Raw genomic sequence first — 64,731 nt, 5'->3', positions numbered from 1 at the left:
ATTGGGGTCAAAATAAGGGGGTTGCAATTGTATGGGGAATATAAAAATAAAATTTATTATATAAAAAAAAAAAGAAAGGGGGCAGGTGCGATATGCGGGATACTGCCTCCCAGTACCTGGCGGGTCAGATCGCGTACGTGGGTGACGTAGGAGACGTGGAAATGGAAAGATGCCCATGGTGTGGTGGTCACAGCAGCACGCACTGAGGAACATGCTCGCAGGTGGTAAGAACTGGGGTGGGAGTTTACAGGAAGGGAGGAGAGGGGAAAGGAATGCGGGATTTGAGCGTTAAGATAAAATGTGCAAAGGGGCCTTTTGAGGCATTGCTGAGGTGCTAGGGGCCAAAATGAAATTCAATCCCTTGGTGACTTCTAACACGAGCAAGAACCATAAAAGGCATTTTAATGCGCCTTCCCATATTTGGAAGGAAGAGTATGCCTGCCCCTCTTCCAGAGAGCTGAGGCAAAAGTACAATGTTCAATCCATGTCCATCTGGAAGGGTAAAAAGAAGGTCAGATTGTTCAAGGATACTGCAAAGGGCAGCAAATTAGCAGAGTTATCCAGATTTGCACGCTCATCTCCGTTGAATGAGTGCAGCGGGAGAAGGTGTGCCGCACAAGGGTTCTCTGGGCATTCACCCCAGCAAGGTGGTTCTCGCTAGTCTAAATCTGGACAAAGACCACAAAAGGTCCTAGAATACAAAGCCAAATCTTGCCAAATTAGAAAGGAAAAGGGTCAATAAAAGGAAGAAACAATTGAGACAAGGCAAAAATAATCTTGTTACAGAGTGGAATCCACATAAAAAGAAGAGGCTCCATGTTCCCTGCCCCATTTAATGAAGGATGGCACGGGAGAGGAAGCTAGAAATGACTTGAAAGGGGTGCTTGAAAGAAGGCTTGGATGAGCGAGACACGTGGAGGAGAGAGGTGAAGAGAAGCGCCACTTGCTTCTCGGCATTGCACCTGCACCAGGGACTTGTGGGACGTGGAAGGAAACACGCAGTCATGAGAGACGTGGGGAGGCTGACAATGGCAGCTATATCTTGCTTTGTATTTTGCTTTTACTTCTTCCCTTGCAGACTTGCTTGACCCATTCTGCCGCTTCATATAGTTCCCTCCAAGAAGTTGCCTTCGGCTTGTGACAAATTTTCAGGCCTTACTTGCCCCACTTAGTTTGGGCCAAGCCTGTTTGGCTGGCATTTACTCCCAAGAGGGGAGGATAGGTAACTGGGTGTTTCAATGGGCAACGATTGTCTTTCTCTTTGCGTGCACACTAATCCTATCAAAGTTCTTTTTTATTAAAGTTCTTTCACACTAACTATGCTTTGTCCCTATGGGGCAGCTGGCAGAGCCCATTTAGAGTGTGCAAGTATGGGAGTTCCTGGTTAGTCTTCACACTCACAATCTCATATACAACTTTTATTAAAAACTGCTAAATTGGAAAAACAATGTGAAAGGGGCACGTTAGGAAGCCAACTGTTTATCACCACCCCTTGTAAGATGTTAGTGAGGTTCTGGAAAGAAATAAAAGATCAAGCGCAGAGACGAGAAAGCAAAGGATGGTACAAACCATGGACCCAGGGGACATGTTCTAGGGCAAAGGAGACAGAGTTGAAGGGCCAGTGACTATGTGGAATTATCAACACTGCAGACAGATAACAGGCAATCAGAGGTTCATTTGGTGAAAGCTTTCAGACTTGCGGAGCTGTGAAGATGCTAGGGAAGCTTCATGATAAATAGTGCCAGAAGCTTGTTGATCTTTTATTTATTTCCAGAATAACTCACTAACTTCTGTATCTGACAAGGGGTGGTGATAAGACAGCTGGCTTCCTAATATGCCTTTGCACATCATTGTTTTTCCATTTTAGCAGTTTTTAATGAAAGTTGTATTTAAGATTGTTAGTGTGAAGACTCAGCCTTTACCTCCATGTCTAGTGAATACTCCACACTAGAGATTAACCTAAAGATCTTTAGTCACTTTGGAGGTATAAATGTATATTTCGTTGGATCCTAAGCTACTTGAAAACAGCAAGAGCATGCCCTTTTCATGCATCTCTGTTCCAGAGTCTTCACATCAAACTCACTTGTTGAATTAAGTTGGATACAGATTAGAGATGCATAGTTTTTGAATATAGGAAAGAGATGCTAAGCTTAACGGTACAGGGCTGCATTTCAGATGGGTTAAAAAGAATGACTCACTGGTAATAATCCTTCTCCCCCATTTAAAAAATGACCCAGAACCTATGAGAAAAAGACTTGTGGGTTTAGACAATAAGATATTCCATGTGAGTCATCGCTGTGAAATGATTTCCAGAAATCTCCCAGGACCAATGGACTGTACTCATTTAAAAAGTGCGTGGTGGTCTTTTCCTCCATTGGTCAAACCATCTGTGGACCATCCCGCTGGATTCTGGGCTCCCTGTCAGTTATATGAGATGAATAAACCTAGACTAGCTCCAAGAAATGGTGACCAGGAAGGAGAATACACTCCAAGTTATGTGGAAAATGAGTAAGATTCCTTTTATGCCCTCATCTACCTTCTTACCCAAACCAGAACTTGGTGGCGCAGTGGTTGAGCGCTGGGTTGCAAAGCTGCCCGCGGCCTCTGTGGCGCTGGTTCGATCCCCGGCTGCTCCCCGGACACCGGAGGAGGGTCCCACATGGCGCGCAGACCTCTCCTGCCGCCCGCTGCTCCCCTCAGCAGTGTACTTCGGTCCTTCTGCCTGCTCTGCTCCCCACTCTGGCTCTGGTGAATTCTCTCACCCTCCCACGCTTCTGACTGTACCCAGTGCATGTACAAACAAAACAAACAAACAAATAAAATAAATAAATAAAACATGCCTCTATTAAAAAAAAAAAATTAAAAAAAAAAAAATATTCTAGACGCTTTTTCTTCCCTCAGTGCCTCTAGAATCCCAGCCCTGCCCTCTGTTCCCGAGTGTCCCCAGCTGAATTCTGGTGCATGTTGAGTCTCCCCCAGACTCGGAGTAGCTCCTTGCCTCCAGGCCTCCTTACCTCCACCCTCAGGGTGAGCTTTCTGAAGTGCACAGTCTGTGTCATTCCCTGCTTAAAATCTGTAATGAGTCACACATTCACCGTCTGACCTATGCCCCTGTTACACCTTATCCTATTGGCTTCCCCTTCCCAAACACCCGGCCTCCAGCCAGGCCACAAAATCTTGCAGACCTTAATAGGCCAATCACTTTCTCACTTCCTCACTTTTGCACATGCGGTTTCCTCTACGCAGTGGCCAGGCACAGAACTCAACTTCGGGGCTGTGCTAGGACAGCAACTCAACTCCAGCTAACTTCCAAGACAAAGAGAAAGCATTGGCACAGATGCAGCATGTGTCCAACCGTAAATTAACTCTGCATATAAGATGTATCCCAGTAAGAAGTTTCTCCACTCTGCCTCAATTTCCTCCCTAAGCTGAATATTTACAGTTCTTGCCGGAAGGGGAGAGATGGCAGCAATAGTTCTGCCTTTGACATCCTCCCAGCATTTTGAATTCACGGGCTGAAGAGGCCAGGAGAGACTCTGAGGGTGGAGCCAGTCACTGTGGCGAGGGGATAGGGACTCACTCTAACTGGCCTTTGCAGCAGAAGGGGGTGGGTTACTGGGTCTGGAACCCGGGGAAGCTTCTGCAGGGAGGGAAGCAGGGAGGACAGTTCCCAAAGGAAAGGACGCTGGGGAGGCAGTCCACTATGCCTCCTGTCTTTCCACCTTCTACAACCTTCCTTGAAGAATCCAGTGGCTTGTGGATGGTTCCAGAAGGCCTCATTAATCTGTCTCCCCCATAGCACCTCTCTGTAGTTTTGGGTCATGTGCCCTCCCATTATCAGATGTAACTTCCAGGGGATCAGAGGTCTGGCAGTCAACTTCTGTCTGGCCTCATATTCGCTCTGCACCCTTCTTCACCCTGCTCGCCCACAGACGGCCTCACTGCGATCCTGGGCTCGAGTGGGAAATGCAAAGGAGAGAGAGAGGATAAGGCTGAGATATTTATTCCTCTGGCTCCTTGCTCAGCTGTTCGCAGGCCTGGGTTCTACACTAGCTATCTCTTTAGGTTTCCCTGTGCCCTGCCCACAGCAGATAAATAGGTCTTTTATTTAATGCTCCTCATATTACCCAATTAGAGTGTGCCACCTGGCCCCTGCCAGGACCCTGCCTAACACAGTGGTCTATTCATCTTTGTTTCCCCGGGACTCAGCACAGTGCCTTCCACACTATGGGTCTTTAATAAATGCAGGAATTAAGGAATGATTAAGCATGGGCTGGATATAGAAGTGTTGAGCCCTAAATGGAAAATGGACCAGGGGACCAGGGGAGTGAAATATCAAGTTTGTTCTCACCAGGAGTCACAATAAGAAGCAGAGTTCATACTGCCGTGCAGTAGACACATACACACTTCTAGATGACCAAAGAAGTTGCCTGAAGCAATGTTTACCTTTACTACCTGCAAGGCACGGCTATATTTTCTATTTAATTGCTTTCTATTTCAAGTTAAAATTATGATGATGATCCAATAAATGGTTTCATGACCTTTAAGCTGATTGCAACCCACAGTTTAAGAGGCACTGGCCTCGTGACCACATTCTCTCTATCCCGGAGCGTCGTGCCGCGGTGGCGTCGTCGGGCAGAGTGGATGAGAATGTAATAATGGCACAGTGATGGCCCCTTTGCTGGGAGTTGGCTTCACTACCTTGAAAAATCAAGCAAAATTGCCATTCTAACTTCAGGTTTCCATAGAGTTCTTCCATGAAGTTGATCATTTTTTGAGGTTTAGTCTAATTTGGAGGAAGAGGGTAGATCAAAGCTTTTAAGACATAGAGTTGTATACAAGCAATATGAAACATCTGATTCCTAAAAATCGGCTTTGGAGACCATAGGCTGCTCTGCAGCACACTGAAGGGGATGAGAGTTCACCTGTGGGCCTGCCAGAGAAGCTGCCACCAGAAGCTCCTTTTCCTCCTCAGCCAAACTTTTCCTGTTGGCCTGGTTCTACTGGAGCTCAGCCAAGAGGACAGCACCAGCGTGTCCAGGGGACCGGGGCGGGCAGTCCATTTGCAGTTGGGTATTGTCTCACTGTTTCACACTCAGCCCAAGTCTGTGGTCCTCTCCACCTCAGAAACTGTATGGTTCTATTTTTAAAGCTGAGTTCTCTGTTCTCTAAAATTGACTCTCCCCTCCGAATTCACCATCTGTCATACTCCTGGTATTTAAACTGTAAAGCCAAGTTAGAAGGGTAGAAGATGGTACTAGATATTACTTAGCTGTGATTCTCAATCAAATCCGCGAAGCCCGTCTTCAGCTGGACATGGCCTCCATGCATGCTTCCTGAGAAAGAGAAATGGCAACGAGACAGGCCCAGGTAGGTGGAACCAGATGGGGCTGCAAAGTGGAGCCTTGGCGCGTCATATAGGCAAGCTGTCACGCTTCCAAAAATCCCTACCCGCGCCTACGATGTATCAGGCACGGGGGAGAGAACAAGGAACACACAGAGTCCCTGTCCTGATGGAGCTTATGTTCTGGCAGGGGAATGAGAAAAGAGAAATAAATGAATAGAAGGGACCAATGCAGCAATGGCGGTAAATGTGGTGCAGGCAGTGGATCCAGCAAAGGCCCCTACCAGGCGGCGTGTGTGTGTGTGTGTGTGTGTGTGTGTGTGCACGCACGTGCATACACGAGAGTGGCGTTTTAGTTCATGGTGTCAGTGAGGGCTCTGAGGAGGTGGCATTTGAGGAGAGAGCCAAGTGGGTTTGAGCCAAGGAAGCATCTAAGGGAAAAGATCTGGTGAAGGAAGAGAACATGCTAAGGTCTTGAGAAATACAAAGACTCCTTATGGATGGAGCAGGCTTCGGACCTCAGTCACAGTGGGCTGAGCCACTGCCTGTGTGTGCCCTCTCCACCCCAGCCCATGCCACACCTTGGTCACATTTTGGACACACAGACTCAATCGTTAAAATAATTTTTTTTAATCATAAAATATACATACATGAGTTTTACCTTTGTAGCCATGTCCAGGTGGCATTATAGACATTCACTTCGTCACCCAACAATCACCACCCTCCTGAGAACTCATCACCTCACAGAACTGAAACTCTCTACTATGCTTCCCATCTGGCAACTCCCCACACCCTTCTCCAGTTCCTGACAACCCACATTCTACTTTCCGTCACTATGAAGATGACTACTCTAGGAGCCTTATTATATAAGTGGGATCATGTAGCATTTGTCCTTCTGTGATTGGCTTAATTCACGTAACATAATGTCCTCAAGATTCATCCTTCTTGTTGCCTCTTTTAGAATTACCCATTTTAAGGCTGAGTAATCCTCCATTGTATGTGTGTATCACACTTTGCATATCTATTCATCTGCAATGGACATTGGGTGGTTTCCACCACTCGCTGGCTATTGTCAAGAGTGTTGTCAAGAACATAAATGTGCAAATATCTCTTTGAGTGGCTGCTTTCAAGTTTTTTTGATATGTGTCCACAAGTGGATCAACAATTTTGGATCACTTTTCCCTGGAGTTGGTCGACTGTTCTTTGCACATGGTCCCTTGATAATTATACCGCCTGGTCTGTTCACTGGTCCCTCCTCCTCCGCACTGCAAGTTCTTGGTGGACGGGGAGCTGTGTGTGACATTCCCGCTCCTGATGCTGTGGGAGGCAGAGTCCACATTCCAGAAGGATGCTTGAAATGAACAAATTGGAAAAGGGGTGCTCCTGGGAGGAGAGGGAAGCCTGTCCCTGCCCCCCTTCATGTATTTTTATATATTGGCTCTAGGATTTTGTTTGAAAAGAGGAAATAAAATAAAAAGTGATATAATTCTATTCCCATGAGAAAATTAGAAACCAACAGAGGGAAGTGACCAGATGTAGTTAGTAGCAGGCCAGGGTCTGAATCCAGGAGTCCCCTCTTTCTCCATAGTGCTGCTGCCATAAGGCCTTTGCCAGGAAGGGAATTGTCTTCTGTTATTTTCTCCCTGCATTGTCTTCTTGTCTCTTCCCTCACCTTAAAGATCAGAGCAGAGGCAAGAACAGAAGCGAGGGCAGGCCCCCCACCCAGACCCAGCCTTGGGCTGGGCTGCTGCCAGGTTGGGCAGCCTGGTGTGGAGGTAGCAGGGCTCCCACATACAGGGAAGAGTGGTTTCCTTTCCCACGAGCTTTAATCAAGTTGGGGTGGGCGGAGGGATGTCTCAGCGCCGAGGTACCTCAGGGACGACCCCAGCCTGCCGTGGCTCAGCTGATTTCCAGATGGTTCAGCAAGAGGGAAGCTCATGATGTTCTTCAATCTGTTCTCCCCCAAGGAGATGGTTTGCTTCTTAGCGACCGTGGACTAGATCGTGAGAAAGAGACAGAGGCCCAAAGTGGTGTGTGTGTGTGTGTGTGTGTGTGTGTGTAAGTGAGAGAGAGAGAGAGAGAGAGAGAGAGAGAGAGAGAGAGAGAGCATGCCAGAGGGCCAGAGGGCCAAAGTGTGGAGTGTGTGTGTATTTTTAAGTGTGTGTTAGAAACAAAGAGGGACCCAAGGTGTGTGTGGGGTGCGTGTGTGCACGTGTGTGTGCGGTGAGTGAGATGTATGTCAGAGACAGAGGCAACAAGAGAGGAGAATGTGATGCAGAAAAACAGAACCTTCCTCAGAGAGTTTTTGGGGCTAAATGATGGGAAAAGCACTTGTACCTGGCAACATAGCAGGGGCTGTGCTGATGAGTTGTATTAATACAGAGGCTGAGAGAAGAGCGAATGGGGGAGGAAGACAGGGGAGGCAGGAGAAGAGGGGAACTGGAGGAAGAATTAATCCTTGAAACCCCAGTGAGACAACAAGAAGGAGAATCTGGGCAGAGCTCCCTTGTCCAGTTATTCTCCCATAAAACATTTATCTTCCTACCCCATTGTATTTTAAAATGAAGTAACAGCCTCCAGAGTATGCAGGAAAATAATTTCCCGGATTCCCGGAAGTACCTCCGTGTGCTGTGCCAGAGGATTTGCCTGGCGACAGCCACCGAGGTTCCGGGGCCAGGGACGGAGGGGTGTCTCTGGCGGGCAAAGGTCACCGCTGCTGGGGGCTCGGCCCTCGCCCGGCCCTGCTGCCTCACGCCCGGCATCACTCATTCCCTCCTGGGCAGAGGGGGCTGACTGCTTCCCAGAAGTATAGGATTAAAGGTGAACCCCAACTCTTGCCGGGTCCTGAAGAGTCTTCTCCCAAGTCACCTGAGCACCGTCTCCTGCCTGGGACGTGAAGGTGTCCTCCCCCCCCCGCCCCTGTGACGACCCCTATCAAGGGACAAGCATGTGGGGGCCGCACTACCTCTGTGTTGACTTACAAGCCGGGCCACCGGAGGGGCGCTCCCGGGGCTACCATTGATAAAACTGTCTTATTTCCTGATGGAGACGGACAAGAGGTGTGCTGGCGGCTTCCTGGTCCCCTCGGGCACAGGCTGCTGCCCACCGGCCGCGGTGGCTGCGCTAACTGCTCTTCTCCACCGCTGCACCCACTCCCCAAACAAAAAAATAAAAAGCATATGGCTGGACCAATAACTGCATTTGCCCAGGCCCCTTGGAGCAGCAGGAAGAGATCAGGGAGAAGTCTGGAGAACTGGAGGGCCAGCCAGATGGGGAGGAGGACAGTGCACAGCAGGATGAGGGAGGGATGCTGGGGACCAAGCCGTGGCCTTAGGGAGACAGACAGCTGGAGGCCTGAGGACAGAGCCAAAGGCCTGAGCGGCATCGATACCCGGAGGTGACATCGTCCAGGGTGGCTTCCTAGGGAAAAACAGGAAGCGCACAACCAAGACTCAAAACTATTTTAAGGGCTGGTCCTGGAAGGTGAGGCCTCCCCGTAGGCATTGCTGCACAGTGGGGGCTCTGCGCAGGCCTCCTCCAGCCCTGTTGCCATCCCCCCAGATTCCAGGCTGGGTTATTACATCAGCGACTTTTTCCCTTCTCAGCCCCTGGGGAGGCGGGCCAGGTGGAAAAGCAGCAGGAACCTTTTCCAACACAAACAATGATCTCAGGTGGCAGTCCTGACATTAGAAAATGGGGAGAAACATCTCATGGGTTTCGCCGGGAGGGAAGGCGCTGGGGGCCAAGCCAGCCTGTCCCTTTCAGGGCTGCCGGCCAACCTGGGAGACCCAACTGCAGAGACCGCCCTTGTAATACAGGTTTGGTGACTCCTGACAGTGAATGGCTTCAATTCATGGGCAAGCCTTCTGCCACTCTGCCCATTCTGCCAATTTGTGGCATTTGCTGTCAAACAGAAGGTATCTCCAGGCGCCCGTACTCCCAATGTATAGGCAGGGGACCAGTGACGTGTTCTGCTATGGAAAAAGTCCAGGTCTCCCCCTTCTGCAGAGCATGCGACAATGTCATCCATCTCTCCTCTTTCATTTTCCCAAATAACCATCCAGAAGAAGAGCAAAAGCCGTTTTTGTGGATCTGTGTGTAACATACAGGTCCATGTTGCGTAGCTGTCCTAGCAAAAGTTTTGGGCTCTGGCAAGCAACTTGGCTTCCTACAGAGGAAAATCAGAACCTGTGTTCTCCCCGGCAGTGCGTGTACGTGCACATGCGTGTGCCTGTATGCATGCGTGTGTGGTGCGGATCGTGGTGAGAGTGCAGGATGCTGATGGCCTCGTCCAGGTGACATCTGCTTCTGATGCCTTCAGAGCCTGAAAGACCAGGAAGAGTGGGCAGCGCCCGGCCCACCCTCTCTGCTTTGCTCCTGCCTCAAAGACACACCTGCAGTACGGCGGGCCTGTTCCATGTGCGTCTCGCTCCCTGACATTCTGTCAACACCCTGTCACCAGAAATGGGCCGTTCTGCTCTCAGCTGTTCTGGCTGCCCCCAGTCATTTAATGCTAGTCAGGAAAAACGGGAAAAATAAGCCTTTTCTCGAAAAGAAATAATACCGGCCTTAGAACGGAACAAATTTCTAGCACCCGCCATGGAGACACTTCTGTCTGAGAGGGTGTCCTGAGCGGGAAGGCTGAGTGTGGGAGGCGAATCGGCAGGTCCCTGGAACCTGGAGATTTCATGTGGATGATAAAGTAAGTCACGAAAATGACAGAAAATCCTTTCCTTCTCTCCTTCCTCCCTTCCTGCCTCCCCTGGTGTCTCTCTTTTCTCTTTCTTTTCTCCCTGACTCTCTCCACCCACACTTCCCCCATCTGGTTTGAGTCCCCTGAGCCGTGTAGATGGACTGCTCGTCCTGTCTCTGTTGCCTTCGGGAGTAACTTTTCAGGAGGCTCGGCGATAACTAGCACCAGAGTGAAGGCAGCAGCCTGTCAGCCTCTTATGGAACCCAAGGTCTTCTACAGCCGAGATTATTTTGAATCTTATCTAAACTCCACCTTTAAGAGTTACTACAAATAACAATAACAATACACAAAACCATGACACTGGTCACAGATGAAGAACTTGGAATTATTCCCCCACGGGCTACCTCATCCACACTCTCTGGCCGGGCATTTTTACTGTGGGAGCATGTTCTACGATCTGGCCCTGTAGAGGTTAGGGTTTTGAACATGAAGCAACGTTTTTCTCTGCAGTCCCCACCTGTCCTGGGTAGCAATTATTATATTATTATATGATTACCAACAATGATTACATATATAATTGCACACACATGTAATTATATATATAATTTGTAGAGCATTTTACAGTGTTTTCAAAGCCATCTCACATACATCATATCATTTGCTTCCCACAACAGCCCTGTGATGTGGGAGGACAGGATATCTTGAAATGTACTGATGAAGAAATCACAGTCCAGAGAACAAAGTGATAAGCAGGCGCCAGGCCAAGAACCCAGTGACCTAACTTCGAGGACTGGGTTTTTCTCTGATGCCTTTCTGCCTTCTGTTAGTCTAGTCACACCAAGAGGCTACCCATTTGTTAACTCATTCATTCATTCCTTCACTTCATGAGAATTTGCTGGGCTCCATGCACTGTTCCACATCTTTGCTATATTGCAGTGGAAAAATCAAAACAAGGATAAAAACAGCTCTTTCTGCAGGTGCTCGAGGTCCTTGTGGAGGGGCAGGGCAGGGCCAGCGAAAAGGAAGGGCATATATTCAGGGCCAGCCTGCATGGGCTTTCTGGTAACACAACCTTTGTCAAGTTTTTCAAACCTTCTGTGTCTCAGTTTCCTCATGGGCAAGAGGGATAATTAGAGCAGATACTGAGGGATATTTTGTAAGGATTAAACAAGTTGGTACTCATAAGTGCCTGAGCAGAAGTTGGCACACAGTTAGCCCTCCGTAAGTGTGGTGAGTCTAACCTACACTAAGGGGACACTGAGAAAATGAATGTATATAAAGATTATAAAATGCTAACATCTTCACCACAACTTTTGGGTGATGACTGTGATTATTTCTTTCTGGCCTTTTCTTTTTAGCAATACTTTAACTTTTGTTTTTGTTTTTTTTTTTTAAACTGTACCTCTACTCTCTCCCCTCAAGAAGATATGCCTTGTTATAAGAATCTTATGACCAATTTTTAAAACTGGGCTTCTCTTCCAGAGCTATGCAGCATCACTCAGGTCTCCTGTGTCCCTAATGCAATATTTAAAATTTGTATCTGTCAAAGTAAGATTAAAAAAAAGAAGTCTTTATGTACAGGTTTGTGTATTGGAGACTCTCCAGATGTCAGTGACATTGCCTATGTCTCTGTTTTGACTGATGGCATTTTGAACATTCAAGGTTGAAACTCCTGTAACCCCTCAGAAAGAAACTGCCCCCCCACTTGCATTAATCATTGTTTTGCCTTTAAACACTTTACCCTCCCAACTCGAGTCCCCAATCATACCAGGACACCGATAGAATTGACAGCTGCTTCATTCATCCCAAGAGATTTCCTCATAACCCTGCCAAGAGAGATCAAATACCTGCATCACTTTTATTATTTAAATCTTGAGTTTCTCCTTAGGAGAGTCTGTTTTACGCCATGAACAAGGGGCACGTGGAAGTTTAACCATTCCAACACAATCTTGTTTCTATTGAGATGAGGGTATGCGCATCAAGGCCTGTGGCTGAGTTGACCGTAGGTCCTGGTTTGCCTGGACAGTGGACTTGTATGTGTGGTGTCCTGGTGTTATTTACAATAGCCCCTTCCATGCTTAGCAGTATCCCGGCTTGGGGGAGAAGCTGCATGGCCACCTTTCCATAAGCCGCAGCAAACCTCCTCGGAGCTACTGGCTGTGAGCTGTGCACAGGTGGCTCCCGAGGCTACGGTGATGGCTGGGAAGCTGACCTCAATTAAACATGGAATCTTGCAATCACACAACATGCTAAAAATAGTGAGGTTGTGGCAGAAATGGCGCTCACCAAATGATCAAGAACACCTGGCATCTCCTTGCTGTCTTCACGGCAGAGAAACTGGGGTCATGTGATTAGTTCTGACCAATATAGTAGGATGGAAAGAAGGCAGGAAGGCAGGAGGAAGGCAGAGGGAGTGTCGCTTGGGGTGAAGGCTGTGTCCAGCTCCCAGGCCTCCTGCACCTCTCTGCTGTGATATCTCCTACTTGAGGGCGGGGAACCTGGGCCCCCAAGACCTTCTGGAAAGGAAGCTCTCCCCTGCCTGCAGGGACCCTGATAGGGAGGTAAGTGCAAGCTTATTGTGCTAAGTGGGCGTTCCCTGTTGGTACTGCGGCATAGCTCTTTCTATCTCAACTCCTCAAATGAGGTGAGTCCCGTTGCAGCTCTACCTACAAAGAGGATGATATAAAACATCCTACATGTTTACTTTTAGGTCATAAAAAACACAGCGGACTCTTGCAGGATTTCTCAGATCACGCTGTTTACAACCCACCCACCCCAGCAATCACCGTCATGTCCCCTCGCTTTACATTTTTGTGCGTATTGATGTGGATGTGTTTATTACGCCTCCCCCCGGTAGAATGTAAGTTCCATGAGAGTAGGGACTTGCTGGTTGAAAACAGTCTGTGGCGCACAGCAGGCACTTTGTGTGTAGTTTTGAAAAATGAATTGTGGGCTGAAGATTTTGTGCATAAATATCTTTTCTGAGAGACAGGCCTTTCCTACCTTTATTAAATGTTTTATCTGGAGACACAAGTCAAAGGCACAGAGTCAACCGTCCAGGGGTGTTCAGTCTAACTGGGAGACAAAATATGGGCATGAAACAAGCAGGAAGCAAAACAAGCAGGTTGGTTAAGTACTAAGCAGAGGGATGTTTGTGAAGGATGAAGGGATGGCTGACCCGAGCAGACAGGTTTGGCAGGGGTCCAGGAGCAGTGGTTCTCAAACTTGAGCTTGCAGGAGCAGGACCTGGAAGGCTTTTAAAACCCTGATTGCTTGGCCTCCCCCACTAGAGGTCAGATTCAGTCGGTCTGGAGGGGCCCTGAGAATTTACATTTCTTTTTTTTTAAAGTTTTTTTTTATTTTTTGTTTTTTCTTTTTTTAAAGATATATTTATTTATACAGCACTGGGTACAGTCAGAAGCGCGGGAGGGTGAGAGAATTCACCAGAGCCAGAGCGGGGAGCAGAACAGGTAGAAGGACTGAAGTACACTGCTGAGGGGAGCAGCGGGTGGCAGGAGAGGTCTGCGCGCCATGTGGGACCCTTGCCCGGCAGGCAGGGATTGAACCGGCGCTGCAGAGGCTGCAGAGGCTGCGGACAGCTTCGCAACCCAGCCCTCGGCTGCTGCGCCACCAGGGGAGGCCCGAGAATTTACATTTCTAAAGGTTCCCATGAAGCTGATGAGGCTGGAGGCAGGAGGAACCCTGATTGAGGACCTGCTCTAGGGCAGGGGTCAATAAACTATGGTTCTGCGAGAACCATAGTTTAAAAAAACCACTTGTATTAAAAAAAAGTTTATTGGGACATAGCTAGTCCATGTGTCTCCATATTATCTAAGACTCCTTTCATGCTGCAGCGGCACAGCTGAGCAGTCTGGTAAAGCCTAAAGGATTTACTATCTGGCCTTCCACTGGGTAACTTGGCTGAACCCTAGAGGGGAAGTCAGACCACGACTGGCAGATGGAGTCCAAGGACTTAGAGATTTTTCAAAGAAAGGAGCCCGCGGCTGAGAGTGATCAGTGTGCTTCACAATTTGCATCTGAGACCTGGTGAGACCTTGTGGAGGATAAAGAGCATCACCCAAAGGATATTTTGCCTCCAAAGCTGTGGGAAACAGGTGTGGAATAACTTCAGGGATTACTGCCTTCAGTGTTCTCATGTCAGCACAGGATGAGAACTGCTTTATAACAAAGGGCCGCTGACGTGCCTGGTGTAGGCGCATTCCCTTTCCTTCTGAACAGCCCTCCGAGCTGCCTTCCCAGTCAGTGTTGTCCTGAGTATGCCCTGGAGGGTGGGGACCCAGAAAGCCCCTCCGTAGTGTTACTTTTCTCTCCTATAGAACTTTAAGTCAGGTATGAAGTACCTGTGGTCTACTCATAATGACAAAGACACATAAGATCTGGAGCAAAGGGAGACATCATGTCTTGTCATCCCTGTGCTGTATGGAACACGGCCCCCAAATGTTTAAAATATCTGAGTTAAAAACTTGTGATAGAGCTGATGTAGTACTAGGCTTGGGGGTTTTACCTCTGGGTCTCTGCTTTATTGTAAAGTAAGTGCGGGTGAATTGGTTCTGAAATGCTAATTGGTGGATGGGCACTATCAGAATCACCTGAATATTTAACAAATACAAGTCCCGGGCCTCCCCTGGTGGCGCAGGCCGTTGAGCACCATGCTGTGAAGCTGTCCGTAGCCTCTGCAGCACGGGTTCAATCCTGGTCGGCCGGCAAGGGTCTCACATGGTGTGGCAGACCTCTCCTGTCGCACCTGCTGCTCCCCTCAGCAGTGTATTTCATCGGTCTGCCTGTTCTGTTCCCCGCTCTGTCTCTGGTGAATCCTCTCACCCTCCCGCACATCTGGCCTGCACCCTGGTTCTTGTATAAATAAATAAATCTTTAGAAAAACCAAACAAACACAAGTCCCTCTCCAGGGAGTTGGATTCTCAGCGGGCCCTTGATTGAATTTCTGCTTAAAAAAGAAACAACAACCCAGCCCCAGTCCAAGTGATGGAGATGAGCAGAGTCAACACTGACAAATGGGACCTGGTGCTTATTTCACACTGTCCCAGGGGCTTCAAGGTGGGACTTTCTTTGCAGGATCTGCCACTGCACCTTGAATCCCCAAAGAAGTTGCTTCTGTGCCACTGGAGGATTGTGGATTGTGCTTTGTGACATCAGGTTCTCACCAAGATGCAAAGTGGGACCCAAACTTCCTTAGCTTATGAGGCCTGCTTGTCTGTCTCCCACAGGGGCTTTTTTCCACTGTATTTTTCAAACTGTGGGTTGGAGCCTATCCATGGGTTATAAATCAGTCAAGGAGGATGCAACTAGCACTAAAAAAATTAAATAGAGCAGAAAAAAATCAGAGTGTAGGGCTTGTTAAGTAGGATAGTGTTGTTTTGTAATCTTGTTTCGGCGGGTGTGTTGTGCAATGGGTTGCCAAGTATTTCTTACTGTGTCATGGTGGACATGCTGGTAAGTCTCTGCTGGAAGCAGAAATCAGTCATGACTCTAAGTTACTTAGGGCAGCTGCAGGCTTTGCTTGCAGAGGACTGACAGAAGTCACCACACAGGGCTGGCTGGCACGCAGGAGCCCTTCACGGTGGCTACCTGGAAACTAATGGAAAATCGACTAGTGGATGTCGCATACTCTGGGCAGGTAAATCAATCACAGGAAGTTCTTCAGATGGCAGCTGATTCAACCCATCACACCTTTCACCTGGGGACAGTTGGGTTTATCTGGAGCCTCGTCTGGCCAAATTTCAGTTTCCCTTTCCTAGAAATGGGGATGATCACCCTATTGACTGCTGTGGGAAAGAGCAAATTAGGAGGGAGAAAGACTCTCTTCAATAAGGAGGAACCACAAAGCTCACGCCAGCGATGGCCTTTCAAGATGGTTTGGTAGGTGTGCTTTTATTGGCATTAGGGGAGAAAGAGAGGCCCAGATTCAGATCAAGTCTGGGCAGCGTAGGAGTCAGAGAGGGCGTGTGGGAGCACAGAGCAGTTAATCCTGTGTCAGGGGCCCTTCTTCTCCCAGTCTCTGGGCAGACAGCCAGGGGCCTGGTCCTTCACAGTACACTGGTCTTACTCTGTGACGTGGGAGAGGAGAGGCAGAGAGCGCCGGCAGGATGAGGGCCAGCTGGTAGGCAGCTATTGTGCGTGGCCCTCCATGGTGGAAATGTCTGCCCTGGGAGGGTGGGGTGTGAGTCGTGGGGAGCACAAGGGTGCCATCCTGTCCCTGGGGCTGCTAACACTGGACCAGCCCTGTACCTTCTCTTAGTGGGAAAGAAAGGAGGAGAGAGGAGTACTTCTCGAGGGAAGCTGGGAAGATGAGAGACAAGAAAGCCTGAGGAACATCATTAAGAGTTTGGGGTGAAAGACTCCAGGGAGGAAGAGGCCCTGCCCCCTATTTCCAAGTATGCAAATATGCCACTTAAAACCACACCCCTGAAGTGGTAGAGAGAGGTCCTGTTCTCTTCTGCCACTTACATTTTTTTTTCCTGCCACTTTCATTTTTAAGGCTTGCACAATATTAAAGGATGGAAAAGCAACTGCCAAACAGGCAAAGATGGAATTTCCAAAAGAAACAAAGGCCTGTTTAAAGCTGCATGGCAAACATCATTAATCCCATGGGGGTTGTCTGCGGCTGACTCTACTACTTCCTTAATCCATAGCAGAAACCGAACGAAGAGCCAGGCCACATCTCAGCCTGTCCCTGCCAGGATAGGCTTTGCTTGAGAGCATGTTTCAGATGCCATGGCTTCTTGGGAATGGGATGAAGTCTTCCTCCCCATTTAGCTGGACTTCCTTGGCATTGTGGTTCTCAAAATGTAGAGTGCCTAAGCTTCACCTGGGTGCATTCTTAGTTCCATCTGCAGTGATTTGGGTGTAGCAGGCTTGAGGTGGAATCCCCGAGTCTGTATCTCAGAGGCAGCTCCCCTCACACTGAGAGGCCCACACAGGCAGACCATAGTTTGAGAGGCTGGAGAAGGCTGACCAGGAAGCCCTGGGCCTCACCCGACTGTGCTCCTGGCTGACCACCCAGAAGATGCAGGGCTCCTGCCTGCCCCACGCTGTGTGAGGAGGCTGGACAGTTTTCACAAAGAGACCTCAGACTCCTGCTCTATACCAAGCCCTGAGGGAATCTGCAGAGGCGGTAACTAACGAAACCTTAATATACATTGTGGGTGCCTTTTCTGGGTTAAAAAGAAAAAACAGCAATAGCAGAAACCCAAAATACTCCAAAAAGAGAACAGTAAAGAAAAAAATGTCAAATGTGTGTAAAACCCAAAGCGCTTGCAGTGCCCACAGTTTCAGACCAAGGTCTTGGGGGTCAGCAGGGCCCTACTAAGTAAATCTCCCCTCAGTTCCAGCCCACAGACTCCCTGACCTTTACCCAATTGCATAACCAAGTCCCCTACCCCCGAGAGGCCCACTGACGTTTTCCTGACTTCGGTATTCTCACGGTAACCCACACATGGCGTAAGGTTGAAGAAAGACATTTATTTGTAAAACCAATTCCCAATGGAGGAGAGACTGTATCCATGGGACGTAAAGCCGTGATCGTTCAGAGGGCCACATGCAAACATGAGTGAAACCAAGGGAAAAAGCAAACGGAGCGCAAGGCTGCAGACACCCCGGGAACTCCAACCCTGCCAACAGCAAAGCAAAATGTCCTTTCCGCTTGAGAACACGGATGTACCAAGATGTCCTGTGAGAAGGCAATTTGGCCTGACATCCACGATGAAGTGATCAGGGAACAATTGAGGGAGCCTCCTTTCTATTCTGTGTGGCTTGTTTTCTTCCCACAGAAACCCGGCTAAAAGCTTAAGTGGTCCTCCACCCTCCAGCGGGAGGGGGCCGCCTCACATGCCCATCCTTATGCTCTGAATGATCTGGAAGATAGCTGAAAGGGAAAAACAAAACAGACAGCTCAGACAGCAGACAGCACACAGCTGGAAGCCCACCCCACAGTGAGCCCTGCTTCTGCTGACCCCTGCCCGCTCCCCCCATGTTAGCACACAGCTGATTAGATATTTCCTAACAAGGAGTTAAGTTAACAAGAGGTCAGTGAACTTCTTTGAAAGCTCTGTCTCCTGATGGGTACCACGGGGATTTATAGATAACTTGTGCTAATTCCTCCAGGAGTGGGAGCCAGGACCCCCTGAGGCCCTGAGAGATTTGGCCCCCTTCCCTAGAACTCTGCTTCTGCTGGGGAGAGAGGCACAGGGATTTTTGCAGGCACGGTGTTCATTTTACAGGTCAGCTGCCTTTTTCAAAATGGCTGTGATCTGGAAAGCAACCAGCCCCTGCGCGGTCAAGGGAGGCCGGGTGCGTGGAGCAGACACAGGACGCTGGGGCCCCTGGCTGCCAGTAACCCCTGATGCTAACGAATCTTCTGCAGTCTGTGACTTTCCAAAATGCTGAGGTTTTTGCCTGTTATGTCGAGGGAGCTGGTAGCCTGTGAGCCCACAAGGAATTTCTGGGACCCTCAATGATTTTGGTGATGGTTTCCAGTCAGTTTTATCTGTTGGGTTTCAATGTGGAGAGCAGAGTTCCAATTTCATTTTTAATTCTCCCCAGCAGGCAGCATTGGTCAATGTTGATGAAGACGGCCATAATGTTGGCCTAATGGCCTATAGCGCATTTTGTTTGTTTTGAGGGGAGACTGGATGTCATCTCATTTAACCAGGAGTAAAACTAGAATAGATACTGAGCTCTCGGGATCCCACCCCTTTCTCCTTTACAAGGCCATCCTAGAATAGATGCAGGAGGGCCTCCTCCTAGCTGACCACAGGCTCCCTATGTGGAACAGGCTCCTGGGATCCTCAGGAAACAAATCATTGGCTATTTTACCAGCTAAGTTTAGTGAGCACATACTCTGCGCCAGGCACCGTGTTCAGGGGATACAAAGAAAAGTAACAAAGAGGTCCTGGGGAATCTTTCTTGGACAGCTAGATTTGAAGGGTCGATAAAACATCAATAAATGCAGGTTTGATGTTTTTTTCCCCCTTAAAAAATCATGGCACACACCGCTAGTTCCCTAAATTGGATAAACACCAAACGTGATTTAATGTTAACTTTTCAAGAATGTTCAGTGTGACTATAATGAGAAGCAATAAAGTGACATGGTCACGGAGGATGTGTGGCGTTTGATCTGACACCAGAATAGCTCCGGGTACTTGCTTCTGTTTCTTATCATCTTTTTTGGCTTCAATTTATTATTTCTGGTCACATCTATGATATTATTACAGCAATATGCAGTGGGCTCTCTTCTATTGCTGTAGACGAAGATGAATACAAAGAATTATCTGTAAAATTACAGGAAACCAGTTCAGCGTGAATGTCGGAGGATTCTTTAGACACAGTAGAGTGAACTCAACTACTTGCATTATTTGATTCTGGTTGTGTGCAGAGGTTTTCTTGCTTAGTCTGGATTTTTGGGTGGGTTTTGACAGGAGAAGCTGCTTGGTAGATGGAAAAGTATCTTACCAAAATGTATAAACTTGCAAAATAGCTGGTGTTTCTATCTTCTCAGCCCCCTAAGGCTTATAAAGAATAAAAATTAAATAAGCATTCTGTATTCTGCCTCAACAGGAGTGCTGAGAGGCAGTTGTATATTCAAAACCATTAGGAAAGAAATTTACATCTATTTACATCAGGCTTTTGTTCTTGGGGTCATGGAAACATCCCTAATTTTGATAAACAAGCTTATTTTAGAACAGAATGTTAGGGTCAGATGGAAGTAAGTTGGAATTCTAATTCTTCAGTGAAGAGCTGTGTGACTGGATGAATAATTTAACCTCTTGGAGCCTGTTTCACCTTCTACAGCGTTGTTACGGGGATTAGATGATAGGCCACACACGAGCGCCTCCCAGGGCAGGGCACTGTGCATGGGAGCTACTGCTGTTCCGTCTATGACTGTCACTTCCCCAGTGCTGGCTGCTTCTCCACGTGTGAGCACAGAGATCAGAATACAAGCACAACTCCCACCCACTAGAGGCATGGGGATAGGGAATTTATTAAGCAGTTCTGAGCCATGATTTCACTATTTGTAAAACTAGATAATGTACCTCAAAGGATGGCTAGGAATAAATATGATGATATAAGTAAAAGATCTCCCCATAATAGATGCTCAAAATGTTATTTCTCCTTTAGTTGTGTCCCTAGACAAGAAATCATTATCAGTGGGATGTAGGTCAACAAATAGGAAACAGTCTGTGCCTTAATCCATCACACCCCATTAAGCTAATTCATGACTTTGGGAGTGGCAGGTAATGATAAACCACTCCATTGTTTTTAAGCAACTGCTGTGAATTTCTCTTAAGAATCTTAGATGAAATTTGCTTGTCTCAGACCAGCAACATTAACATGAGCTTACCTGTGCCTGAGTCTGTTTTAAGAACGAATTAAAGATCATTCCTGACCCTAATTGAATTCATGAATTGACATGCAAAAAATCTGATGGTCTTTAAAGATGTTTACTGGTGACCCTTTAAAACTGAACCTACTTGGAGAAATTTAATCAATTCTATTTTAGGTTCATTTGCTTCTGCATCTAAGACAAGGAAGAGATGGTTGCACTTCTCATTCCTTTTTCAGTTGTATCACTATTTTTAAGCAGTCTTCAGTATCTTCTGCCAGTTATATTAATGGTAATTCTGGGCGCCTGCCAACAGTGACCCGCAGAGTCAGGCCAGTGTTCCAAGTGCTGACTTCCTGAGGCTGCGAACAAGATGGACGCCAACAGCAGGTTCAAAGTGGGAAAGGAAGTGGGGAGTCCAGACCCTGACAAGTTAATAATTTAACAGTGGGTGAACAAAGCTGAGAAAACAGCTGAGCAGCCTGGAGGAAAGGGGTTGTGGGCAGGCGAGACAGCAGGGAGGAGAGATGCTAAGAAAGGGAGGGCACAGGCATTCTAGGTCAGGGGGCCTGGCTTTGGGGTCAGAGGAATTCAGGCGGGAGCGGCAAGCACAGCACCCATGGGCTCCTCACTCACTGTTCTGTGTTTAGGATCCTGGCCGTTGGTAACCTCAGAGGATCATGTCTCTCTCTTATTCAACCTCTCAATGAAATCCTTAGGTTTTACCATGCCAGAACCACTTCCGTTCAAAAATCAAACAAACCAGAACAAACTTGATTCCACATCTTCCATCACCAAGTGTCCTCTCTTCCTCTTTCCAACCATTTCCCAAAAGGTATTTCCTGACCTATTACCACCTTAATGTCATTCGAGCTGCTGCTCTCTTCGCTCCATTGAAACATCTCTTGCTAAATTCACAACTCGTCTTCCCCATCACTGGATCCAACAGGTGTGCTTCAGCCTGTGCCTCGCTTGCCTCCCTACTTACCCTTGTAGAGCACTGCCTCTTTGAAGCTGTCTTCTCTTTTGGCCACTGTGACACTATCTTCTAGTTTCTAGTTTCCTTCTTGTTGGCTCTTAGCTCTAAATGTTTCTTGTGGAGTTTTCCTTTTCCATCTGATCATTTGACAAGAAGACCAAAGATCTCCAATGAGCACTCTGGCTTCTCTTCATTACATTCTCCCTGGGCCACCTCATCCAGCCTCACAATCTCCTTTGAGACTTAGTTTTTGATGAATCACCAATGTCTGTCCTCAGCACCCCCCCTCTCCTCCAAGCTCTAGATTAGTTGATTAGCTTCCACCATTAGTTGACAGTGGCACATCACTCAAGGGCATGTCGAACTCAATAGGGCCTTCTCATGCCCTCTTCCCATAGCCAAACTTGGCATTATCTTCCATGCAAACCTAAACTGCCAGGGTCATCTTGGACATGTCCCATCAATGCCCCAAACCTGTGGATTTTAATTTTTTTGATTATGCACCCTTTTCTCCATTCCTTCAAAAATCACTCAAGTTCAGATTACCATCATCTTTCTCCAGACACCTGTGGTGACCTTCAACTGGTCTACTTTTGCTCCATTTAAATTCTTTCTCTATACCATAGCTAGAATTATTCTTTAACCAAGACAAATAAGATATTGTCACTCTTGTGTTTAAAGCACATCAAAAGTTTCCTATTGCCCAATCCTTGATGAAGCCTTCATATCAACCTGTCCAGACTTATCTCTCACTCTTCTCCTTTCTTGGGGTGCTCCCTCATGTTTTCAAACAAACACACCTTGCTCTTCCAACAGGACTTATTAACACACGCCATTCTTCCTGTCTGAAGTCTTTCCCCACCCCCACATCTTATTGCCTGTTTTTTCTTCAGAATTTAAAAGTTGTTTCTTCAGAGAAGCCTTCTTTGATCAAATGGAACAAGAGTTCTCAACCTTGGACCTCCCCTGGTGGTGCAGGTGGTTGAGCGCAGTGCTGTGAAGCTGTCTGCAGCCTCTGCAGTGCTGGATTGATCCCTGCCACCCGGCCAGGGTCCCACATGGTGGGGCAGACCTCTCCTGTCTCCCCCACTGCTCCCCTCAGCAGTGTATTTCGTCAGTCTGCCTGTTCTGTTCCCTGCTCTGTCTCTGGTGAATCCTCTCACTCTCCTGTGGACCTGGCCTGTAACCTGGTTCTTGTATAAATAAATAAATAAATCTTTGGGGGAAAAAAAAAGAGTTCTCAACCTTGAATGTAAGTCAAAATCACCTGAGGACACATAGAAACACAGACACCACCCCCAGAGTTTCTAATCCAGTGAGTATGGGGTAGGAATGGAGAATGTCTATTTCTAACAAGTTCACAGATGATGCTGAGGCTGACGGTCTGAACCACATTTAGAACCATTTGCCCAAGAATGGCTCTGCATCATGTGTTCTCATAGTGATATATCCCTCTTCTTCAAACACTTTCATACATGTTTTAGTGCGATGACTTGTTTAACTCCGCTTTCTTCCCCACTAGACTGTAAGCAGGTATCATAAATGCTCCAGGAAAGCAGGTATCATAAATGCTGCTGCTCAGAATTCTACCCCACTTCTAGCTCAGCTTTGGGTACATAGTAGGTTCTCAGTAAATACTTGTTGAATGATAAAAAGTGTACAACTGCAAAGCACATGGAGGAAAACACATATTTAAAAACCTCAAATGATAACTTTGTAAACAAAAAGAGTCAGCATCAAATGATTACCTTCAGATTTAAATGTCCCAAGAACTCAATCCTTAGCGAGGACTTAAGACCTTCAGGTCTAGGATGGTATCATCCTAATTCCCTTTATCCAGGGGATTGACCTACCCCTTAACTGGGAGTGTCGAAAGGAGACAGGGATGACCCAAGTAGGTCCCTTAGGAAACTGTCAGGAAGCTGGAACCCTGTCAGACAATAAGATTCAGAAAGCCACTTTTATTGAAAATAAATAACTGAAGATAAGAGAGATCAAGGAGTTACTAAGAAGAAAGACTGACAGGCCAGAAGGATATCCTGTAGGAGGATAAGACAACTCTAGAAATCATAGGACATCGATTCTTTTTCATTAAAAAAGGAAAAGATAAGAGCTGGCAAGAAAAGCAAAGGCCCCATGAGAGACAAGAAGAAATGTCAGGTGATAAGACCTACCTTAAAGGTGGGTCATTAAACTGAAAGTGTCAGCACAAAGTAAGTCACAGGCAAAATACCATTTTCTGGTAATTTCTCCAGGGATGAAGAATAGGGAAAAGAGAGAGATGCCAGGGACAGATGAGGGCAGGAAGGCACTGGGAAGAGTAGATGCTATTAGGCAAGAAGGTGAAGCCCTCCATGCACATTAGAAAGGCAGACAGCAGAAACACTCTTCTGGGAAAGAGACCCCCTACAGACCAAATGTTCCCTGGGGCCCAGGCAGAGGGAGGCATATAATAAGGGAGGCCGTGGGTCACCTTGAGGATGCCAATGGCTGCTGAGACAGCTTCTCCAGATTGTCCATCTCAGATCCCGAGGAAGGAATTCCAGAGCAGATGCACGTCCTCAGGCTCCTTTATGGTGAAATGGAAGAATTTCTCCAGAACTGCTGAGTTCCGCAAACATCCCACTTGCCAATCTCAGGGGTGTGACTCCCTCTGGGCATCACAGTTTGGAAAGGTTCTGGTTGTCTCCAGGAAAGGCCAGTGTTTATGTGGTTGACCTGCAAACATGGTGAAGTCAAGTCTGTCCTGGAGCAAGTGTCCAGAAAAGAGTAGGGAGATCAGGGGGCCTGGGGGCCACGTCAAGAAGCAGCCCATGACTTGATCAAGGCTTTATCCATCTGAGAACAGACTCAGGATGGCTGCACATCTGGAACATCTGGGCAACACACCTTTTTTGGCAGGGAATGGTGCTGGGGATGTTATAAAAGGGGCTCTTTTCAATACTCAATGTGAAGGTCAAGGCCTAAAGCTAGAGGAAACTTCTGCTCCATTATACTGTGTAGGAAGTAGTAAGAGGAGAAGCACAGGGGAGTAGAAAGCACATGGGTTCAGGGTGTAAGTCTGGACACTAGCTCTCTTATTGGAAATGAACACTTACTCATTTCCACCATGAGTCCTAATTTTGGGATCTGGAAAAATGAGTGCACCGAAGTGTCTTTGGAGGGATTGTATGACCAAAGGGGAAATGTGTGGAGAGCCTGGCATTAAAAAAATAATCAAGAAAGGCAGCCCAAATAGATCTATGAATAGATCCTGCTTAGCCCCATGGGTGAGCTTATAGAGTTGTCTCTAGAAGTAGAGAAGAGGCTCCAACTTCCCCTACAGAGGTGATACCACTGACTTCTGACTGCCCAAGCCCACTCTCACCTGCCCAGGACTACAGGGCTCACATGGCTTCCTGCTTTCTCAAAGTTCTGCTCCCCACTACAAGCTTTCTCACTATCACAAAGCAAAGTCAGCAGAAAGGTCACAATATTATCCTGTGTTCCTTGTAAGCATTCAGAGCCTTGGTCAAAACCTTGCCAGGGAGGTCAGGAGCTGGTGTGACAGTGTGACTAAGGTTGACAATACTGACAGTAATTGCAAACAAACATTCATCAGATCATCACTGTGGCTTTACTAAACATTTGAATGCGGGGTCTCTCTGACTCCTCAGGGTTAATTTTCATGCAGATCCCAGGTGTAACCAGCATCATCCCCTTTAAGAGTTGGAGGGCTGAGGGTTCGAGTGACCAGGAGAAACCTGGATGAGACCACATAGCAAGTGGGACACAGGCCAGATTTTGAGCCTAGGTTTCAAATCCATGGCACCTGGAGTTGCACGTTAAATCTTAAAGGGAAATAAAGCAGCTGTCCTGGTCGAAGTAGAATATGTGTATATCTGTATGTGTATATGTGTGTGTGTGAGAGAGAGAGATTTATTCCTTTCCTTCTCTGTATCATCCTTAACAAAAACACCCTTCTGGGGAGGGTGGTGTGTGGGTGCTCTAGAAATAGAGACTTCTAGCACACAGGTGAAGGGAGACAGCTGGAGGATCGGAGAACAGGAGCCCAGTCCCACCACAATCTCAGAGAATCACTTCTTGTAGCTGCTCTGAAAAGGTTGCCCTCAAAACTGGACCTGTCTGGGACATGTTATCTCTCCTCCCTGGAGAATCCCTAGAGGATACAGGAGAAAAGTACAATCTGTTAACCAACAGACAGAGGGAACATCCCTACTGAGAAACAGTGCAGCTACTCACAACTCCTGGTGCCAGATAAACCCAGCAGGCTTTTTGCTGAAAGGCATTTACTCTGTCACAATACAGGCCAGCTCTGAGCCAGACACAATTTCCAACTTGATGGGTAAAGAGGGTCCAGATGTGTATTCCTTCTGGGGATGAAAAAAATCAGGCTATCCAGCAACATAGGGAGTATCTCCTTCTCTTTCTTTTTCTCTCTTTCTTTCTTCTTCAACCAGAACAGCTGCTCTTTCATTTGTTTCCCCTTAAGATTTAAACAGAGTTCTGCTGCTTAAAAAGGAAAAAAGCTATACCCCACTAGTCTGGATGTTCTAAATACACTTAATTTTTTATGAGTTCAACAGTGACAATATATATAATCTAATATATGCTCACTGACAAAACTGAAGATAGAGAAAATCATGAAGAAAATAAGAGTCACTAGCTAATCCTATTGCCCTAGAGGTTTCCCTTTGATGGGGGCTAGAAGCTCATCAGTCTCAAGATACCCAGGCTCAGTGACCATTACAATTTGCATCATCCTTAGTTAGGAAATGAATATCAGGTTGGCTACAGGGAGAGGAATAAAATTGGAATTGGAAATACATTAGGGCTAAATAGTTTGAGGGAGGAGCTGAGGCATGGCTGGAATGTCAGAGTTTTCCTTGGAGGACCAAGGGATGATGGGAATTAAGTAGTGGCTCCATTAATCCCAGTTGAGACCTCCATGAGGGGTAAGTACTGCGACAAAACCATGTGGCAGGATGCTCTGATTGCTGCTTTCTGTCAACATGTTGCATCTCACCAGGTTCTGAAGAGGTAAATAATACTACAAGGTCACAAGAAACTTGTAAATGCTGACTAAACAACCAATAATTTGAAATAACCATCATGTGAAGGGAAAAACCTAATTTTACAGGGTTTCAGGAGGCATTTTAGTCAAAGAGTAACGTTGAAAATGCTTAGACAGCTGTCTTATGAATATCACAGCATCAACGTTATAAAAAGGTTAGGCAAAAATGAGCACACGAGCCTGTTGTCAGTACCCATGGCCATAAGAGACATTACTAATCAATGGCAGCACACTTTCCCACAGAGCTCTGGTATGGCCTCAGAATCCTCAATGAGGCTCTTCAAAAAGCTGAAGACAAAAGAAAGAGAAAAACAAGGGTTGAGAGCTCTGGGCACAAACAGTAGAGACTATCTTCATTATTGGTCTGGGAAGCACATCAGGGCTGCAAGTGTCTCGTGAAGATAGCACTTGGTATCAGCATGACAGCATCTTGCTGTCTCAGACACACTCTGGGTCACGCTTGTCTCTGAGACTTAAGATAAAAACAAGCACTCTTTAGAAGCTATCACGCAATTCTCCAAAGAGGCAGGTTTTGAAACCCAGGACTGAGGGAGCTGGGAGAAGCTGTTTATCTGGAAAAAGGCCACACTGGCTGCAGAAATGGAAGATAATGTTTTTATAAAAAGGGGAGAGAAAGAATGGCAAAGTCTCTCAAGGCTTCCGTGTGGATCTGGGGCCCTAAGAGACCAAGGAAAGACAAACACAACCAGTTAAAAAGGCTCAAGCAATACTAAGTTCTGGGCCAAGACTTGAACAAGAAAAGTTTCTGGTCCATTTGGAATAATAATCTGAGGGGACCCCTTACAGGTAGACTGAGAAACAGTTTGAGATTTCTGACAGAATGTCTACAATATTAACTACAGTAAGGCTGGTTACCAAATTAAGCAAAACAAAGCATGAGGTGGCTCTGGGATGTCTTATCTGGATAATTTTGTGTCTCAAAGAACACACTGTTCCAAAGCTTTTGTATCTCACAGAGATAACTTCCGTAGCAAAATAGTGATGCATTCGTGTTGCTCTAAGGAAATGAAACTTGTATTTTATTTCTGATATTCACCTTAAGTATAAGCCCCTCTCCCTGAGTTTTGAGTGTGCATGTGGGTACTCCCTTTTTACTGCAGGGAGAAGTCTGAAGGATTTTGATGCTTTATCATGAGAAGATAGTCTCAGGAGACACACCCAGGGTGTTATCATTAAACTTCCTCACACTGGTCCCTGGAGTGAGGAGGCAGGGCCAACTGCTTTCTGAAAGATCTAGACCAAGGAGAGCAGCTAAGACTGCCAATTAAAGGCACAGCCTGGGAGGATGAAAGGCCGAAGCACCCAGGTATAGAGGTCACACGCTTGGGGCCACTATTTTCCCCAAGGGCACTGGGGACAGAGATGTGGTGACTGAAGCCGCCCTGCAGGCTGTAGGCCAGCACTTACGTCCATCCGTGGAACCATTCACTGCCAGGACAACTTTTAGAGGGGCTCTTATTATCCTTATTTGATCTATAAGAAATCAGTACAGAGATAGTTAATAATTTGTCCAAGATTATTAAGCTAATAAATAGCAAAGCCAAGCCTTGAGCCCACATCTGGCAGATTCAAAACTATCCTCTCTTTTGAGATTTTTTGTTCTGTCACTGCCAATTGGTCAGGTTTCAAAGATGTGTCTTGCCTAATCACGGAAAGTAGAATTTTACTTACTCTGAAGAAAGCTGTATTTAGCTAACCTCCTCCAACGGCCTCTCAGTGGGAATGCATTAGAGGTTACAGCCACAGACCTAAGCAGGAGGCAGGAGCAGGGCTGGGCTGGACTCGGACCTGGGGCCAGCAGGCTAGTCCCAGGAGGTCTGTCCGCTTATCTCGTTTCCACAGAGGGGGTGGGCATTCCCTGAGTGCACATTTGTGCTGGGATCTCTGGGTGCCTGTGCTTTGTAAGCCTCGCTGCTCTCCTGGCTCCTCTTCCTTGTTATCTCCCTCTTATCAGCACATTGGCATGAGAAGCATGTACAGAAAATGAGGAAGGGCACAGGAAAGGAGCTGGACAGAAGGGATCAAAAGTTTGTGAGACATCCCTCCCCATAACCGAGGCGTCCTGGAGCCTCCTGGAGATCTGTTAGCATGATTTTTACATAAAATGGAGAAAGGTTAACCGAGAGCGAGCATGTGGTTAGATATGTACCAGCTTGAATTCCTTCCCAGAATGGAGGTAGGAAAACAGATAAATGTACATTCCCTATTGCTTGTCTGACCTGAATATTTACTTAGCCGAGGCACAGCACTCTTTCTTCAAAAAAAAACAACATTTTACCCGACCAATCATCAATTAGGGAAGCGGGTTAAGAGAAGAAAGTAAGGAAAGCAACTGGGCCTTTCAAAAGAATTAGATCAATAAGCATCTTCATTAATGTTAGATTTCACATTGTTCTTTAGCGTTGTATAAAAAGATACAAAATATGAATAACCAACAATATGAACTCCGTGGACAAATGACCTCATAGATACCACGGCACATGGTCAGTTCGAACTGAAGTCTGGCATGTGGGTCTGTCTTGTTCAAGATTTGAGGAAAGTGACCTCATAGAATGGACAGAAAGGGGGTCTCTCTCTCTCTACAGGACATGCCAGGGACCTGTTTCTCAGGGGAGCAGGTAAGGCTGGATGTCAGATTCGGGGAGTCTTCCCTTCGGATTAGGAGAGTGGAATGAGGTGAGAGTCTAGTGATAAGGGGGTCCACTCGTCCTCACACCAAGAAGGCTCATTATGTAAAGCAGAGAAGCCTGACTTGAGGAAATCACATTTGTATAAATGTAGAGAAAAGAAAGGTTGGAGTCTGTGGTCTGCAACCCTGAAGGGAGAAACTCTGAGGGACAGACTCTGTGAGATGAAGGGAATCATCGTAACCGCAGAGAGGTGGCAATGAACACAGAGCTGACAGAGCGATGGTGTTTTTCTACATGTCCACTTGAGAAAGGGACATGTGCAGAGATAGAAGGGCACAGAACCAAGGACACCTTGAGAGGACTGACACATTTCTGTGAGAACAGTGCCTGACTGGAGCTGAGGCTTGCAAAAAATCACTAAAGTTGGCAAAAAAAGAGCATAGTGCATTATTTTTAGTTATGATTAAAAAAGGGATGAGGCCGTTGCTGAGGCGTCATGAGCGCTGGTTCCCAGAGGATGAACAGAGGCTAGAGAAAGGAAGGCCACTCAACTCCTGGTCTCCGCCTAGCCTTTCCACCACAGTAAACTGGTCTTACTGGAAACAATTTAAAAAGCCTCATTCACAGCACCCTGAACACAGAAGGAGAGAGGACGTGGCACGCTAATAAGTGACATGTTCTCTTAAAGCCACTTCTATTCCAAATCTGCGGGTCCTGCAGGCTGCCAGCCCGGGTCCCTGGGCACACCCACAGATAGAGTAACAGTGAGGTTTCCAACACACTGTGGTCAGCAAAGTCTCAATGTACCCAAAGGGGAAAGAGATTAGGGGCTACTTCCGACTATAGGGACTGATGAGAGTGGCAAAATTGTAATTAAAATGTAATTTAGGGAGGCTTTTAAAGCCCTTTGAAAAGGATGGATATTGAGAACTATCATAGGTTTGGGAAAAAACATGCTAGTTCAAATAGCTCTAGTGACTCTGTCCTCTCCCCCTTCATCCCACCCCTCCCTCCCACCCCCTGTGTGCATGCGTGTGTATACACACACACACACACCACACACACACACACCACACACACACACACAACCCCCCCCCCACCCTCCCACCCAAGGGCACAGACTGTGGAGGACCCCAGTAACTGAATCTTGAAGTCACAGGAGAAAACACTACTGGTTCTGTATCTATTTAGGCTCTGACAATATGGGCTGCATGACAAGTCTCACAGGTTCTGTGATTGGGCTTCCCTGTTCTTGAGCCCAGGGGACTATCTCAAGCCTCTGTTTTGTCACAGAATGACGCTCTCGCTCCCCCGCCCACCCCCATGGAATAACCTTCCTCACACCCTTTTCTGGATGTTTGTCCTTCAAAACTCAGCTCAAAAGCCTCCTCTGGGGAACTTTCTCAGGCCCAGTGTGATTTAGCCCTGTACTGTGATCTGAACGTGTGTCCCCTCCTATTTTCCCCCACCTCCTGCCAATTCTTGGAATCCTAATGCCAAATGTGATGGTGTAAGAAGGTGGGGCTTTTGTGAGGTGATTCAAGAAGTGAGGGAGGAGCTCCATGAATGAAATTACGCTCTCATAAAAGAAACCTCAGCGATCTCCCTGCCCCCCATGGGACACATGTGGCCACCTCATGAGGCAACAAGGAGACATCTGTGACTGGGAAGAGGATCCTCTCCCAGTCATGCTGGCCTCTTTATCTGACTATGATTCTATATTTCTGCTCTTTCTAAGTCAACCAGTCTGCAGGCTTTTGTTACAATAGCCAGAATGGACTAAGACAGTCCCTTATCCAGGCTTGCCAAGCATTCTAGGCACTCCATTATCTTAGTGCTCTTTCCCTTCCTACAACTGACAGCTTCATTATCTGCCTCTCTCAAAGCCCGCACGCCCCTGGAGGGGTTTGTATTTGCAAACCCGGCACAGTGCCAGGCACACAGGGCACCCTCCAAGCATGGGGATTCTTTGAATGGGTTTTGCTGAGAGGTTCAGCCAACCTGAAGGGAGTTGTCTGTAATTGTGTTCTGTAGGCTTCTCCAAATCTATACTTTTATCAATGACTTAGAGGTATAATATGCTTTCAGAGACTAGAAAGCCGGGAAAGGAGGAAAATTAGAAGGTTCAAGGTTCAAGATTTCACAGTCTACAGGCTGGCCATAAAGCCAGAAAACATAGATAACATTTTTATATAGAATTGACTGGGTTTGATTTTTCTGCCACATTCTAAAGACACATGTTTTTTGTTTATCTGTTCAGTTTTGGTTGAAAATCAGAGACAGATCATCACAGATGAGTATGCAGGTACCGGTGGAAAAGCTGCTTGAATACATTGTATTCACTGCAATTGTGTGCGGTACTTGGGACTATGCATTTCTAATGAAGAGCAGCACACTGGACAGATCATGAAATGTGGCTGACCACAGTGTACCTTATAATGTAATAGCCCTAAGCCATTTATTATGTATGGTTGTCTGTGTTTCCAGACTTTATGGCTACACTGTCAAAGACAGACAACTGACAATCAACAATAAAATTTTAATGGAAATATTGATATTAGGTCTCAAAGCAGTCAGTTGGATATTTGCAGCATGGGGACTATCTGGCTTTATTCATCCATCCAGCCAACCGGCCAAACTGAGTACTCACCATGTACTAAATACTCTGCAAGGATCTATACACTTAGTGGAAAATAAACATTGCCTCCCCTGAGCTTATATCCTTGCAGAAGTAAATGGATAATAAGTAAGCAAACTAAATAATTTCAAATGCTAATGAGGGCCATGACTCATAAAATAAAACAGCGAGTAATGAGGAGACAACTTTGGGTGTGTGGGCAGGTTTAGAAGCATCTCTGAAGGCTGTAGCAGGTTTACGTGACAAAGAACTTGGTGGGGCCAGACTGGTCATTAGCTAGTGAATCTAGGATGTGCTGTGAATGTTAAAAAGAAACTGCAAGTTGGGGTCATATTAAGAGAAGCAGAGTGATAAGATCAAGAACAGTCACAATCCTACTGCCTCTCTAGCAGTCACATCACTTCTAGATCAACTTCTGGGGTTGCAAATGTTACATATTAAAAGAGTCATGGAGCATAGGCAGAAGAGGATTCTAGAAACCAGATCTCATGATACCCCATTGAGGGAACTAGGGAAGTTTACTTTGTAGAAGGAAGTGCCAGGCAGTCATTTTTAGAAAATCTGAGGTCTCCAGATGTTCAGAGAAGAATGAATCCATTTTGTGTGATTCTAGGAATCTCAACCTAAATTACTGTTGAGATGACATCACAATGTGGTTCAAAGGGAGGAGATATTTATTACAAACTTGGAGCTATAAGAAATGGAACAGACCTGTTGAAGAAGTGATCCCTCCACCTTCAAAAGTATCCCAGCAGAGGATGGTGATGAAGTGGTAGTAATGAAGGGCCCCCATATTGAGCAAAGCCTTCCCCTTGAGGACATATCTTTGGAAACATGTGGCATAGCTTTGTTTCTTTGGAAGATATTCTCGTCTAGGGACATCAAATCATCTTTAAAATATCTGAGCTTCAAGCAGTAATAATGCTTCCTCCTAAAATCTTGTGTTTCCTTGGATGAATGATCTAAGGATCAGAGGCACTGACCTATCTTTAGTCATGGGACAGAATGATGTCTTTATGACATCATTGGCATAATGACCTATCTTTATCCTTGTCATTGGGCAGAATGATGTCTTCTTGAGGGACAGGCCTTCACAGGAAGATGTGGACTTCTCACCTTCCCTGCCACAGGATGCGAATCCTGGAGACCTGAAGCCCTTGTGCTCATCAGTACTACAGAGACCCAACCCACGGCGAACATGCTAAGGCTACTAAAACCAGAATTCAGTTGCAAACAATTGCACAATTCCTTTGTTCACCCCATTATGGATGTGTGCGCTTGCACTCGAGCATAAAGGCAGCTGTCTGAACTTGGCACGGATAATGCTCATGTATGTGGAGGCTCCGGTCAAAGGCTCAGTTTGATCTAGTTGTTCTTAGAGCTTCCTCTTAAGGCATAAAGCCTCTCCCTTTCTCTGGAATGTGGACTTATCACAGGGAAGTAGGTGTTCCACTTTCTGTTCTTAATACCCTTTTAAGGCTATGTCTTCACAGAAAGACTTAGCTGGATTGTAAAGTACATGGAGTCAATTGTTGAGCATACCCATTTTATGATTGTGATTTGATAGCCTATCAGTTCCGCCTCTGCCCATATTTGGTCTGTTGGAACAGTAAGTAAATCAAAACACTTAAGATTAAGGTTTCAGGCTGTGATTAACTTGAACCTCAGGTCAATGTTTTTTTCATCAATTTACCTTGCAAATAAAATGTGTTTTTGAAGGACAGTAGAGAAGATAGGATGTATAAGGTCAATGGAAAAACAATACCTGAGCCACAAACAACAAAAACAAACAGTGCCAACAGCCATGGTCCCACAGGATATTTCTCTTCTTGCGGCCTCTAAAATGGAACAGGATAAAGGAAGATAAGTTCGTTCATTCAATAAACATTTTCTGTGCACTACTAGGCACTGCGTTAGGACCTGAGGATTCCACCGTGAATGGGACAGACCCAGGCTCCAAACCCAGAAGGCAGAGATGAATAAAGTCAATCGTAAAGGATCCATATATGTTTAAAAATATTCACCAGTTACCTCAGTAACACCCCTGTATCTCAGTGAACTTGGTGGTTTTAAGTATTTTGGGGAGAGATGGGGTGTAAATACACAAATTATAGGCGTGAACTGGGAGCCATTTTCTCAAAACCTTTTCTGTGCATATATATATATATATGGAATCAGTGTGTGTAGAGGAAATCCTTAGAACAATAGAAGACTGCACAACTGTGAATGGATTTGAGGGAAGCAGCCTTTTGCAATAAACCCCCGGAGGCTTAATAAAGCTTAGGCTTTGGAGAAATCTCTGCATCGCCTGGGAAGCTGAAGGGGACTGTTACGTCTGCACCTAACCTTGCATATCTCAAACCCAAGCACAAACTTCATAACAAGAATGGCCTTCTGCACACACCCCTAGGTCTATATGCAGGTAAGGGCGTGGTCCTTAAAATCAATCCATGGAAAAACCGTTATTTTCTGAGAGAAGTATCTGAAAAAATAGTGCATTTCTCAAATAAAAAGGGAGAAGGTGGGCCTCCCCTGGTGGCGCAGTGGTTGAGCACTGGGTTGCGAGGCTGCCCGCAGCCTCTGCAGTGCCAGTTTGATCTCCGGCCACTGGCCAGGGTCCCACAAGAAAAAAAAAAAAAAAAAAGGAGAGAAGGTAAGAGTGGAAAAAGCAAAAAACTAAGTATTTCCTCATTAGTTTGAGCCAAAAACAGGTTGTTAACCTATATAAAAGAACTTTGATTGCAGAGAAGGTAACAATTCTCTGGCTTTCGGTTTAGCTGTTACATCCTAGAGGGTCTTCCCTCTTCTGCCTTGGATTCTTTGTTACTGGTATCACCATCTACTTTTCCTTGAGAGCATTCTTCACAGTTTGTAGCTTTATATTTATCCCTGTGATAATTTTTGCTATCTGTCCCTCCACTAGACTGCCAGTGTCCTAAGGGGAGGCACTGTGTCTGTTTTATGTATCAATGTGTAGCAAAGCCTGGCACTGAATTTACACATAATAGATCCTCAACAAATTGTTGTTCAAGGATGAATAAGCATACAAGTTTCATTAAATACCATTTCTTAGGTAGAGACCCAGTCTGGGAAGTACATTGTCTTTTTTTTTTTTTTTTCTTTCAAATTAATACTTGCTATTTGGTGGCAGGATTATCCTTTCATTTCTCTTACTAGAGAATTATGGATTAAAGAGTCAGTGACTGCCTTTGTAGTCTGCCCTTATAGGTGGACTCTAAGGACTCTAAGGATTAAAACCATTCGCATCTGTCTCCTGGAAAAGCTTCTGCCTAGCACTCCTGTGTGGAGGCAAATCATACTGCAAAGGAATAGGTGGTTGTTCTTGATCAGACAAGGACAGATCAGTCTTGCATACTTGCATAAGATAACTTCAACCAGCATTTTACCAGATCATTCTTGACACTTAAGACTAGGTCAAGGTCAGATCAATAATAGAGTTATTATTTAAATAAGTTTATCTGAAAGGAATGTGACATTTCCCTTCCCCATCCTCTTTTATCAGTTTCCTAACAATTTGTTACAGTTAACCAGAAATCAGTTTTATTCTGTTGTTGTCATCCCATTAATACTATATAAAAAATTCATTTAGCTCTGTCTCCAGCAAAGACAACAAGTGAATTCGGAAGCCTGTAAAAGAATTATTGGTCTAGTATAGATACCAAATGGAGTGCTTTATTTTTCTTTTGCAGAAAAACACAAATTATCAGCATGCACAGTTTGCAGTTCATATCACACACACACAAAACGCTTTTGACGATGTTTCTCAGAGAGTCAATATTATTTGGGTACTTTCAGAGCTCACGAACACCTGGCTGATCATAGTACCAATATATCCCTTTCTGAGAGCTTTGGGTTACTCTTTTTGGGGAATAAGTGCCCAATACAATCCTCACTGGGACAACTCACCTAAACCTGCGTATCCCTGGGAAAGGTTTAAAAGAAGCAGTAGCAATCCAGCAAATGGCATGGTTCATTTCAAATAGGAATCTGTTACTTCCTGAGGTTCCAAAATGTCAAGGTATAGTTTTCCCTGTGATAAGATACCAGTGGGGGATCACAGATCTCTGAAATTTAAATTTCTCCTTCTTTCCGAAGAACTTACTAGAGTATAATGAGGAAATGCTTATTCCATTCTCTATTTCTTGAATTTGTCTCCTACCCGAAAGATAACATTGATTCCTCTCATAGCTGTAGCTATTAATGAAATACTGAAGCATCTGCATACAATTAAAGGAGAATTATTTTTCTAAATGTTTACTCTGAATTTTCTATTAGAAGTTGTTATGCATTCCCCTTTATTGAATTTCATCTGAACAAGTTATTTCTTGAATATTATGTATTTCAAAATATAATCATGTTTGACCTATATTGGGAATATGGAATTTGAGATTCAGAGTTTCTCTCTGAAAGAGAAATTAATTTTTCTTTTTGGACACTAATCCACTTAGAATAACATTAACCAAAAGCCATCCTAACCAATTGAAAAGAAACATACATAAATGGCTTGATTTGAAAAACTTTCATTACAAATTTAGCAGAGCCATTAAAAACCCTAGGCACTTTTGAAAGGTCTAGCCTGTGATATATCAGAACCTATTAAATTCACTCAAATAGTACATCAAATATAATTTAAATGTGGCTTTGAAAGTTGAGTTGATTGCAGGTGACTAAATTTTCTAGATATTTAGACAGTTTTTCCTCCAATTTTTCATTTTTTTAAATTTTAGAGCCAATATTTTTTGTTTCCCGCCCTGAACATTTTCTTGTGGTCTCGAAAAACTAGAAGTGGCACTGAATTTACCAAGTCTAATGGATAAAACAGCTTTGCCAGTTAGTTCCTGTTTTGTTGTTACCTTTGCAGTCAGATAGGTTGTGAACTGAGGTCACTTAACAACCAAACTGAATTCTGATTTCTTAGTTCATTAAAAAGAACCACCGGTGGGCCTCCCTGGTGGCGCAAGTGGTTAAGACACAATCTACAAAGCTATCCGCAGCCACTGCAGTATGAGTTTGATCCCCAGCCATAGAGCTACCCAGATGGTACAGCAGACCTCTCCTGCCTCGCCCGCTGCTCCCCTCAGCAGTGTATTTCAGTCAGTCTTCCTGTTCTGTTCCCCACTCTGTCTCTGGTGAATCCTCTCACGCCCCCATACCTCTGGCCTGTACCCTAGTTCCTGTATGCATAAATAAATAAATCTTAAAAAAAAAAGAAGCACTCATGTATTTGACATAGGGGGTGGTGATCTAGGCTTGTTAAGACCCTGAATGCTTTACCTTGAATTAAAAAATTGTTCCTCAATGTCAGTTTGTTCAGCAACTTTTTTTTTTTTATGAGGAAAAATAGATAGGGAAAGTGTAGGTCTATGTGAAAAATGGCTCCAATCTGACAGCACATTGACAGATTGCTGTCCCATCACAACGAAATGATTTCATTCCCAAATGAAAGAATTTCAAGCACAAGTAAAGCCTAGAGCTGTGTGCAAAGGTTGAGTTTGAGCCTAAGGTTTCTGTGCCACAATGCTGCTTGGTTTTGCAAGAATTCTGCTGTGATGACTGAAGATTCAGTTTTTTGCTCACTTAATCAAACCAGCAGAGTTTCTCTGGTCAAAGGGAATTGCCTCATTAAGAATGCAAGCTTTTCCAGCCAAATCCCAAGCTTCAGCTGAGCTAAACTATGATGGGATAAAGGATCCTATGCACCTTTGCTCATAGACTTGGAGACCAACACTGCCCAACAACTCATGGGGGCAAGCCTCACAACCTCCAAAATCACAGGTCTGGCATTTTCTGAAGAAAACCAGCTTGGCTCAAAGAAACCCCTGTGGAGAAAGCACAGATTTTACTTAAAAGGGATCTTATAAGGCAGTTTGGAGGGGGCACAGAATGACTGGCAGTAAACTAGTCTCTAAAGTTCTGGACCATACCATAGGATGACTGCACAGGGTGAACAAGAGCACTGCTGTGTTTAAACTTCAGCCTGGTGGTGAGAGACTTCACTGGAGAAGAGGCAAAAGAAGGATGCAGGGAAATATAGGTCTGAATCTCATTCTGTATTGCCAACTTATACTGGGGAACCATTGCGAGGGAAAGAAAACCTGATGTGCATCTATTGAGGATGGAGCGCAAGAGGTGAAGCCTGGGCGGGGGAGATTATAAATTGCCTCTATTCACTCATTCATTCACTCATTAAACCAACAAATGTTGTATCATCCACCAGGTTCCGGGCCTACTGGCTTAACTGTTTCCTCAAGGATGTGCCTTTCGCTTTTTCCCAGAGACAAAGGCCCACGTCCATCCTGGGGAGGCTCTCCCGTGCCTCCCCGCTCGCCCCAGCAGCCACTCCCCGTGGGCCACGACCAACCAGGGTCCTGCGCACCGCAGAGTCCGCGCAGCCCGCAGCCCCGAGGCCACCCCTCTCCCAGCCCACTCTGCGGGACCCCGCGAGGGGCGGGCCAGGGCGCGGGGGAGCCGGGAGGCCGGCCCAGCGTCTGCAGCCCGCCCGCCCGCCCGGGCCGCCCCGCCCCGCCCGGTCGCGCCTTACCAGGGTTTTGGCTACGTTCCCCCTCTGGGTGATGTTTTTGCTGTGCTTCTCGTTAGCCATCCGGATCCGCTGTTTGGCCACCATGGCGTGGGCACCGGGAAGTGCGCTCGACTCTCACCTGCAAGACCCCCTGCGTGAGCGCCTGACCGGGCCGAGCCAGTCCCGCCCGTCCCGGGCGCTGCAGGTGGCAAGGCGCGGCCCCCGCGCACCCCGCGCACCCCGCGCACCCCGCGCACCCCGCGCACCCCGCGCACCCGCGCACCCCGCGCACCCCGCGCACCCCGCGCACCCCGCGCACCCCGCGCACCCCGCGCACCCCGCGCACCCCGCGCACCCCGCGCCCAACCCCCAGCGTTCCGGCTCCAGAGAGAGGCCAGAGCCCGGACGGAAGTAATCTTTCATCTCAGGAAACCCTCTCCTACTTCCTCGCCATCCTTCCGGTCCCCCCAGCTACCTAACCAGCGCGCCCCGAGGCGGCCGCTGCCGGGCGTCCTGTCCTCGCACCGGGCGGTCACAGAGCTGCGCGCCAAACCGCTCTCGGGGCTGGGGCCCCTGCGGAGTGGGGATCGGGCCGCCAAACGCAGCGGGGTGAAGGTTCTGGCGGCCACCGGCGTTTGTGCGCACAGGGGCGGGGGCGCGGCCGCACCCGGGTTCCTGGGCCCCGCACGCACCCAAAGCCCGGGGGAGAGACTGGGGCGGCTGCTGCTCAGGACAGGCCGCAAGGTCTCCCCTGCATCGGTCCCCCCTCCCCAGGACTGATTGGCCCTGAGCTGTTGGGGGAACAGTCCAAAGGAATCTGCCTGTCAAGGGTCTGGAGAAGGGTTCTGCGTGTGGGAAGCCCACGGTGGGAGGGACATTATTCTAATGTTGCAGCAAGGGCAAGATCTCCCTGGGTTGGGGTACGGAGGTGTGAGGATGAAGTTGAGCTTGGCCTTCCAGCCTGGTGGTTGTGGGGGTTACAGGGAAGATGGGTCAGCAACACTTCTGCGTGAAATGTGGAGGAAGGGTGAAGGGTTCTTGGCCTGCAGCCAGGTCGATTTTGGTTGTCACTGCCCAAAGGGGGCCCGCTTTGACCAGCTTTGACTCCCGACCAGCCCTGGCCACCCTGAACCTCTTCTGGCTACACGTGCCTCCTGGACTTTCTCGGCCACTCTTGGGGACTTGAGTTCCCTTGACTTGGAGGTGTACAAACAGGGGTCTACATGTCTCACAAAGACTGGTATTAGGACCTTACAGATTGCGTCATCCTGGAGCAGGCAGTTATGGGGCTCAATCCTGGACTTTCCAGGTATGGAACAGATGGGAGTCAGCCTTGGGATCAAAAGAGTAGGGAAGTGAAACCTGGAGGATTTGGGGTGGTGCGACGTGGTGGGGAAGAGTCCTCCCTTCCAATTGCAGTGCCCAGGCATCGTGGCTAGGTTTCTGCAGGCTTTTGTGTGAGTCCCATACCTTTTTGTCAGTATGAAGTTAGGGAGAGCTCCTTCACTCTTTGGGGGAGAGGCCTCTGCTAAGCTCATCCCCATTCCTCATGGAAGCTTTAACACAGGCTCTTTTGGGAAATGCTTTTGGTAACCCAGAAGAAGAATTCACCTAGGGTATTGATAAAATCTGGTGATTATTTTTTCTACTCTAGAGGTCTGTTCAGTTTCCAAACCATTTTCCTTGGGCTTCACTGTTCCCAGCAACATCACCACTTTTATCACCAAGTAGCCCCAGCTCTAGTGCCATGCTTTAGTAACCACTCACTTTTCTTTGGTGGGGAGGCGATAGCAGGTCACTCCCCGCTCAGCAGCACTTGCTGTGGTGTGAGGTTCATAACATGCCTCTTCCTGATTCACCTCCCTCAGGGCTTGATGAAATGCCCAGGCTGGAGGCAGATGTAGGAGCAAGGTCCTCCTCCTGAGTTGAGATCGGACCTGGCTCAGAGAAACATTAAGGAAAAAAGAACAAGCAGAAAGTATTCTTAACTGGGAGAAGCCTTACTTGGGAAAGATTTTTTTTCTTCAACCTGTTTGATAATGACTAATTAAAAATGCTTAAGTTTTACATTTTTCATTAGTCTGTTTTGGCTATAAATAGGCTGAACACACATGGTAAACATTCCAAAGGAATAGGCTCCCCCACCTCATTGATTCCCAAGGTTTCTAAGATTACTTTCCAACATTTATATACATATTTGTATATGCCTATTTGTATTTTCTCTTTTTAAAATCAAATGGAATCATAATAATTGTTTTGCCTCTTGCTTTTCTCACTTAGCAACATGATCACATCCATTTATATATCCACTTTCTTAATAGTGCTTAATGTCTCATAGAATGATTATACAGTAATATATAGAACTATGAAGGAAATTATTTCCCGCTTGTTGGTTTTGTTGTATGTGTTTGGTTGTTCATAATGCTTTAGTGAGCATCCCTGTAAATACACCTTTATGTACATGTGCAAGTATCTGTGGAATAGATTGCTGGAAGTGAAATGGCTCTTCCTATGTCCTTCCCTAGGGTTACTGCTGCTGTATTTGGATGAGGCAGTCTCCTGCTGTGACTGTTCCTTTACACAGCTCTGTTTTGTCCTCTGCATTCAGACCTGCTCCTCTGCAGGTCTCAGTCCTGTTTATTGCCTTGAGAATAACTTTTTTTTTTCCCACTAAGCAAAGCTTTCCCTTCCATCATCGCTCTTGTTCCTTCCTCCACTCAACCTTCTATCTGCCCTAAAGTAGGATTTGATCTAGCTTGCCTCATCCCAGAGGCTCTTCAACAGGGGAGCTGTGTTCCTGGAGTTTCCGAGTAACAACCATGCTAAGTAGGAGCAAGATCTGGAGTCACCTTGCTTCTTTGTGTGTGTGTGTGTGTGTGTGTGGTGGGGGGGGGGGCTCCTAGCAGGTTAATGGGAATTTGACCAAGAGTTGACAGTTCTTTTGATTTAATCTTTACTGCTTGCAGAATTTTATGACATCCCAGGAGCATGCAGTGCTCAACTGCTAAAATGCCTTCATAAAGTAACAGGAAACTGCAAACTGATTCAAATTTAATTTTGGCTGCTAACTTTTGTACCTTTAGAACAAGAATTCCTGACAAGCTTATGTGCATTGATCATGAGCCTGGCCTATTTAGGGTGCTGAATTTGTGACTGTGGGAACTGGTTTTATCCATCTTTGTAAATGATGTGTTATCAAAGTATACAGAGGCTATGCTTTTGAGCTGTGATGTAGTGGGTACCTGCCATTTTTCTGTGGCTGACCAGCCTGCAGCCCTCCTTTCTATTTGGGATGTGCCCTACTATGTGAGTCTTAAGACCTTCTCATACTCCTTGGTAGTATAATGGTGAACAAGACTTCATCTCCCACTCTCTGGCAGCTAGGGCTGGGGTGTGACCCACTTTGACCAATTTGATGCTCATGTGTGGAACTTTGAATCTGGAGCAGGCAGTGCAAAAACAAGGGTACAAGTTAAAGTTCACCCTGTTGGTGGGGTGCTGAAGAGGCAGGTAGTATATAGCAGTGGTGGTGGAGGTGGTGGTGGTTGAACCAGTGGTGGTATCCCACTTCATCTATGGGACCAGAAATTCTTACAATGAATTTCTCTTCACATCTGGTGAGAATTTGTTTGCAGTCTTTACAACCAAGAACCCCAACGTGAGGTACATGAAAATAAACAAAAAACCCAGTGTCCTCCTTGGTCATTTCCCATTCCAGATCAGGAATGATTGCCATATCATTTGAAGCTTTCAGACTTGTTAGCTCAGCATAGAACTAAGGGGAGCGAAGCATAGAGGCCTTGGGGATAGCTACTGTGGGTGGCCTGTTCTTGATTATGGATGGGGATGACTAGCAGATACACCTTGCATAAATAAAACCTGCTGATCATCGACACTTCAAATTGATACTTTCAGTTTCTTCCCGTTGAAATCTTTTCCAGTATTGTCAGAGAAGGGGAAAATTTGTCAGACCTCATATCCATTTGTACAAGTTACATGTATTCTGGTAGAAATGTTGATGAAATTGTTTCAACAGTGGGTGGAGAAAAATAAGAGAGCTTAAAGCCCTTGTTCTCTGCTCCATGTATTGGAATCAACTCAATGCATGAGATTATTATTTTATGGACTCATGTTGCATTGTAACTGGAAGGAAACTCAGAGTCAATCCTTTAGCTTTTGTTGAGTGTCTACTATATGCCAGACACTATTTTAGACACTGAGAATTCAATGATTGATACAAGAATTTCTGTTGTTAGGGGGCTCTCAGTCATGTGGGGGAGACAAAGAAGTAAACATTGGAAGACTGCCTTAATTTCACAAATGAACAAAGCCCTCAGAACTGCAGAGGGATTTATAGCAGAGCTGAAAGCAGAAGGGAAGCCTCTTGATTTTGTTTTCTGAAAAGAAACATTTACCAGGTAAACTGGTGTGGGAATCAGGGCTTCCTCCATAGGCTGAGCTTTGGTGCAGTTCATGCACAAAAAACTACAACACATGTATACTTCAGAACAAAGATAAACTACATTTCAGGCCTCTAGAACTTGAACTTTGGTCCAAAATAGTGTTAGAAGACAGACTTTAACCATTGTGATAACTCGGAATTCCTTGACCCTAGAGGTGATCAGATTTAACTTTGAAAGGCAAGATGTGATTATCCATATGTGGTCTGTAATTGCCTGGCCACATATGTTATTAATAGCAGTAAGACGATGGTATCTTGAGCGGGGCGGGAGTGGGGTGTGGGTGGGGACCATATCCTTTTTCCATACTTTCCCTAATGACCCCCCAGGGCTGTCTACTCCAGGATGAGTTTGCTCCCACAGGTTCAGCTAAAGCTGTGGCTTTGTCTCACTCCTAACCATGGTCCTGCTAAAATTTCAACAGTAACTTCAGAACAAAGCCTGCTTGTTTCTGTTCTGTTGGGTGCTTGTTTTTAATGGCTGGAAGAGTTTCCTGGTAGGGAAGAAATAACATCAGTAATAATATCTAACATTTCCTCAGAACTTCCTGAAGGTCAGATGCTGTTAAATATTTCATCTGCACTTTCTCACTTCTTACACAGCCCTGTAAATAGGTAGACTCTGGAACCAGGCAAATCCTGGCCCATCCATCTATTAGGTTGGTGATACAAGTCTCTCTTAATTTGTAAAATAGGGATATCACAGTAATGCTTATTAGATAGGGTTGTTTTGAGATGAGAGGAAATGATCCAAAACAATCCAAAACAATCCACATTAAAAACACTAAGCACAGGGCCTCCCCGGTGGCGCAGCGGTTGAGCGCTGGGTTGCGAAGCTGCCCGCAGCCTCTACAGCACTGGTTCGATCCCCGGCTGCTCCCCGGCCACCAGAGGAGGGTCCCACGTGGCATGCAGACCTCTCCTGCCGCCCACTGCTCCCCTCAGCAGTGTGCTTCGGTCGTTCTGCCTGTTCTGTTCCCCGCTCTGGCTCTGGTGAATTCTCTCACCCTCCTGCGCTTCTGACTGTGCCCAGTGCTTGTATAAATAAATAAATCTTTAAAAAAAAAAAAAAAAAAAAAACACTAAGCACAGAGCCTGGACCTCTCTGTCTCTTAACAAATGTCAGTGAGCACTTTTATTATTATTTCCACATACCACTGAGGAGTCAGGTTTACAAAAGTTAAGTATCTTGCCCAGGAAGGTCTGGACAGATCAGCCATAGTCCGTGACCTCCAGTAGTTTGGCATCGATCCGAGATACTTAAGCGCTGTTGAATGTTGTAAGCCAGGATGCACCCAAGAAGCCCTGAACTGGGAAACACCAGACATGTGGACAGTCTTTCCAGGTCATTTCTTTCTTTTAAATTAATTAAAAACTCTGAAAAAAAATTCAAGCAATACCAAAGGGATATAGAGAAAAGTCTTTTTCATCCCTGATCCCTAAGTTCCAAGCAGTGAGTGTGTCCTTCTGTGTATGGTCAAAATGTATGTATAACTTTTATGTACATACACATACTATATAGGCTTGTGTACAATATATTTAGATAAGTTCTTCACAAAATCCTTTAAATCTGCCTTTAAGCATCTCAAGTAGCATATTATTCAATATGATCCCTATCTTTTTTTTTTACTTGATAATGTATCAGGGAGATTGATCCATGTCATTATCTCTAGATCCATTCATTATTTTAGAATAGTTGCATGGTTTTCCACTGTATGTAAACCAGTCCCTTACTGATAGATATTTATATTTGCTTTTGCTACTGTGAGTCAATGAATAGCCTTGTATATGTGTTTTTGCAAATATGCATGCATATATTTGTTAGAGGACTCCTAGAGATGTAATTACTGGACTAAAAGACACACGCATATAAGTTTTATGAATATTGCCAAATTATCCTCCAAAGCAGTTTTATTCATTTATTCTCCCTCCATAATGTACGTGAGTAGGTTAAGGCTATTGTTTCTTGTTGAACAAGCAATCCTGGATAAATAGCATTACTTTCTGTTTCTTCATAAAGTTTATTAGTTAAATTGAATGCTATGATAATGAGGTCATGGTCATGAATTTGTCCACTAAGTAGTCAATTAGCTTTGCTGTCTCCTGAATCATTGGTTCTTTCCTCTGCTGTGATTAATATTAGGAGCCAGAGGAGAAAATAGACATATAGGCAATATTTCTGGATTTACTTTAAAGTCTAGTTTTCAAATAACAGTGTATTATATAAAGATTTTTTAAAAAATTGCTGTGTTTTTTAAGTTTCATTATTGTCACGTACACATATTTATATCTAGTATGGAATTCTAAACAATTTAGAGAAAGAAGACTTTAATTTATGAAACAATCCACTGAAAGTATAGACACTATGTTCATTAAAGTATTCCTAGTATCCTGAGGACATCGAGGGCCTTCATCGTAAACGGATGTTGAACCTCATCAAATGCTTTCTCAGCATCTATTGATATGATCATATGGTTTTTATTTTTCTTCTTGTTGATGTGTTGGGTTACATTCATTTTCAGATGTTGAACCATCCTTATGTCCCTGGAATAAATCCCACCTGGTCACGGTGTCTTATCTTTTTGATGCATTGTTGGATTCTAAGATTTTGTTGAGGACTTTTGCACCGATGTTCATTAGAGAGATTGGCCTGTAGTTTTCTTTTTTTGTGTTGTCCTTGTTTTGTTTTAGTATTAGTGTCATGCTGGCTTCATAAAACATTTGGTAGTATTCCTTCCTTCTCAATTTTTTGAAAAAGTTTGTGTAAGATAGACACTAGTTCATTTCTAAACGTTTGGTAGAATTCATTTGTGTGTGTGTTTGGAGAGGGTTTTGATTACTGTTTCAATTTCACTGCTTGTTATTGGTCTGTTTAGGTGTTCTATTTCTGCTTTATCTAGATATGGATAATTGTATAGGAATTTGATTTCTGCTGTGTCTGTTGTAATTTCTCTCTTTCACTTATCCTATATATTTATGTTTTCTCCCATTTTTTTCTGTGTGAGCCTGGCTAGAGGTTTGTCTATTTTGCTTATTTTTTCAAAGAACCAACTTTTGGTTTTGTTGATCTTTTGGATTGATTTTTAATTTCTATTTCATTTATTTCTGCTTAGATTTTTGTTATTTCATTTCTTATACTTTTTTTTTGGTTGTTGTTTTTCTAGTTCTTTGAGATGGGACACTAGGTTGTTTCTTTGAATTCTTTCTTGTTTCTTGATGTGAGTCTGTATTGCTAGATACTTTCCTCTTATTACTGCTTTTGCTGCATCCCATACATTCTGGAAAGTTGTGTCCTCATTGTTGTTCATCTATAGGTTTTTTTTAATTTTCTTAGATCTCCTTATTAATCCTATGGTCTTCCAGTATTGTGGGTTTCAATCTCTAAAATGGAGCTACCATATGACCCAGCAATTCCACTCCTATGAATCTACGCAAAGGACACAAAACATTATTTCAAAAAGATACCTGCACCCCAATGCTTATTGCAGCGCTATTTACAATAGGTAAGATATGAAAACAAGCCAAATACCCAAAAATAGATGACTGGATCAAGAAGATGTGGTCTATATACACAGTGGAATATTATTCGGCAATCAAACAAGATAAATTCATGCCATTCACAGCAACATGGATGGAGCTAGAAGGTATCATGCTCAGTGAAATAAGCCAGAAGATAAAAGAAAAATACCAAATGGTTTCACTTATAGGAGGAATATAGGGGAACTAAATAAGGGATTGGGCAAAAAATAACAATAACAATTATAATAAAAAAAAAAACTAGCAGGCAACCATAGATGACATTCTGTGAGGGAGGGGAAGGAAAAGGGATCAAAAGAGAGGAGAGAAGAGCAGAAGGGACTATGGTGAAGGTTCACAGGTCAACTGGTGGTGCAAATTTTACAAGGAATACACAATGATGTAAAAGATATAAATTTTAAAAAATTATAAAAAGTTCTTTGAAGCTGTCTGATGGCATATATTAGGTGTTAAATAAATATTGAATGAAAGGATAGTGGAACACTAAAAGGATTTTGGAGATTTAGATATTAATTACAATAAATATCTGCTCGATGTTTTACATAGTTTATATATCAATTTGTATTAGGTACACAGAGCAGGTTTATACTCCAAGTTGTGATGCAGGCATCAAAGATAGATAGTGATTTAAACCCTCGTTTTATTACCTATGTTATTTTCCTTTGATCTAAATTAAAAAAATAAATTACCACTTTAAATAGAACACGTTTTACTAATCCAATGTACTTATTTCTCATGATAGTTATTTTTATCTCTGTTGTGTCAAACCTAAAGAAAAGTCCAGTCCTTCCAATGACTTCATCACAAAGTTATTTAAATTTTAGGGAAGGGAGCTCAGGAAAGCTATTGGCTTTCTAAATGTCAGTATATTAAGCTAGCATTCCAGTTTCTGGAAACCTGTCACATCTGATCTACTTTAAAAGGATTTTGTAAAGAGCTTATTGGTAATGATATGTATGGATTAGTAAGCCATCTGCAGAAAGCCCAGACATTTGCATGAAACTCTTTTCACCAAAACCACAGCAGCTTTTTAATCACACCACATCCCTGCGTGACTTTGTGTTTGGGGAGGCCTATGCCGGTCTGCTTTCCACAGCTTTGTCTGCATAGAAATGCATGCTGCTAGGCCAAGGCTGCCCTAAGATTGTTAAATATCAAAATGAAATCTATTGATAAGTCCGGTTTAGGAAGGGAATCCCTAATCAGGGATCCCCTGGTCACTGAAAATATATGCCTGGGGCCAGAAGGTGCAGTTCCTCTTCCACACCAATCTGCCCACCCATTTCATCTAAGAGCAGATATCAAGAAAAAGTCAACCGATTGTGGAAGAAAGGAAATGACTCAGAGCCGTTGGCAATCAGCAGCACTAAACTGATTCCCAGGAATTCCTCTGAACAAGGTTTTGGGTGTGTGTTTTACACTCCTCTTTGACTCAACAGCCCTTTGCCCAACTATGCCAAAAAACCAGCAGCGAGTGTCCAGTGCTGCAGAACCCATCCGCAGGTCAGGTGGAGGAGAAGGGTATGAGTCCTCTCTGACAGACAGGCAGAGCGTCCTATTGTCCATTCTTCAAGACATATCATAGGGCTTAGTCAATTCGCACACTTTTGCTGGGAGATTGGTCAATGTTATTTTATTCCCGGTGTTCAGCTGAGAGACCAGCCCGCAGATGGTGACCACTACAGAATTTCTATGTAGAAGGAATTTGGGAACGACAACGTGGTTAGAAGAAGGGTGGAGTGGACAGTGGTAGGCACGTGTTTTGAAGTCAAGCTTACATTACATTTTACATAAAACTGAGAAGGCCTCAAATATACCCGGCCCCTATTCCCGGCACTGCCCCCCGGCAGCACCTTGCCACCGTGACCATGGATGTGACTTTGCAGGGAGTCTCATAGAGGTACCAGACGTGACATCAGTGAGGATTCTGATTGCCTGGCCCCTTTGTTCTTTGTCACAGTCCTCCGTAGAATAATCCATGATCCTGCCTCCTGCATAGGGTCATATTGAAAAGCACATGGAAGGTATCCATTCCAACGCCCCACTTAAAGGTGCTGCAAAGGCAACGTCAAAAGACAGAAAAATTAATCATGATGGTTGCTTGGAAACTGAGAGTGATAATTTTCACATGCAAAAACCTACTCACTGAATTTGAGTGTTTGTAGAGAGGAGGGCTCATTTTCGGCTGCTTTCCCTATCATTCTGATAAAATATAGGACACATAGTTAAACTACATTTCTTCATTCCAACACAGCTAATTATCATCCTCTAGTAAAAGTTATAAATGGAGTTTGGCAGTTAAAGGAACAAAGTCTGGGAGGGAGAAAATATGGCTGTTTCTTTTTTGTGTTTTTTTCCTCTGCCATGAAGGGACAAAAATATCTCTCTTCCAGGTTAATTATGGTAAATGTTAGCATTAGTGTTTTAATGATAAGCCCTCACAATTTTACTGGCAAATCTCATCTTCCAGGAAGCTCCCATAATTGATTCCATTTAAATATCATTTTCCCAGCTCCTTTAGTGCCTCGGTGCTCTTTTCATGCTGTACTCCTTTGTCATAATTGATATTCCATGCGTGTGTTCACTTGGTTTGTATTTGTATGATCTATTCTCTCTTTTTCTGGTCACCTTCCCGACTGTGTGTTTCACAGCATTCCGCTGCACAGTAGACATTTCAAAGGCACTGCCGCTCAGGCATGGGTGGGTTGGCAGTGTTGTCTGATATTAGAAACAATATTGTCTGAATGCAAATGCATGTCCAACCGTTTGACTGTGCAACAGGAAAGTGCCAATAGTTTATACTGCTGTCTCTCAAAAAGGAAGATTTGACTTACAAACTGCATCTAGCTCGTTCTGCAATCTGACCAAAAAAACAAGGCCTCCATCAATTCCATCTACAGCAAACCACGGCTGATTGCTTTAAAGGCTCTGGTTGGCTTCATGCTCTGGTTCTATGAAGAACTCATGGAAAGACCTTCATGCTCTGGTTCTATGAAGAACTCATGGAAAGACCTTCATGCTCTGGTTCTATGAAGAACTCGTGGAAAGACAAAGCCATCTGGGTTTCTCTCTAAGTCCCGGTGGTGAAAAGTACGGAAGAGTTGGACCTTGTTTACCTGGCCTTGAGCCACATCTTCTTTAGCTATTTCATCCTTCCTGAGTTGCTCACACCTGGGTGAACTCTTGGGCCCTCTTTGTGAGGGGACATGGTTTTGTGGCCTCTGGGCTTGGTTTAGTTCAACTCTTTCTGTTTTGCTCCAGTGAGTAATAGGGAGAGGGTGTCATGTCCTGGCGGATATTTATTTTATCCTTTTTCCCCTGCTGCCCAAACCCACAGAACCTAATCAGTACCCAACAAGCTTTATTACAGACTTGGCCTTCTTTGTGACAACTTAATGAGAAGGGATCTGAACTCCCTCTCTTATGTCTCTCCATCCGGTCCCTTAACTTCAACTCTACCCCAAATGGTAAGGTTTGCTCTCTGCATTACCAGCCAGTTGAGATCTGGAAATAATTGACTTGTCTGATGTTTCTTTGCATAGCCAGACTTGTCTAAATCCAATTGTGATCTCTCCTGCTTCACTGGCTGTTTGTTTTCTTAACTCTGAAATATGCTTCCTCCTCACCTCCATCCTGGGTCTTTTGTTTATCCACCGTGGGCGGTTGCCATTATAAAAGAAGAAAATGACCAGTTAGGGCCCAAAATAGTTTAGGAAGCGGGGAAAGGAAGGGGCAGAAGGCCAGAGAAAGAGGGACTGGGTCACTTGGGAAACTTCCTGCTGAAGAAGATCTTGCCAACCAAAGAGCAGGATAGGTGTTTGCAGAAGTAGGCAGGTTCTCTGCTGCCTTGTGTCAGTAACAGCTCTTTTGGGAAATACAATTTTTCCCCTCCCAGTGTCTCCTAATTCTTTATTAGTCTTATACCTTAGAATTCCACCCCCCCTTTTTTTTCTGGAAGTGGCCTTAGTTTCATTGTTATTACATGTGGCTGAGATGGTCTACCTCTTTTTGGTGAGTGGTCAAGTAGGCATTTCAACAGGTAACTATGTTAAAGGGGACAATTCAGTTATATTAACTACATTCTTAATATTTCATAATCATCTCCACTATTTTCAGTATTTGCTCATTACCCCAAAGAGGAACTCTGTACCCACTAAACAGTAACTCGTCATACCCCCATCTTCCCAGACCCTTTTTTTTCTCTCTACTGAAATACAGTTTTGAAGACTTAGTTTCCTAAAACAGATAATAATTGTCTCAAAGCTTCAATGAATTCTCTAGAATTGCCAAATGAACCATCTAGAGGATGAGTTGGTCCTTAAGTAACCTGGGACACAGCAATGGTTCACCTGAAATACTCTCAGTATGGCCCCTAGCAAACAGTTTGACTTCTCTTTATGCTCTTCAGAAGTCTTATTTTCTCTCTGACCTTCATTTTTGGTACTTTTCAAATAGTTTAGTAAAAACTGCTCCATCATAAAATGGTGTCAGTTGCCTTGGTCACTGCTATTAGGAGATGATTCTAGTGACCAGTTTAAAAAAAAAAATTCCCTTTACTTTTTAAAAGTGTGATAAAATATGGCCTCCCTGGTAGTGCAGCAGTTGAGCGCTGGGTTGCAAGGCTGCCCGCAGCCTCTGTGGCGCCGGTTTGATCCCCGGCCACCAGCGAGGCTCCCACATGGTGTGCAGACCTCTGCTGCCGCCCGCTGCTCCCCTCAGCAGTGTACTTTGTCAGTCTGCCTGCTCTGCTCTCCACTCTGGCTCTGGTGAATTCTCTCACCCTCCTGCGCTTCTGACTGTACCCAGTGCTTGTATAAATAAATAAATAAATAAATCTTAAAAAAAAAAAGCTTTAAAAAAATGTGATAAAATAGACACAACATAGAATTTGCCATTGTAACCACTTTGAAGTGTACAGTTCTGTTGTATTAAACCAGTACATTTCCATCATTCCAAACTAGAAGTTCATGAAACAGTAAGTCCCTGTTTTTTCCCCCCACCCCCTGGAAACTGCCATCTCTTTGTGTTTTATGAATTTGCCTATTCTAGGTGCCTCCTATAATTCTCTCCAATAGATTTAATGTTTATAAACCCCATTCAACAGCAGAAATGTGAGTCCACGTCAAATGGGAAGGGACTTGTCAGACTGTGGGACTTTATTCCAAAGCATGTAGAGATTTACAGCCCCAGGGTTTCCAGCGACACATCAGTCTCTTCAGATGGCTTTTCGGGGATGAAGAAACCAGTTTAACAAATGTCCATACTGCGCTGGTTTCTTAGGAAATAGGACTCACTTGGGCTATGTTTACTGACTGTGGCTAGGGCTTGCTGATTTTTAAAAGGGAGATTATTTCCTGGAGGACTGTTGATTTAGCAAGCCCTTGGAGGGTGGGCCCTGAGGCACATCTAGAGTGTGTTCAAACTCCTTTGGGAGGGGAGTGTAAATGAGACTCATTTTTTTTTTTTTTTGGTCATTTTTTAAATTTTGTATATTTTTTACATCATTTTGCATTTTTGCACCATGTATGCATTTTCATCTTGGTTATAGTCCCCATTCTTGGGGGGGAAGGACAGCTGCTAGAACCAGTGTAGGGTCAGGACTGGACACGGCGCAGGTTTTCTAATATCCAGCAGCCCGGGTAAAGGAGGAGTCAGAGTCCTCAGTGGCTTTTGCAGGCTTTTATTGGGATTACCAGGTACACAGCAGGCAGGGGTGCTGGGGGGCCTGGAGGCTGGCAGGCCTCCCAGCCCTCAGCAAATCCTCACTCTATCTGGGCTCTCCGGTGATCTCGGCTTCTGCTTCTTGGCTTCTCTCTCGGCTACTCTTTCGGCTTCTGCTGCTGCTTTCTCGGCTTCTCTTTTGGCTTCTACTTGTTCTTGGCTTCTTCTGGCGTCCCTGTGACACCGCCCTTAAAAGCCCAGTCTTTCAGCCCAGGTGTACCCACTCCAGGCGCCCGCCATCAGGCATACATTCAGGACCACAGGCTTCCCTCATCTATCCTAATGGCGGGAGGGCAGAAAAGCCTGATACCTTTTACCTACCCTACAACCAGGATGGCTGTTCAGGGGACCCACAAGTTGTGGCTACACAAATGGTCATTCCCTTTCTCTTCTTTCCTTTCCATCCCCCTCCCCTCCCTTCCCCTCCCCTCCCCTCCCCTCCTTTCTTTCCTCTCTCTTTCCTTCCTTTATTTGAGAGGTGGGAGGGAGGAAAGGATTTGAATTTGTTTCCCCCATCCTGACTTTCCACATATGAGCTGGGTGACCTAAGTCTAATTATTTAACTTCTTTAAGTTTCAGCTTTATCACTTAAAAAACCAGCTTCATAATAATCTGCTCGAGAAGTATTTAACACTTGACACACAGTAGGCTCTCATCAAAAGGTAGTTATTATTATTGTCTGTTTTATTTTTTTAAAAAATTTATTTATGCATACAAGAACTGGGGTACAGGCCAGGAGTATGGGGGGTGAGAGAATTCATCAGAGACAGAGTGGGGAGCAAAACAGGCAGACTGACAAACACACTGCTGAGGGGAGCAGCGGGCGAGACAGGAGAGGTCTGCTGCACCATGTGGGTTGCTCCCTGCCTGGCCGGGGATCCAACTCGTGCTGCAGAGGCTGCAAATTGCTTCATAGTGCGGTGCTTAACCCCTTGCACCACCAGGGAGGCCCCTTAAGTGTCTGTTTTAGTTGGAATTTCCACAGAATACAAACTTGCCTTCTTGCGTCAGTCCCACATGTGAAAACAATGCATGCTGGACTGGCAGTGGCCCCACCAACTAAGGTGCAGAAGATCAAAGTCACTACTTCAGAGAACCCTGGGCTCTCACTGTCCAAGTTTAAAAATAAAACAGAGATGTATTCTGGATTATGTGTATCCAAATCCTATCTGAGCTGTATTTAAAGTAAAACTACCACATGATAAACCTGATGCATGTTGATGGCCGCATTTTCTAGGAGTAATTTCTATTGGGATGTGTTGTTTCGCAGATTGTGTTCCTAGTAAGTGAGGTGGGATGGAAAATGAGATATCAAGCTGACACCTTGGATAGATGAAACTACAGATTCACTGGGCAAGGGAGCTCATTCGGCTTGTAAGGAAGTACTCTGTAAGTCAAGCAATCGTTTCGTCAGAATATGCCAGAAGACGTGGGCAAACTGCCAGGCAAGATATGATGATGACAGTGAATATATTGACTTTTGCTGTCAGACAAATTATGAAATCTTTTTAAAGCGTTGATTTCACAGGTTCATAAATTGGAAGGAAAGGAAAAGAATTCAGCCACGGTCGCTTATCAGATAGGTTGAAAGAATGATCAGAAGAGCAAGACATCTAATGAAGTATTTGACTTGGGAGCTCATCATAACAAATCGCAAAACAAAGGTTTTGTAAGTGGTTTCCTCTGGCTTGCTTTTAGACTGAAAACAAAGTCAGATTGAGAATTTGAATATCTGTTGCTACTAGCTAAGTGATCTGAACCCTTATTTCCAGGCTTTATTTTTCTGATTTTTAAAATGAGGAAAATATTTATATTTATTCTCTTAATTCATTGAGTTTTTGTGTGGATGATTACTTAAATGAAATAGATGAAAGATCTTTGAAAAATATAAAGCAGAGTACACGTTCTTATATATATGTTTCCCCAGGACTTATCCCTTCTTTCCCCATTACAGTTTTTTTGTCCTGTGTCAAAAGTTGTCCAAATTTCCCCTCATCTTTCAGAAACACTTAGCAAGTACTTCTGTTGCTTATTAAGAGGATGCGCTTGGGCTTGTTTACAGCTGTTGCTGTGTACTTAATACTTGCGGGAGACGCTGTCTCCTCCCAACAGTCCTGCAGGAGACCCAGCAAGCTTGTTGAAAGAATACTGATTCATTTTAGGGATGCAGTCTGTCTAGGGCCAAAGCTTGTACTTTGGAGGAGGCTGGCATGATTGTGTAAAGCGAGGCAAGTTCTTGTGAGCACTTTTCTTAGGGTTGTCAATGTAGATTATATAATAGCCTAGTAGCATTTCTGATTTAGCTTGACTATTTGAAAGAGAAAATTCAGGAATTACTCTAATAGACTCAAATTCCCTTACTTATAACACATATCTTTATAATGTGTGCTGTAAGAAATCACACACATACACACACACACACACACACACACACACACCCTCCACCAGTGATAATTTTAAGCTATTAGTGGTTGGAAACAGGCCCTGATTTCTGAGATTTTAAAATGGGGGACATTGTGTGACTTAGAGTTGATGAAGTAAGGTAATGTCAGTGAGTGTTTTTGTGCCAAGGAATGCATGAAAGGGTGCCTTATACATTCATTGAGTCCCCACCACAGCCTCATGAGGAAGGTAGTCTTTTCTACACTTCATAGATAAGGAGAGTGAGATGCAGATAAATTACTCTGCCACATGATTCTCAACTGGTAAATATGACTCTGGAATTTAGGTCCAGATCTGTCTGATTCCAAAGCCTACTACAGCACGTTCACTCATTTCTCTTACATATTGAGCTGTCAGAAAGTTTGACTCTTTCTCTGTATTTTAAAGTCAGAAAAAATTTGGCAACATCATGTGTCCTAGCTAGGCCTCCTTCCTTTTTGTATCACAAGTCACATTTGACTTTCATGGAATAACTGACCTCAGAACTGGACTAGACCCAAAAGGCCCATGTGCTCAGTTCCTTGGGACTGGGCTGGGTAGACTGCCTCTGTGGGACAGGAGGGCACAGCTGAGGGCCAGGGGAAAGACTGCTTTTCAGTGCAGTGCTATTGCATGATACCACCTCCCCTTTTTATTTTGGACAAAAAATTTGTAAGTAAATGGGCCTCCCCGGTGGCGCAGCGGTTGAGCACTGGGTTGCGAAGCTGCCCGCAGCCTCTGCAGCGCCGGTTCGATCCCCGGCTGCTCCCCGGCCACTGGAGGAGGGTCCCACATGGCGTGCAGACCCCTCCTGCCACCCGCTGCTCCCCTCAGCAGTGTACTTCGGTCCTTCTGCCTGCTCTGCTCCCCGCTCTGGCTCTGGTGAATTCTCTCACCCTCCCGCGCTTCTGACTGTGCCCAGTGCATGTATAAACAAAACAAAACAAAACAAACAAACAAACAAATAAATAAATAAAAACATGCCTCTATTAAAAAAAAAATTGTAAGTAAAGCTATAGAGTATATAACACCCTGAACCCACTACAGAAGAAACATGTACGTGTTTTATTATATTTGCTTCAGAGAAAGCTGAAACCTCTTCTCTTTCAGCTCCCAGTCCCCTTCTGTTCCTCTTTCCCTAGATGTCACCACCATCATGAACTTCTGTGCCTTGCATATATAACTTATCAGAGCAGTGGATTTTGAAAACATTTATAGATAAGCGAGGGTGACATGTTCTGTTCATTATCCTGGGACTTTCTTTGTTTGCTTCATGTCAGTTCCTAAGATGTAGCCATTTTGATTTATGTGATTCTAGTTCATTCATTTCAACTCCTACATAATGTTCCATAGTATGAATATACCACAAAATTTATGAATTCCCCTATTTTGGATCATCCTATAGACTATCATAGCAAATCTAGTAAATAGCCCTCTGTGCACAGAAGGGGCCTTTCTTCTAGGTGTGTACACCTTGAATGGCATAGCTGGGTCATAGGTCATGCCCATTTCCATCTTCACCAAATATTCTCCAATGTTTGAATTGATTTACACTCCCACCAGTAACACATGAGGATTCCCATTTCACCCACATCTTTAACAACATTTGATATTGTTAATGCTAAGTGTTTGATGGGTGGGAAATGGTAACTTGCTTTAATTTACTGGTGGTATTTTATTTCCAATGTCTATTGAAGGCTCATGGATGTGAGCCAGCCACAGCACCACCTATCAAGCTCCGAGATGTTGCATCACACCACCCACCCTCTAACCTCACCTGAGTGTCGGAAGCTCACAGAGAGGTGGTGGGCAGGCCAGGGTGTGGCCAGAGGTGTGTGTGGGAGATGTGTCATGCTCCCAGGCTGATGACTGACTCTGTTCCCACATCCTGTTAGTCTGTGGGACTGCAAGGCCATAACAAATACTGACCCCAATTTTCTTAAGTGTAGGCTTCTCTCTGTTTATTGGTTGGGCACACTTAGGAGCTGATCTTCCTGATGAGCTTGTGGAGTAGAAAACACCTCCAATCAAACGTCCTGGGCAGAAAATGTCTTGCTTCCAGAAGTCTTTTAAGAGTCTACGCCAGGGGCCTCCTTGGTGGCCTAGGAGTTAAGTCTCAGCACTATCACTGTGATGGCCCACAGTGGCCATCAAGATTGCTGCCCAGCCAGGGAGCTAAGCCACATGGCACAGAAGACCTCTCCTATCTTGCCCACTGTTCCCCTCAGCAGTGTATTTCAGTCAGTCTGATGGTTCTGCTCCACACTCTGTCTCTGGTGAATCCTCTCACACCCCACACTGCTTGCCTACACCCCAGTTCTTCCATGAAAAAACAAATCTTTTTTTTAAGATTTATTTATTCATTTACACAAGAACTGGGGTACAGCCAGATGCGTGGGAGGGTGAGAGTTTTCACCAGAGACAGAGCGGGGAGCAGAACAGGCAGACCTACGAAATACACTGCTGAGGGGAGCAGTGGGCGAGACAGGAGAGGTCTACCTTGCCATGTGGGACCCTCGCTGGCCGCCCGGAATCGAACCAGCGCTGCGGAGACTGTGGACAGCTTCACAGAGCAGTGCTCAACGCCTGTGCCTCCAGGAGAGGCCCGCAAAAACAAATCTTAAGGAAGAAGAATAAAATCTTAAGGAACAAAAAGTGTATGCCAGGTAACATGATTGCCAAGTGGCAATAACATTTTGGCCAGGATTCTCCTTGGCCTTTGTCCCTTAACTCTTTAGGATCACTTAAACATTAGATGTATAGAATTGAGTAAATGGATTTGGGGTGCACATTCATTGATCTCAGCTTCACCTTTTAATAGATGATCTTGGGAAACTTCTCTCTAAGCCACGTTTTCTCATCTGTAAAATGATGGTCATAATACCTACCCTATAGGATGGTAGCATTAGGTGAGGTAATGCAGGCACACAGTAGGAGCTCATTAAATGTTGGCTATTTGAGTTAATAGCAATCTGATTGATGCCCAGGATTACAGGTCACGAAATGACATAAGGGCCACAGGGTTTGCACTGGTCTCTCAGTTCATTTTACTACATACTGTTATACCATTTGCATTTTTACCTTGAAAAGGGATTGCAAACTGGTGGCCCATGGAAGTCAACTTTATTTGGCTGGCAAAATAATATTTTGTGCCTTAATTTGAGTCAACTTTAAATAATTGGGCACTCTCAAGTATCTTAATTTCTTCCATCCCTTAAATAATTAAAGCTCTAATAATACTGGGCCAGGTGCCTATGCGCTTCAGATAATCCCGGGAAGCCCCCCTGGATGGGGTGTGCTCTCCCCTAATTGTCACAGCCCCTATGCCCACACACTGGGTAGCTTCATTTACATCTGCCTCAGAGGAATCTGAATGTGCAGCTCCTACTTTCATGAATTTGTCTTCACGGTTCCATAATGATGACTAAGCTATAATTCTCTGGCTGGTTGTTGCAATTCCTGTTCACAGTTTCCAGGGGCAGACGGGGAGAGAGGGAAGAGAAATAACGTTGGTGATGGGCCAGCTCTGTGCCAGACATTTGTCCTCTGCACTTTACACACCTTGTATTATTTAAACTCCACAACAGCTATGCAACCGATACTATTATCCTCAAATAAAAATTACAAAATAAGTATTACACACGATGAAGCAAGCTGGGTAAGTTGAATAACTTCAGGTTATTCCGCTATAAAGAGGCAGAGCTGGCATTTGAGACAGGCTCTTTACAATGCCTAACCCATTTGTGTTTATTATATTGTGCCAAAGGATAAAAATGAACTCATCAGAGATTTTGTTGTCCATCACCACAAAGGCTCCACTTATATGTCCTGGAGTTTGGTTCTGGTTGTGAGATCTTCTCCTGGGGGCCTGGGGGTGGGGGCTAGGATTTCAGGGGGGAGGTGCGCAAGTGTGAACCTCAGGGCATTATTTACTGTGCCTGCTAGGAGCTACCTCCTCCTTCATTGGTATCTCCCTGATGAACCCAGGGACTTCCCAATTAAAGCAGGAGTGGAACAAACTCTTCAGCAGTGGATTTAGGTAGGCTGTGCTACACCTGGATGCTGTGAAGCAGGGATTTTGAGCTTAAAGAGTCAGCTTCCTCTTTCCTGTGTCTGACTGAGACTTCCCAGCATCTTTCTGGAAAGTCAGAGAAAATGTCAGTGGAAGAGTTTGAGCAAGCAGAAACAGGATGTGTTCCATACTGGAGTAATTACATGGCCAGCCTGTGTAGTAAATGGTAATAAGGTAGGTGAGGTCACACAGTACAGAGGCCTCTGATTGGCTGAGGAATGTTTCTCTTTCCTGGATAAATATTTTGCAGCAGTTACTTGGGTGAAAACCAGCTTCCTGTAGAGGGTTGATTTAAAAAAAAAAAAAGGAAAACAAAGACTCTTGTGAGCTGAGTGCTCTGTGCTGTGTAATTATTTCCTAACTAATGATACCAACTCAACTTTATGCAAAGGGAGGGTTCAAAAACAGTTCTCATTGGCCAAAGAATATCCCAAAGTGTATAACGATTGCTGCATAGCTTCAGCAGTGAGAACCACTTGTTCTTTCACTCTTCAAACAGAATTTAAAGCTACAGAAAACTCCTTAATTTAAAAAAAATTAAAAAATTTAACTTACAATTAGAAGCCTGAAGACTTACACTGAGATCAGGAAGTCTTTCCACCTACATAAATAAGGAGATAACAATTTGTCAATTTCTACTTGGTGCTGTGAAGTTCAAGTGAGATTATGTTCAATTCAGGCAATAAACATTTACTGAGTGTCGATTATATGTCAGGCATGATGCCAGGTGCTGAAAACAAGAGATGAAAGATTTCTTGAACCTCAAACACTCCCAGTTTACTGGGACAGACACTTCAGCGAGGGATCAGCTCTGTACTAAAGAATGGCAGAGGACAAGAAGTCTGCCCTGTTGCTGGAGCCTTGGGTCCTGCTCTGGGATAGCAATGAGTGAGCGCTGGCACTGTGTTGGATCTTGAGGGCCTGTTCACCAGAAACAGAAAGAGGGTGACAAAATGGGGAACAGAATGTGGGTGTGAAATAGCTTGGGAGGCACTTGCAAGTCCTCTGATATTCCTCAGGGTTAAATGGGACCTTGGCAAGGAGTGGGAGCAGGGAGATGAAGCTGGGGAGGTGCTAGTATAGGACAGGATGGAGTGAGCCCCAGCTATGGGCTTCCTGGTGGAGGTGAAGGATCATTCCTGGAGGAAGGGATATTGGCAAATATTAGCAGGAGGAGCAGGCAATTGAGAGTGCCACCGATTGAGTAATATGGAACCAGTCAAGGACAGGTTGGGCAATTGTTTCAAGCAAACCCCTCTGGACAATTATCACACCGCAGGTTTCTCTGTTGTGCAGTTAGTTGCCTGTTTTAGTGATTTCTCACAGTCTTCCATCTGCCCTTCCAATCACTTGCCCTCTCCCAGTGCTGGGTGTGTTGTTAATCAGGATTTCTCCATTAGCAGGACTTCACCATCCTCACTTCTAAGGTGCCACGGGATCATGGCGTTGTAAATATTCCCAAGAGGTTTCCAACCTAAGCCAAGATCTGCCTCTTTGAGCATCCCAGGACCCAGCTGGCTCTAAACCTACAATTCTGATACCTCCAGATCAGGGGCTCACCTTGACTTTGCCTCTTCAGCACAACCATGAGAGGTCTTTGTTCTCATAATGGGCCATATTTAGTGACTCTCTTTCTCTTTCTTCAAGATAGATAAAGCATTGGGACCACTACCTCTTTCACTTGGATTATTTGAACTGCTGAGGCAGGCCTAATCTGCCAGCTGGGAGCTGGGAGCAAGGTTTCTGACCGAGAAGCACAGTTCATAGCTATGTACTAAAAACTCAATGGAGCTAGCAAACTGGTAAATGAAATGCATGGTGGATGAATGGATTAAGATGTGGGACATATATACAATGGAAGCTAATTGGCCATAAATACAGATGGCATCTCTGACAACATGGATGGACTTTGAGGGAATAATGCTAAGTAAAATGAGTCAAAAGGAGAAAGACAAACACCATATGATTTCACTCATTTGTGGAATATAAAAAGCAAAGCAAAAGCAATCAAATGAACACATCAAAGTCAAGAGCAAACCCTTAAACTTTGTCAACAAAATGGTGTTACCAAAGGGGCAGAGGAGGAGAGGGACTAGGTTGGTGGTGGATGGCCATTGGACATTCAATGTTGGTTATGTTGTGAAACATACAGTTGCTGAGATGAGAAGCTGTACACCTGAAATCTACACAGTGATGTAAACTAATGTCACCCCAATGAAAAAGAAAAAAAAATGTGTTAAGTCTATCTACTAAGTAAAACAGTAACAAATTTAAAAATATGTGTAAGGCTATAGCTTTTACTTGACTAACAGTTGGAATAATATTGAAGATGACAATTTAACTATCACTGTATATGTCTGGAGCTAATGTTCATGAGCTGGCAATGAGTGGATAAATAATGGAGACCTAAATAATAGAATATTACATAATTATTACATATAATTTATATTTCTAGCCTTATTTCAGTGCAATCATTCTTATAATCAAGATTTTTACATCATTTAAACTCAATTGATAAAATTGATATGAAAAATTAAAATTACATTGTAGTTACTTAAAAGTAGCAAAGTATATTTTAATTTAAAAAGAGAATTAAATGTGAAAACTTATAATTATTTTACATATATTTCCAAAGTTACTGTCTCTAAAAATAGTCAGAATTGCCTTTTCAAATAAAGAGGCAAACTATAGATTATAATGAGTAAATATCAAACTTTTAAAGAAAATTATTTAAATAAAGATGAGTTTTAATTTAATTTTTCGAGACTTTGCATCTTATTAAATATTGAGGAAGGTAGTCAAAAGGTACAAACTTCCAGTTGTAAGTTAAATAGCACCAGGAATGAAATGTACAACATATAACACTACTGTGTGACAGGTAGGAAAGTTGTTAAAAGAGCAAATCCTAAGAGTTCATTGCATAAGGAGAAATTTCTTCCTTTTTTCTTCTTTTTAGTGTATATATAGACAAAGGCGAATATTAGCTGAATCTATTGTAGTCACCATCTCTCTACATAATGTAAATATATATAAATCAAACCATCATGCTATACACCTTAAACTTATACCATGATGTATATACCAATTATTTTTCAATAAAACCAGAAAGACAAAAAATCATAAAAGAAATTCTCATTCCATTACCAAAAATATTTTATAAAAATAAATGTATTTGTATGTATTTCTAGCACTAACTGTCTCTCCAGTTGCCATCATGAAGAATCACTATCATGTTTAACGCAGGTCATGTGCATATTTATAAGTTCACAAATTTAAGAGCTGTATTAGTTGTTTAATAATGTAAAATGTTTTTCTGCACCATGTTGTGAATGCCCTGTTAATTTCTTAGCTCCTTCAGAACCACGTAGTAGAGCACAGATTAGTCATCTGGCACAACTATGAACCAATATTGAATTTTGCAAGGGTCTGTGTCATTCATGCTCTCTGAAAGGAAGTTCTTGGCAGGTTAATTTATTTGTCTTTTACCTTCATGTTTCTGCCATTCTAATATTGCTAGTACTTTGCAGTAGTGTTTACCTCTGACCTTGGTAATGGTCCAGCCCATAAATATTTGGTCACAATTGTCTTAAGGATAAAAGAGCAAGAGGAGTGGACAAGAGATGGTGTCTACTGAGTGGTGTTCACTCTGAGAATGGTTTAGTTATGAGGAAGGATGTTTATGGTGACTGGTTATGCTATGCCCCTGAGGAACATCAGAACTGCATAACAATGACAGAAGTACCCATGTATTTATTTACTGTGTTTTGTTTGTTTGTATTAAGTGTATTTATATTATATAAAGCTGTCTAAAGCATGGGGCAAATAAAATACAGGACATGCAATTAACTTTGAATTTCAGATACACAATGACTAATTTTTTAGTATAAGTATGTCCCAAATATTTTATGGGATATACTTATACTAATAAAAATGTTCATTGTGTATCCACAATTCAATTTTTATTTGCAAAATCTGGCAACCCTATGGGCAAAAAGGGTACTTTCTGTTGTCTAAGACTAATGGTTGCACTGAGCAATAAGGGGATTCTGTGGACCATAGAAAGAGAAAATGATCCTGCAATTCTGAAAAATATTAGCCATGATTCCTATGGGAGGAGTGTTGAATATCCTTTCTACTTATCGCCAGAAGTAGTCTGAATAGACATTTCCTAGCAGGAATGTCTGTGAGGAAACAGGAGACGAGTTCTTCTTCTCAAAGTGTTTCCTTAATTGTGAAGCCACTGAGTATTTATTGGTTCATTCTGTTGTAAATCTTGAACAGTCACCAACTCTTTGCTTATTCATTAGTCCATAAAACACTTATTAAACCTTTTTATGTATGTGACACATTAATAGTGGTACGGTAGATATTATTATCTTTATTTTAAAGATATTTTGCTTAATTTCTGTGTTGCTTAAGATCATCCACTTGGTAGGTTATAGAGGCAGTGTCTAAACTATTTTGTTCTGATTTCTAACTTCTATTGCCTAATGCAACGTGGGTATAGAAGGAGAGGAGAGCTTTAGTTATTGCCCATTATACTCTAGGCATAGCCTATATACTTTACCGACAATCTTTCTTGTATAAGTTGGATTAAAATCTGACCTAAAAAAAAAAAAAAAGACATGGAAGAAAAGCAGAATTGTCTCCATAAGATTAAAACTGTAGTCTTCAAAAAAAAAATTTTTTTTTGACCTTTCTAAAACTCATGGAAATGCAATGGACCTAAATTGCCTGAACAGTCTTGAAAAAGAACAAAGTTGGAGGATTTATACTATTAAATTTCAAAACTCATTGTAAAGCTACAGCAATCAAATTCATGCGGTATTTGCATAAGGTGAGAGATGTAGTCAGTGGTAGACAATGAAGTCCAGAAATCAATCACATATTAATGGTCAATTGATTTTTATAAAGGGTACAAGCAATGAAAGGATTTTCTTTCAACAATGGGATTAAGAATAGTCTTTTCAAAGATGGTGCTGGAAAAAATGGATACCCACAGACAAATATGAGCAATCAACAGCCACAAAAATGAAATACTTAGACCCTTAAATGACATTGTTAGACACAAAAGGTTTCATATTGTATGATTCAATTTATATGAAATTTATAGAAAAGGTGTAGTGTAGTGTGAGATTGAGAAGGGGAGTTGGGATTAACTATAAACGGGAATGAGGAAACTTTCTAAGTTGATGGAAGTTTTTATCAAAAGAATTCAAATAACACAGAGAGGCAGATAAGGATGGTGGGTTGAATTTAGAGTTAGATACAAAACCGTTTAATATCAACAGGGCAATAATCAAATTCATTCAATCAGATAAAATCAAATTGCTTTCCTATTGAAAAGAATTATGTGTGCTACATAAATGCTTTTATATTTAGGTTTTCTACAACTGACAGTATAGGAAATTGCTCCATGACAATGAAAAACCGAAATAATACGGAGGTACAATAGACAAGGCACTCTGTAAACTTTCTTACCAATTTCAAAGTCAATCACAATTTTTCCTGACATTGTTTTATTTTTATTGTACTTAATTTTATGGAGAATATCCTCTTACAGAAATTGTCAAGGGTGTTTCATTCACATTAGTGATTCAGTTTCCTTTAAACATAAATGTATACATTTTAGAAAATCAATTTAAAGAAAGATTTAAGAAAGTATAGTTGAGTGCTCCTCAAATTTTAATATGCATATGTTTCACCTAGGAATCTTGTTTTAATGCAGGTTTTGATTGAGGGGGTTAAGGTGAAGCCAGAGTCTTTATTTCTGGAAGCTTCCATGTGATGCCCATGCTTTAAGCAACAAAAGTGTAGTTGGCACTGAGATAAGAACCTGGGGAAACTTCCATAGGCTATTGAATTGGGTTGTCTCAAAAGGTGCAAAGAAGTCTTTTCCCTACGTGTGTCAATAGATTCTTAAAAGCGCAAAAGGCAAATTTGAATCTAACAGCATTTTTTTCAAGGTATAAAAACAAGAAAAATTTAGGGCTTAATGGCTTCCTTGAGTGGTTTTTCCTCCACTTAGGCAAATATGGTATCTTTTTTTTTTTAAGATTTATTTATTTATGCAGGCACTGGGGTACAGGCCAGAGGTGCGGGAGGGTGAGAGAATACACCAGAGACAAAACAGGGAACAGAACAGGCAGTAGGACCGAAATGCACTGCTGAGGGGAGCAGCGGGGGAGACAGGAGAGGTCTGTCGGTTGTGCCATGTGAGAATCTCCCCCTGGGGGCGGGA

At 44.3% G+C, this 64,731-nt stretch overlaps 1 protein-coding gene across 3 annotated transcripts; it reads right to left on the bottom strand.

Annotated features, from left to right (window-relative positions):
- Positions 1-17,517: 17,517 nt before the first annotated feature.
- SERP2 (stress associated endoplasmic reticulum protein family member 2) lies at positions 17,518-38,778 on the bottom strand. 3 transcript variants are annotated; one of them, XM_054701535.1, is made up of 5 exons: positions 38,756-38,778; positions 38,302-38,419; positions 33,505-33,577; positions 27,879-27,944; positions 17,527-17,940 (listed from the first exon to the last, which is right to left on the bottom strand). In XM_054701535.1, the coding sequence occupies exons 2-5, from the start codon at positions 38,383-38,385 to the stop codon at positions 17,900-17,902; spliced, it is 264 nt and encodes an 87-aa protein (XP_054557510.1). In that variant the 5' UTR covers positions 38,386-38,419; positions 38,756-38,778; the 3' UTR covers positions 17,527-17,899. The 3 variants fall into 3 exon arrangements, 2 of the variants coding, with proteins under 2 accessions (XP_037382879.1, XP_054557510.1); XM_037526982.2 differs by lacking the exon at positions 27,879-27,944 and having other exon boundaries at positions 17,518-17,940; XR_008554256.1 differs by lacking the exons at positions 17,527-17,940; positions 27,879-27,944; positions 33,505-33,577; positions 38,302-38,419; positions 38,756-38,778 and adding exons at positions 24,060-24,094; positions 24,744-24,958.
- Between the last annotated feature and the right edge of the window lie 25,953 nt (positions 38,779-64,731).

Source organism: Talpa occidentalis, unplaced genomic scaffold (assembly GCF_014898055.3).
Source record: "Talpa occidentalis isolate TD23 unplaced genomic scaffold, MPIMG_talOcc4v2.1 talOcc4.5, whole genome shotgun sequence".
In the NCBI taxonomy this organism is placed as follows: Eukaryota; Metazoa; Chordata; class Mammalia; order Eulipotyphla; family Talpidae; genus Talpa; species Talpa occidentalis.
Note: the sequence above shows the minus strand (reverse complement) of the source record. Positions and strands in the feature narration are given on the sequence as shown.

Coding starts and splice junctions, on each gene's coding strand:
- SERP2 (XM_054701535.1), bottom strand. CDS start 38,385: ATGGTGGCCAAACAGCGGATCCGGATGGCTAACGAGAAGCACAGCAAA. Junction 33,578..38,301: donor GGAACGTAGCCAAAACCCTG/GTAAGGCGCGAC, acceptor GTTCCATTTTAG/AGGCCGCAAGAAGAGAAATA. Junction 27,945..33,504: donor TTTTGTTGTTTGTGGCTCAG/GTATTGTTTTTC, acceptor GATTTCTTATAG/ATCAAATAAGGATAATAAGA.